This window comes from Microcebus murinus, chromosome 4 (assembly GCF_040939455.1).
Source record: "Microcebus murinus isolate Inina chromosome 4, M.murinus_Inina_mat1.0, whole genome shotgun sequence".
Lineage (NCBI taxonomy): Eukaryota > Metazoa > Chordata > Mammalia > Primates > Cheirogaleidae > Microcebus > Microcebus murinus.
The window spans coordinates 56,359,885-56,431,973 of record NC_134107.1 but is presented as its reverse complement, the minus strand read 5'-3'; the positions used below and the strand labels follow the sequence as shown (position 1 = coordinate 56,431,973).

The 72,089-nt window shown below is 34.6% G+C and overlaps 3 protein-coding genes and 4 pseudogenes across 3 annotated transcripts; 4 read left to right on the top strand and 3 right to left on the bottom strand.

Moving 5' to 3' along the window:
• The first annotated feature begins 6,300 nt into the window (after positions 1-6,300).
• Positions 6,301-7,239, top strand: LOC105883413 (olfactory receptor 52E4-like). The gene has a single exon (XM_012786480.2). The coding sequence runs from the start codon at positions 6,301-6,303 to the stop codon at positions 7,237-7,239; it is 939 nt and encodes a 312-aa protein (XP_012641934.1).
• A 565-nt stretch (positions 7,240-7,804) lies between these two features.
• Positions 7,805-8,124, top strand: LOC105883438 (prothymosin alpha pseudogene; annotated as a pseudogene).
• Positions 8,125-20,652: 12,528 nt separating this feature from the next.
• Positions 20,653-21,615, bottom strand: LOC105883362 (olfactory receptor 52K2-like). The gene has a single exon (XM_012786425.2). The coding sequence runs from the start codon at positions 21,613-21,615 to the stop codon at positions 20,653-20,655; it is 963 nt and encodes a 320-aa protein (XP_012641879.2).
• A 9,019-nt stretch (positions 21,616-30,634) lies between these two features.
• Positions 30,635-31,580, bottom strand: LOC105883412 (olfactory receptor 52M1-like; annotated as a pseudogene).
• A 10,177-nt stretch (positions 31,581-41,757) lies between these two features.
• On the top strand, positions 41,758-42,710 carry LOC105883361 (olfactory receptor 52A1-like; annotated as a pseudogene).
• Positions 42,711-51,280: 8,570 nt separating this feature from the next.
• On the top strand, positions 51,281-52,161 carry LOC105883360 (olfactory receptor 52A5-like; annotated as a pseudogene).
• Positions 52,162-59,125: 6,964 nt separating this feature from the next.
• LOC105883411 (olfactory receptor 52K1-like) lies at positions 59,126-60,076 on the bottom strand. Its single transcript, XM_020286881.2, has one exon. It carries the CDS (start codon positions 60,074-60,076, stop codon positions 59,126-59,128), a length of 951 nt encoding a protein of 316 aa, XP_020142470.1.
• Positions 60,077-72,089: the final 12,013 nt, after the last annotated feature.

The following is a 72,089-nucleotide window of genomic DNA, read 5'->3' as shown; positions in this document are numbered from 1 at the left end:
CTCACTTTCAAATTAGACCGAATGACTCAATTCACACGATCCCTTCTAAGATAATGAATCTAATATCTATATTGTTAGTGAGAGGTGTTTTATTTAGAAATGAAATGTTATCACCAAGATCCATACCCATGGATAATAATAATGACAAAATATTCCAGCTAATATTACTAAGGACCCAGTGTTGAGGCATTCTGTTGGATACCTCATATGCAACACTAATTTTCTGACCATTAAAGCCACATACAAGATTGATACTATCATTATCTCCACTCTCAGGGAATGATTTCTCTAAGGTCATTTGTAAGTGGGAGTGTTAAGACATGCATCTATATTTGCCTGAGTCCAAAGGGAGGCTCTAGACACCAAACTAACTGATTCCCAGTCAGTCACAGTCGACAATGGGTTTTGATATAGAGTCCATGGCTGAATCAGACACTGAGTGGACATCTGTTGGCAAGAACAGTGTAGTAAGAGGATATGCTAATTAATATCTGAAACCATGTAAAACATGGGACCTTCAAATAAATCCATACTTTCACAACTTTTGAGAAAACGGAGAAAAGGCTGGTTCATCTATAAGGCTAAAATCTATCAACGGATTGTGAATGTCAGAAATATTGAGAAAGTCTGGATCTCATTCTATTGAGGCTCACTGAAAATAATACAGTAATGTATCATCAGTGTCTGCTTTAGACATTAGATATGTGATATCATTAATGATATATATGCTAAATATATGTAATCCCAGAATTAGAGCCACTATATGGGAAATTGTCCTATGACAATGTCCTATGATAATTGTCCTATGATGATGGCAGAGCCAAAGATTCAAAGGAGATTAATAACCTGCACTCAGCATGTTAAGAGAGGAGCTTCGTATGCATGGCCTCAAAAGTCAAAAGATCTCCACTTTTATGTAACCCTTTCTTTGCACTTCCTATCACTGAAACTTTCTGTTTTATACATGTGATACATGAGAGTTTCTAATGGGATCTACCATGTACTGCTACTATCTATATACAATTATTTTTCTTATTATCCTCGTCCAGAGGCTTTAAATAATTGTGAATTATAAATAGAAGACTTTTCTGCCTTAACTTATAATTACTATCTCTATATTAACCTTAGCAAAGGTGTTATTGCCCAGAGGAATTGTTGCAATAGGGATACAAATGTGTGCTCTAATTCTAACCATGCAACTCTAACCATGTTCAAGTGTCACCCCAGGCAAGTTCCTCAGACTCTCTTCACCTTAGGTTTGCTTTCCTGTGAAACTAGTATGATCTAGTTTATAGAGTTTTTATCATAGAGATGTTATCAAATTTGAATGAGAATATTTGTATAAGTACTTAGCACAGGCTCAGAAAATATATTTTCTTTGATGGACCTTTTGCTGTTATGCAAGTTCAGTGAAATAAAGCGGAGAGATATCTTTGTACTTGTCTGAATTGGAGAAAAATATATACCCTTTAGGCTATCCCTATTGATACAAACCCAGTTGATTAGGCCTCTGGCTTCCTGATATTAGATTTTAATTTTAATAATGGAGTAATTTGGTTGAATGTGTTGAGGAATATATTTAAGATGTTTTAGTGGGGCATAAAAATACTGTGACACATAAATGATAAACATAAATGATCAAATTGAACAATCTTGGATGAGTTAGTAGGATTCATCCTAGGATATAGACCTGGCATGCTGTCTGGCTTTGTACTTCATCATTATTTAGAGTGATCTCAGTTATCAATGAACTTGTATAAAACAATCATAAAGAATATATCACTATTAGCATTTGACTTAAAAGATAATTGTAAATAAGAACAAAAATATCATAAAAGCTAAACCCCATTCAAAACAGAAATCATCACCAAATATTTGATCTTAACATAGGTTATATATTTAATTTTATGTTCTTTGAGTGTGACTGTAAAATATTGTAGTCAGATGTTAAGATTTTTGGCTTTCCTTATTAATTATGTGAGATAAATTAATATTCTATTCAAATAAAATATTTCATTTCTAAAATAAATTCCAAAATTAATTTATTAAAGCAAATTATATTGTTTTTTTTCAGATTTTAAAATATGAAAGATAACATATATTTTGACTAGATTTATATTTTATGTCATTTCATTATAGAGCATTTGAAACATATACAACTAAACAGAGAAGCTAATACTCCTGGCATGTAATTTCAACAACTGTAAAGATTCTGCTATTTTTTCCAAGTTTGAATGTTATTTTTATTTTTGAGACAGTGTCTCATCCCTGTTGCCCCAGCTAGAGTGCAGCAACATCATCATAGCTCACCATTACCTCAAGTCCTAGACTGAAACGAATTCTCCTGTCTCAGCCTTGCGAGTAGCTGGGACTATAGGTGTAGCCACCACCCTCAGCCTAATTTTTTCTATTTTTAATAGAATCAGGGTCTGGCTCTTGCTCAGGCTGATCTCTAATTCCTGAGTTTAATAATCCTTCTGCCTTGGCCTCCCAGAGTGCTAGGATTACAGGCATGGGCCACCATGTCCAGCCTGAATTTGATTTTTAAAGGTAAAATTTACATATGTTTAAATGCACAAATATTTGTCACAAATGTACGGATGATACTTGTACATTTAAAATGTGTAAATTAAAAATAAATAAATAAATAAAATGTGTAAATTTTACCCTAAAATAAAATTCAAACTTAGAGAATATAGTAGAATATATATATATGTATATATATATATATCCTATACACTATAATAAATATATAGAATTTTTCCATGACCTTGCAACATCTTGTGTTCCTTTCCAGTTAATTCCTGACTCCTTTCAACCCCTGGCATAAACTGATCTGATATTTTCAGCAGCCTATTTTGTATGTGTATTCTAGAACTTCATACAAATAAAATAATATAGCAAATAATCTTTTGTAAGTAGTGGCAATCATTGGCTCATTATAACGATTTTAGATTCATCTGTGCTGGTGCATGTGTAAGTAATCAAGTCATCTTTATTGCTCAATGGAATTTCATCATGTAAACTTTCCAAGATTGATTTGTTGATTCACTAATTGTTGGTTGGGTATTTGTGTTGTTTGCACTTTGAAGCAATTATGAATAAAGTTGCTGTTAATATTCTTGTACAAGGCTTGTGTGAACATACACTTTCATTTGTTTAGAGCAGAAACCTAGGAGTTCAATAGTGTGTGGTGATTAATGATGGTGCATTATTAAAGTTATAAGACGCTGCAATTTATTACCAAAATTTTATTTTCAGTGTTTACTACCAATGTAGTAGAACTTATTGCTCTACATCTTTGCTAAAATTTCATATTATCATGCTTTATAATTTTAGCCATTCTAGTGAAAGTAAAATAAGTCATTATACCTTTAATATACCATTCCTGATGTTTAGTGATTTTAAGCATTTTAATGTCATTTGTATATTTTTCTTTGCCAAGTGTCAGTTTAGTTCTCTTTTCTTCTTTTTCCATTGCTTGTTTTTCTTAACTCTTAGTTGTAAGTATACTTATATGTTCTTAGCAGAAATCGTTTTTCAGATAGGAATTGTGTAAATTTCCTCCCAGGCTGTGCCTTGCATATTTAGTTTCTTAATTATTAATTTTTGAATTTGAGAACATGTAATAGGGTGTTTTTTGTGGTTATTGTTCTTATGTACTGCATAATAAACCATTATTTACCAAAGGGTGTCATAGATACTCTTCTTTGTTTATTCTATTAGAGTTTGAACTTTTTAAAAATTTAGATCTAACTTAAAAATGTAATTCATATTTGGCATATATTGTGAAGATGGAATCAAAGATCATATATTTTTTTTGTTTACAGAAGTATATTCAGTTGCATTAGTATCATTGCTAGAAAAGACTGTCTTCATGGAATTACTGTATTGGTTTCATTATAAAACTTAAATTGAGCATATGAAGAGGGTGTTTTATGCTCTCTCTATTTAACTATTTATTCATCATTGTGCAAGTATCACACTATCTTGATCACTCTAGTTTTCTGCATCCTGCTGGTTGTGGAAGCATTTTCCCTACAGAAAGTTGTTGAGATGCTTAAAGAAGTGATAGTCAGTTGCCAAGTCAAGAGACTATGGCAGATGAGGCAAAACTCCGTAGCCCAATTCATTCAACTTTTGAAATGTTGGTTGTGGCATGGTCCAGCCATTGTCATGGAGGAGAATTGGCCCCTTTCTGTTGACCAATGCCACCTGTAGTATTTGCACTTTTCAGTGCATCTCATTGACTTGCTGATCATAGTTCACAGATGTAATGGTTTCACCAGGACTCAGAAAGCTGTAGGGGATCAGACTGGCAGTAAACCATGAAACAGTAACCATGACATTCTTCTGGTGCAAGTTGGCTTTGGGAAGTGCTTTGGACCTTCTTCTCAGTCCAGCCCCTGAGCTGGTCATCACCAGTTGTCATGTAAAATCCACTTGTCATTGCACGTCACAATGCAATCCAGAAATGGTTCGTTGTTGTTGCATACAAGAAGAGAAGACAACACTTCAAAACAATGTTTTCTTTGATTTTCAGTCAGCTCATGAGGCACCCACTTATTGAGATTTTTCACCTTTCCAATTTGCTTCAAATGCCTAATGACCATGGAATTGTCAGCAGCAATTTCTCCTGTAGTTGTAAGAGGATCAACTTTGATGATTGCTTTCAATTGGTCCTTGTCAACTTCTGATAGCTGGCCACTGTGCTTCTTATTTTCAAGGCTTTCGTCTCCTTTGCAAAACTTCTTGAACCACCACTACATTGTATGTTCGTTAGCAGTTTCTGGGCCAAATGTGTTGTTGATATTGTGAGTTGTCTCCATTGCTATGACCCATTTTGAACTCAAATATAAAAATTGCTCAAATTTGTTTTTTGTCTAATATCAATTCCATACCAATTCCTCTAAAATACATATAAAATAAACAGCAAGAAGTCATTGAAAAAAAATAAAGTGAGAAATGCACACTAAAATGATGTATAACCACACTTATTTAAGAATGTATTCCTAATATCAAAGGGCAAATTTCAACAATACTAAAACTGCAATTACTTTCGCACCAACCTAATATTTTTTTTTAATTCGTTTTAATTCCTTTGTCATGTTTTATTATTTTAAGTGCTCATTGCTGAGTAATTCATGTTTTAAGGCACTGTAAGTGGAATTGTAAATATTTTAAAAAATTAATTTAAAATTTTGTTTGCTAATGTTATATAGAAAAAGTATTGATTCTTATACCTAAGTAATTAATATAAATAATTGGTTGTAAATTTTCTTATTTTTACCTAAAAATATGTGTAATTTATCGATAGGAAAGTTTTCCTTTCATTCCAATCTTAATATCTATTATTTTTTTCTTGACATATTGACCTTGTTAGGATCTTCAGTAAAATATTAAATAGAATTGATACTAGTTGATATTCTTGCCTAATTTGCAATTCTGTGAGGGATTTTTTTCAGTGTTTCACTATTCTCTATGATATGAAATGTTGGTTTTTCAGATTCCTTTCATCAAATTTTTAAAAGTTTTCTTTTTTTTTTTCCTAGTTTGCTTAAAGCTTTTTTCTTTTAATATCATACATGGATGCTATATTTAATTAAATATTTTTTCTACCCCTACTAGAATGATCATAAGTTTTATGCATCATTTGTTTATGTGGTGAATCATAAATTTTTCAACTAAGTAGAAAAATAGTAATAATCATCATCAACCAAAGCATAAATGCAGTCTCATTAAAAGGCAGAAATGTAGTTTTACTAAAGTAAATAAAGAGAAAAATAATACCTAGTGAGCAGTGATTATGAAAGATAGATGGGCCTCATAAGTGGATATCTTCTTGACCATCATAATTTCATCTAATTTTATTCCTCACTCTTTTTTATAACATTTTGGGGGAGTTTTTTTTCTTAACTATCTGCTCAAGTCAGTAGCCAAGGTAATTTAAAGATGTTACAAAAGTTCTGGTTACTGTGAGGGGTTTCAGTTGATACTAGTATATACAGATGAGCATCTTACAAATGCATGAGCTAAAGATGATCATGAGTCACTATATCATACTATCACTGGAAAGGACTGTTTCTAACTTCCACAAACCCAATTTTTTACTAAATAGGATAGTCAATAATTTGAATGTCTCTGAAAGTTAATTTTCCCCTAATCCCCTTCCATTATGTTCTTAAATTTTTAATTAGCATGCTATTATATATAGTGATACCCAATCACCATATATTCCTTTGTGTCTCCGCAGAAATACTGAAGAGGACGGTAGAATATCTCCCAAGATTCCTCAGCAAGATGTCCTCTGTCAATGACACATCCTCATATCCCTCCACCTTCCTTCTGCTGGGTGTCCCAGGCCTGGAAGCTTTCCATATCTGGATTGCCTTTCCTTTCTTCATTGTTTATCTGATAGCCCTTGTGGGGAATTTCACAATCCTCTGTGTGATCAAGACTGAGCAGAGTCTTCATCAACCCATGTTCTACTTTCTTGCTCTTCTCTCTTTTATTGATCTGGGCCTTTCCACTTCAACCATCCCCAAGATGCTGGCAATCTTCTGGCTTAACCTCAGGGAGATAAGCTTTGAAGGCTGCCTGATCCAAATGTTCTTTATCCACACCTACACTGGTATGGAATCTGTTGTACTCCTAGCCATGGCAATTGACCGCTTTGTTGCCATCTGCTACCCCCTGAGATATACCACTATCCTCACCAACAAAGTGGTAGCCATCATGGCCTCTGTTGTAGTGGGGAGGCCAGTTCTCCTTGTCATCCCCTTCTGTCCACTTCTCAAACGATTGCCCTTTTGTGGACACTACATCATTCCTCATACCTACTGTGAACACATGGGAATAGCTCGTCTCGCCTGTGCTAGCATAAGGGTCAACATCATCTATGGGTTATTTACCATTGCTGCCCTGATCTTTGACTTAATACTCATCGCCCTCTCTTATGTTCAGATCCTACAGGCTGTTTTCCGCCTTCCTTCCAGGGATGCCAGGCTCAAAGCACTGAGCACATGTGGTTCGCATGTGTGTGTTATCTTAGCTTTCTACACACCAGCATTTTTCTCCTTCATGACTCACCGGTTTGGCAGAAATGTTCCTCGATACATTCACATCCTCCTGGCTAATTTGTATGTGGTGGTCCCTCCTTGTTTAAATCCAGTCATTTATGGGGTCAGGACAAAACAAATTCGGGACCGAGTTGTGAGAATATTTGTAAAGAAAGAATGATTCAAATGTATTTAGAAGTTGATGAATTACTTCAGGCTATCCTTCATCTTGTATAGCATTCAGGCTGCCCCAAATTGACACTAGGTAAAGGAGCACTCAGACAGATCTTCAACTGTTATCAGGGTCTCCTAAATGCATGGTAAGTGGTTCCTTTCTGTAATTTCCATTTTGACTCTCAATAGATTAAAGTGTTTTTCTTAACTGAGGGTGAACAAAGAGCTTTTGCAGCAAAGTATTATCTGATGAAAACTGGTAATAGTGCCTAGGTTGAGAATCCATGCTTTAGAACAATCTCTAAAATAAATAAATAAATAAATAAATAAATAAATAAATAAATAAATAAATTTACAGATACATAACCAAAAACCAATAAATAAACTAAAATTCAATGTTAAAACTATTTAAGACTAGCTGCTGTAAAGCCATCTTTGCATTGTTCCTGGGTCCAGCTTCCCACCTGCCGGAGCTACCTCCACCACCACAGACTCCGGCAGATTTATCATCAGAGTCCCCAATTCTCCTTTTCTTTTCTATCCCCTGCATCGGATCACTGGCATCCCTCTCCATGTCACATGCAGCCTTGGCCACCAACTCTGAGATCACCACCCAGGATTTGAGGGAGAAGAAGGAAGTTGTGGAGGAGGCAGAGAATGGAAGAGCTGCCTTGCTAATGGGAAAAGTGGGGAGCAGGAGGCTGGCAATGAAGTAGAGAAAGAAGAGGGTGAAGGTGGAGAGGAAGAGGAGAAGAAAGAATAAGGTGATGGTAAGGAAGAGTATGGAGATGAAGATGAGGAAGCTGAGGCCTTCACGGGCAAGTGGGCAGCTGAAGATGCTGAGAACGATGATGTTGATACCAAGAAGCAGAAGACTGATGATAATGACTAGACAGCAAAAAAGGAAAAGTTAAACTTCAAAAAAAAAAAAAAAAACAAACCAAAAAGGCCATCATGACTTATTCGCCCTCCACTTCCTGTCTCGGAATCTAAACTGTTCACCTCCAGTAGAGAGGCCCGCCTGCCCCTCATGGGCAGTGCCACCCGAAGGTGACACCACTCTCCACCACCCAACCAAAACCACAGGGATTTGCAACAGGGGAGGAAAAAGAACCAAAACTTATAGAGCCCTGCTTTTTTTTTTAAAGTATTTACAAAGGAAATTTGTTTGTATTTTTATTTAAATTTTATATTTTTGTACATATTGTTAGGCGTCAGCCATTTTTAATGATCTTAGACAACCAAACCAGCCTTTGGATGTTCTCTGTACTACTTCTGACTTGACTTGTGGTGTGACCATGTTCATTATAATCTCAAAGGAGACAAAAACTTGTTTAAAAAAAAAGCAAAAACAACAACACATAAACAATCTTATTCCAAGCATTCCAGTATACTTTTTTGTGTATGGACTTAGCTACATGTACTATTAAGTAGTTGGTTTGTATGAGATGGTTAAAAAAACCAAAGATAAAAGCTTTCTTTTTTTCATTTTTTTGTCTATGAAGTTGGTGTTTATTTTATTTATTAATTTTTGGCCTGTATGATGTATGTGTGAAACAATGAATTTTATGTTGCTGAGTTGTTCTAACAAAACAATAAAAAAATAAATAAAACTATTTGAATCCAAAAGTAGGCAGTACATATGTTAATTACCTAGATTTAATCATTCCACAACATACATATATACTTCAAAGCATCATTTTATACATAATAAATACAATTTTACCCCACATAATTATCAGTTTTTGCAATGTAAACATTTCACAGCAACTCTCTTGGCATTTTTCAAGAATACAATACATCATCATTAACTATAGTCACCATACTGTACAATATATCTCTTGAATTTATTCCTCCTAACAGTAATTTGGTATCATTTGGCCAACATCTCCCCAGTACCTAACCCCAACCTCCCCACCCTCTGTAAACATTATGGTACTCTCTACTTTTATGAGATCAACATTTTTAGATTTCACATATAAGGTGAGATACATTGATATTTGTTTTTCTGTGCCTATCTGGCAATCTAAAATTAAGTAAGTAAATGAATATAATTATCAGTAAAAAGTAGACTGAAAGGTAGGAAATGAAGCAATAGGAAAACAACAACAAACAGATGAAACTTCTGAAAAATAAAATGATAGGCCTAAATTCAACCATATATCTAATTACATTAAATATAAATGATCTAAACACACCAATTTAAGATAGAGATAGTGAAACAATACAAAAGCAAAATCTAGGTGATATTGGCTTCATAGAATGAATCGAAGAGGATACTATCTTGTGGAATAATTTCTGCAGTATAGGTATGAGTTCTTCATTGTAAGTTTGGTAAAATTCAGGTGTAAAAGCATCTGGTAGGGGACTTCTTTTGTTGGAAGATTTTTAATGGTTGCTTTAATTTCTGTGCTTGATGTTGGTCTGTTCGGGAATTCTATTTTTTCCTAATTGAGCTTAGGGAGCTTGTGTGTTTCTAAGAATTTGTCTATTTCCTACATGCTTTGTAGTTTTGGAGATATAGATTTTTATAATATTCAAATATAATGTTTTGTATCTCTGTGATGTCTGTAGTGACCTCTCCTTTTTCATTTCTAATTGAGCTTATTAAAGTACTTTCCTTTCTAGTTTTTTTTCAATCTAGCAAGAGGGCTGTCAATTTTGTTTATCTTTTCAAAAAACCAATTTTTGGTTTTATTAATCTAAGTGGGCAAAGGACATGAACCGAAACTATTCAAAAGAAGTCAGAATAATGGCCAGCAAACATATAAAAAAGTGTTCAACATCTCATTAGGGAAATGCAAATCAAAACCACAATGTGATATCACCTAACTCCAGTGAGAATGGCCTTTATCAAAAAGTCCCAAAACAACAAATGTTGGTGCGGATATGGAGGAGAGATAAGAACACTCATACACTGCTGGTGGGACTGCAAATTAGTACAACTCTTATGGGACTAATTTGGAGATATCTCAAGGAGCTAAAAATAGAAATACCATTTGATACAACAACCCCACTACTAGGCATCTAACAAAAGGAAAAAAAAAAAGAGATTCTATAATAAAGACATCTGCACTCTAAAATTTATGGCAGCACAATTCACAATTGCAATGATGTGGAAATAACCCAAGTGCCTATCAATACATGAGTGGATTAATAAAATATGGTATATGTATATACCATATGGTATATGGAATACTATTCAACTACAAAAAACAATGAACTAGCACCTCTTATATTATCCTGGATAGAGCTTGAGCCCATCCTTCAAAGTGAGGTATCACAAGAATGGAAAAATAAGCACCACATGTACTCACTATACTCATGATTAAGTTGGTACAAACTGATTGACACTTAAGTGCTCACATTAATATTCAATGGGTGTCAGTCAGGTGGGAGGGGGTTAACAGGGGTGGGTAAACTCACAACTTATGGGTGTGGTGCACATTGTATGGGGGAAGGGCAAAGTTGTAGCCCGGCTTGGGTGAGGCAAAGGTATTATATGTACCCAAAATGTTTGTACTCCCATAATATTCTGAAATACAAAAAGAAAAAAACAATGGAACAAAAAGGAAATGAAAATAAATATTTTCAAATTAAAAAAAAGGAAACTCTAACTATATATGTTGTCTAAAATACCCACTTTAAAAGTAAATATACACATAAATTGAGAATATGGAAAATACATGGCCTGTAAAGAGTAAAAACAAAATGGAAATGGTTATATTAATATAAGACAAAGTAGAATTCAGAAAAAGAAATATTGCCAAAAATAAAGATAGATATATAATGATGAAATAATTTCTCCAAAAGACATAACCATATTAAATACATATATACTTAATGGCAAAGGTTCAAATGACATGAAAGAAAATTGATAAATTGAAAGGAAATATGGCCAAATACACAGCTATATTTTTAGGATTCAAGATTTCTCTTTCAGCAGCCAATAGAATAAGTGGAGAGAAAATCAGCAATCAAAAATTGCATAAGATTCAGCTAAAAAATTAATTAGAGTGAAATTCATAGCATTAACTAATACTAGAAAAAGCTATGGAACAATAAATTTGCATTACCTACTGTTACTTATCATCCTCTTTATTAGTTGTAAAGTACGCTAAGGAAAATAAATTTGCTTGTTTTGTTTGCTGATATGTCTTTTAAGCCCAGATAAGTCTATAGAACATAATAGATGCTTACTAAATATATATCGCATGAATAGATAAATGCAAGCATTAATTTTATCAGCATCATTTATATACTTTATTTACTCACATACTTCAAGAATAACAAATTCTGAATATTTAGAATTTTCACAAGTTTGAAAGATTTTCAGTGCTTGCACCAGCAGTGTGAGTGAATTCCTTGAGAGTCCATATTCATGCTCAAAGGAACCCCAATGTAGCACCCTCCTCATTAGTTGCAAGGTGAAAGCCATATGACTTGCCACTTGTTTCCCTTCTTCCTACTTCTCACTAGCTTTCCCTTATGGTTATAGTGATAGTACAAGTTAACCAAACTCTGACTAATTATCATCTGAATCATTCATGTTAAAATTCCCTCCAAAAAGCCACACACTCAGAAAGACCTTCCTATTTGGTTATTCTGATAAGATCTACTAATAAATGGGTTTCATAAAACACTAAGTGAACACATGCATACAGGAAGAATGATATTGAAATAATCTTACCTTTATTGAGTGCTTAAGTATGCTATAATGTAAATGCTAAACACTTTGTAATCATTAACTTATGGGATAGATAATATTGCATCTGTTTTACAGATGCTAAAATAGGTTAGGTAAATTGTATATAAACTTCCACCTATAGTAATAGTAAGTGGAAAAATTGAGATTCTAATTTCTGGTCTTGCTGATGCTATTAATAGAATCCAAGAAATTTATATCAGAGAATGACAGGAGGGTAGGAGTGAGTCGAAAAGAAAGCCGCCAAATTATTAGCTACTTTTAGTTTTGAATAATTGTAGAACACATTCTCGGATCTGTTTGGTTCTTACTCCGTAGATGATAGGGTTCAGCATAGGGGGTACCAACAAGTACATGTTGGCCAGCAGGATGTGGGTGTGGCGTGGTATATGCTTGCTAAAGCGGTGGGTGAGGAAGGAGAAAAGAGCAGGGATGTAGAAGGTGAGGATGACACAAACGTGGGACCCACAGGTGCTAAGCGTCTTCAATCTAGCATCTTTAGAAGGGATACTGAATACAGTATGGAGAATCTGCACATAGGACAGAGAGATGCATGTCACATCAGTCCCAACAATTAAGATAATGACTGCCAAACTGTAGAGACTATTGATGGAAATGTCTGCACAAGCCAATTTCACCACAGCCATATGCTCACAGTATGTGTGGGGTACCACATTGGTCTTGCAATATGGCCACATTCTTACCAAGAAGGGATGTGGTGTCATTAGCACTAACCCACGTAGAAGTGCCACTATGCCAACCTGAGCCACTGCAGAATTTGTAAGAATGGATGAATGTCTCAGAGGATTGCAGATTGCCACATACCGGTCCAGTGCCATGGCCACAAGAAGCCCTGACTCCACCCCAGAGAAAGCATGGATGAAAAACATCTGAGTGAGGCAGGCATGAAAGTTGATCTCATGATAATTAAACCAGAAGACACCCAACATCTTAGGAAGAGTAGAGGTTGACAAGATGAGGTCTGTGACGGCCAACATGGAAAGAAAATAGAACATGGGTTCATGGAGAATAGTCTCAGTTTTGATGATGAAAAGGATGACTATGTTGCCCATGAGGGCAACAACATACATTGAGCAGAAAGGAATAGATATCCAAATGTGAAAGTCTTCTAAACCAGGGATGCCCATGAGGATGAAGGTACTGGGATTGGTGAAGGTACTGGGATTGGTGATGTTAGAGTTATGCATGGCAATACGCGCTACTTGAAACATTATCTTGACAATTTTTCTGCCTTCGTCCTTGTAGTAGTACTATGTACACACTCTGCTAAATCTGCAATAGAGTTACTCAGTATAAAAACACAATCAGAAAAGTTTATTTATATTTTAAGTCTCCTTTGTGAGCTTTTTGGAAATTAGAAGTGTTGCCTCCCTTATTGTCAGCTATTAATCTTATTAAGTAGCAGTGTGGTGGAGGAAGAACAATCTTCTCTGCTTACGACCCTGCCTGGGACTTAGAACCTCCATAGTATTCTGCCTGATATTAGGTGTTCTCATTCTACTTGTATTATTTAGGCTGAGCAAAAGTCCCAATATTCCTCATATCCTAACAAATAAGACAAAGGGGAAAAGCTACAACATTGTCCTTAAGAAGATATACCCCTACAAATTAGTTGTGGTCTTGGAGACTTTAAGCATGAAGCAAATTGTGAGAAAAATAAGCTTTTCATAATTACATTCCATGTGAATGACAAAACTTTTTTGAAATTTGCCACCATGGTGAATGCCTCTCTTTTGGCCATAAAGAAAATAGAGTCTAAGCACTAAAATGCATAATATTTCCAGGACAGAAACAAAGCCATTGACACTTAAGACCCTCCAAAAGACACTTAAAGCCCCCCAAAATAAATATGCTTCCTGAATTTTGTAATATCCCTGGGAAAATATATACATTGCATGCACATATGCATGCTTTCTCTCTCATACACACACACACACAAATATATATATGTGTGTGTGTGTGTGTGTGTATGAGTAACCATAAATGTTTTTTGTTTTATCTTACCTATATTGAGATGCTAGTTAGAGTGCTTAAGGAAAGAAGGACCGGTGGGCTCTAAATCAGTCAATAAATCAATTAATCAATCATCAAGTTTTGAAAATAATAACAATTACTACTTTTTTGTGTGTCATAATATGTACCAAAAAATGCTAAGGGTTATTATATGTCTAACTGCTGTTTTATGTAAATTATGTTGAAATGACCCTTATTAATCTTAATTTACAAAAAAGAAAATTATACACAGGCTAAATATTCATCCAAACATACACAATCATCATATGCCAGAGGTAGAAAACAAATCCTGGTTTTAGTCCCAAACTCCACCTTTTTTCTACTATAATATGCAATCAAAATAAAGCAAAACTGTGTCAAAAGTTTCACAGCTCTTATTGTGACTACTTCTTATGAGTACTCAAAAGTAATAAATGTTATTATTTATAGACTCAATAACATGGCTTATAGCAGAACCACAAAATAATCCTAAACTCTTTCTATTCCAATGTCTAAATTGATGCCAATATGCTAATTGAGAAACTGATGGTCATTATTGTGATTTCTTGATAAATTATTCTTATGCCTAGAGTATATACCTAGGCATGCCTATACATGTATAGGTATACCTATACATACAAAGTATACCTATACATACTTTCTTTTCCAGAGTTAGCACCTGCATACTGACAGATTACAAATTCTAAAGGATGACTAAGGAAAACCTCAAGAGCATACTGGTCTTACAAATGGCTTGTTCCCTCTGGTTGGGCTAAAAAATTTACCTGTTAATAATGAGGCAGTTCAGATAAATCTGCAACTTCTCTTTAGAGGGACCAGACTGTCTGCCTCTGCTGCATGCTTTCAGTCTATTTCCAAAATAGGTGAATCTTAGGAATCTGCAGTAATTCAGAATATTTGCTCCTCAGCTATACAGCTCTTCCTCTTATTATTGCTTTTATCGCTTTTCAGGATTGAGCACACATAGATGAGTTGCCTGTCCCTCCAGATTAATAGTATTGTACTGAATCAAAGCCAGGAACTCAGACATTTGAATCATTCACTGCGTGAACACCTCATTGCAGGTTTTATAGCCCCACTTGTGGCAGTCTCAGGGGCTGGAACTATATGACAGCGGTTTCTTCATCTTCTGGGAAGTATAAGTAATTCCTGAGGGAGTATTCATTTTTTTCCCCATCATATGCTGCAATTGGTGAAGAAATTTTATTTGAGGGAGGCAAAAGGAACTTTAAAACTTTAAACTTTTTATAAAAGGTTTATTTCCCAAAGTTTCCTGCCTCCGACGACCATCACAGTAATTTAGTTAAATTTAAGGGTGTGGGGACTTAGATGAGAGAGTAACACAGAAATAAAGTCAATGATACTGTTAGACTTAATAGTATGATAAGAATATTGTATATATGCGCACAAACACACATATGCCTCTCAATAAAACAATAAACACAATGTATACCTATCAATCCCTAAACAACCAAAATATATTTATACATACTATAGCACACTCTTTCCCTCCCTCCCTCCTTCCCTCCCAACCTTCTCCCTCTCACACTGTCTCTCTCTCTATATATATATACATATTATATGTATATATAACATTCTTATATATGCATTCATATACGTGCATTCCTATATGTATACACTTATATACATGCATTTATATATATACATATACACATAAATAGACACATATATATGTGTCTTCTATATACACACATATATAGAAGTTATTTTTCATACATTCATAAAAATTCCTACACATTTAAGAAGCATGTTGATATATTTCAACAAAATAACAGAAGTATACATACACATATGTGTATGTTGTGATTATGATATTTGGATTTGGTAAATGTGTATCAAATGTCTAGTATACACCTGATTTTATGCTCAATACTTTGAAAACAGCTTTGTAAAAGATAAACACCATCCCTCCCCTCAAGGTTCAGATTCAGATCATTAACATTTTAAATAACATGCTATAGAATAATTTAATTGAATAACTTTTTAATGAATATTTGAAGTGACTGCCTTAAGTTGGTTGGTCAAAGAAAGCCCTTAAGGAAAGGTGACCATTGATTAAGACATAAATCAGGATAAGTGTATGAAGAAATGATGTGAAAATATTTTATGAAAAGAGTGCAAAATAAAAAAAAGGAAGAGTAAATGAAAATGTATTGAGATGGGAATAAACTTGACAGAGTCAAGGGACTAAAAGAATTTCTGTCAGGCTGGAACCACTTAAGTAAGAAGAGTGAAAAGATCTTTACATCAGAAATATTTTTATTTAGAGATCTTCATGGAGTAATTTAGGATTTTGGATTTTATTTTAAATAAATGGGAAGCCAAAATATGATTTTAAGGAGAAGATAGAAATGATTTGAATGACACTTCACACAGGCAGTAGGATATATAAAGGTTAGCTTTCATTGTCACCTAATATGGCTAAACCATCAGAGCTGTTAGTATTTGATAAACCTTCTCACACTCTAACAAAGAACAAATAAGCATAAACTTCCATAATCTTCAAATAGGGCATGAGGGTATCAGAAGATATCAATCCCTTTATCTCTCACGGTGGATTTTCAGAGTCTGATGGCTGAAGCTTATGAGCATGAGGTTTTCTGATGACATATTATTCCATAGCTTGACTGGCCACATGATTTATTACTGAAACAAGGACATTTTTTAAAGTAACAGGATGCTATGTACTAAGCTAAGAAGTATTATACCACGTAAATATTTACTCTAGTGGTATTAGGGACTATTACAAATAGAGAGGGTTTTCTTTTTCAGGTACCCAAAAACCACACCATGTTTCCCAAGATACATGGTGTCTGTACAGTAATAACTGTACAGAATGTTAGAAGGGCAGGGAGATCAGATAAAGCCTCTGGCAAGGATAACTTTGGGTAGAAGTTTGAAATTTGAACACATCATATAGTTGTATGATTCCAACTATATGCAAGTCTGGGAAAGGCAAAACTTGGAGACAATAAAAAATATCAGTCAATTCCAGGGGCATGAGAGGAAGGAGGGATGAATAGAAGGAGTATGGAAGATTTTTAGAGCAATGAAATTATTCTATATGATAATATGATGGCGGATATATGTATGCCATTATACATTTGACAAAACCCACAGAATTTTCAACATCAAGAATGGACCATAATGCAAACCATGGACTCTGAGGATAATGATCTGCCAGTGTAGGTTCATCGATTATAACAAATGTACTACCCTGGTATGGGATGCTGATAGCGTGTATAGGGCATGGGGAGGGCTGTGTGTATGTAAGTAAGGTCGAGGAGCATATGCTAAAATCCTATTCTGTCTCCTCAGTTTTGATGTGAACATAAAACTGAACTGAAAAGAAAATGTGTTATAATAAATGAATGAATGAACAGATAAATAAGCATTTTAATTGAATATTAAGCAGTAGTGAATGAGTCGAATAAGTTCCAATATAACCATACCATGGGATATTTTGTGGCAAGTATGTTAGATATTGATAATGGAGTTATGCACAATTTATTCATAGTCATAAAGGAAAATTTGAGTAAGTGGACAATAAATAATATGTACTTTTATTTAAAATATATGTTGAATTTTAAGCAAATTTTAAAAACTCTTACACTCTCTTGATCCTAATATTTTCTTTCAACTACAAAGTAAAAGAATGGTAAATGATATGAAAAGATAGAGAAGTTGGTTACATTAGCTAACTGGAGAGAGGCTTTTGAGAATATGTAAGTTATGGAGAAAGCTAAACATTATGTAAATGCTTCAAGAAAAACAAACAAACAAAAAACAGTAAATAGAGCCTGCTCACATATATGTGAAATTATCAGTATATAATTCATGTATATCCAAAATGCATAGTTTCATGAAATGAAGATCACTGTGTTTTCTGTAAGTATAGTGGATTTATAAGTTATTTCTACTTCATTTTACCTTTCTAGTGTTTGGATTTTTCAAACAAATATTTTATTTGTACAATTAGACAAAATATAGTCATTGTGAAGAGATTAGAGATGATCTATATCATATTAAGCAGCATAACAGATTCTGCATTTCTCCTCAAAATTCCCCTAATTTTTAAATAGTTACTGTGAAGAAAAATATTATTATTTCATGGGAAAGCTATATGTAGATTTTCAGCTGACCATCATATTTTCCTCTTTCTGTTTATTTTCCTTCTTTTTATATTTTTTTCAAGCTAAAAATTCCTAAGTTATGTATTAATCTTAAGGCAAATCATTTTCTAGTTGTGGCAATATTGAATTATATAAAACCCCTACATTAGTTACAAAATCTTCATTCTCTTTAAAATAAAAGAAAACAAAGACAATATAATAAGTTAAGGCTCAATCTTGGTCCCAGTTTCTTTCCAATGGAAGAATATCTAAGATTCTCAGATATATACTGAACAGGGGCTTGAAGCTGGTCCAGACACGTTGTGGGAGGGAGAAGGAGGGAAGGCATGGCTGGCAAGCAAAGGCGTCTTGTTATGCAGAGGAAACCTCACAGAAGGCAACTCTCAGAAAGAATAGATAGATGGTAGCCAGGGATAAAAGTTTCTCTGCCAGACTTTTTAAAATATTAAGAATTTTAGTCCATTTTTCCAGAGTTAATCTTTTCTGTTAATCCTAATCGATCAGGATAAGAAGGGAGAGGGGCTCAGAGACAGCCTGGCTATTCCATAAATGTGGATTTTTCTTTAAGAATGCAAATATCTCTCATAAAAGACAGCTTTGCAAAGCTATTATTGTGGTTTGTAGCCCCATTTTGAATAGTTTTATCAAACTATCTCAAAGAAATATAATTTGGGGTAAAATATCCTGCTTTTCTTTCATTTCAAATAATTATCATTTCCAAATAATTATCAATATATGTAAGGTGTATCTCATTTCTGCGTTCTCTTAATGTATGTATTTAACCTATTGTATTTCAAAAATAATGGGAGTAGTCAATATTTACGGTGTACTTAATATGAGTTTCATGCTAAGATCACATGATAATTATCACGAGTGGTCTCTAAGGCTGATCTTTAGGAGGCATTTTGGATATTTTTTGGTCATTTTTGTTATTGTCATTGTCACAATATTTGGGAGGCGCTACTAGAGTCAGTGAACAGAAATCAGAGATAAACCTCTGTAATGCATTAAAAATTTTCTTCCAACCTTCTTCCATTTCCCCTTCCCCAAACATTCTAGTATCTTAGAGGTCTTTCAAATATCCAACTAGACATTGTATGGCTACAAAAATTTATAACATTTTACATGTAGAATTTTACTTTGCTTTGCGGTTACTGTTCTTAATGCAGATTTTTACTTTGCTTAGATATAATCAGAAATTATCTTTGCATGCTTTTAAGATGCAAACATGTACCAGATATTCCAGAAATGTAATTATCATGTATGCCTAGGAAATATTATGTTATTGCATTAAGACCATTACAAAAACTTATTCAACATATTGGAAAATTCTATTACCAACAGCAACAATAATTTTCTCATGGCATTTAAGGAACCAGTAAAACAAACTAGGATTAGTTGACATTCATAGGTTTACATTCAGTTTTTATGTGTTAATATTCAGAACATACAGTATTCAGTTATTGTGTAATAATTGTAAAATATCCTGATCATTATGTCTTCTGATTTGTCATGTATAGGTATATATGTTATTTTTATTTTATATTCCCATTTAGTTATTATTTGCTTTTTAAAAAACATATATTTAATTCAGGAAACTAAGGCAGACATTAGAATATTTTATTACAAAAAAGAAAAATTAGATTTCAGCATGTTCAGAATTATTAACGTACATCATCTTTCTTAAGAATCAAATTCACAACCATGAATTATAGGTTATTATTCTTATATCATAGAAGACCTTAACCAAAACCTCCTGTCTTACCCAACAAAAAAATTTATGAAGATTTTGTAGAGGAAACTTTTCATAGCCCAAGTTTATGGAATAAACTTATTAGATATGACACAAAAAATTTATCCATAAAAGAAAAGATAAATTGTACTTCATAAAAACTAAAATTATTTTAATATAAATTTAGTTATGGCTTACATCCCAAAGTCTATACTAAAATCTAGATTTAGGCCGGGCGCGGTGGCTCACGCCTGTAATCCTAGCTCTCTGGGAGGCCGAGGCGGGCGGATTGCTCGAGGTCGGGAGTTCGAAACCAGCCTGAGCAAGAGCGAGACCCCGTCTCTACTATAAATAGAAAGAAACTAATTGGCCAACTAATATATATAGAAAAAATTAGCCGGGCATGGTGGCACATGCCTGTAGTCCCAGCTACATGGGAGGCTGAGACAGAAGGATCGCTTGAGCCCAGGAGTTTGAGGTTGCTGTGAGCTAGGCTGACGCCACGGCACTCACTCTAGCCTAGGCAACAAAGCGAGACTCTGTCTCAAAAAAATAAATAAATAAATAAATAAAATCTAGATTTAAAAGATGAATAATGATTGAAAGCTTTCTCTATTTTCTGCTTCCTATGTATCTTCTACACTTATTACTGCTCACTAAAGTCAAAATACTTAAACAGATTTAATAGTTCTATTTTAATCAAAACTTTAACTGAAAAGTTTTTTGTTTTATGGTAAGGCTGAGTCATTTTTAATTCTTCCGATAAACCCTTATCTTTTTTGATGAACTGGGGAATCACAAATCCTTGTAAAGACAAAAACATTTGATTTTTAAGAATTTAAAGAATCTTTCCCTGATCCTTTTGGTTTTAACACCATAAATAATAGGATTCATCATGGGTGGGATAAGAAGATATATATTTGCTATAAAAATGTGGATATGTGGAGCAATTTGGTGACCAAACCTATGGGTGAGAAAGGAGAAAAAGGCTGGTGTATAAAATACCAAGATGACCCATACATGGGAGACACAGGTGTTTAAGGTCTTGTGACGGGCAGCTTTAGATGGGAGATTGAAGACAGTAAGAAGAATAAGAACATATGAACAGATAATCAATATGAAATCCAGCCCCCCTGTCAGAAATGCCACAAGTAGGCTATACGCTCTACGAATCTTGGTCTCAGTGCAAACCAGCTTTATCAAGGCCATAAACTCACAGTAGGTATGGGAGATGACATTAGTTCTGCAATAGGAAAGCCACTTCAGGAGGAAGGGATGTGGACTGAGGAGTACAGCTCCTCTGAAGACAATGGCCAAGCCCAAGCCTGCAATCACTGTAGGTGTTAGGATAGTAGAATGTCTCAGTGGGTGACAGATGGCCACATAGCGATCAAAAGCCATGGCCAAGATAAATCCAGATTCCATAGTAGACAGAGAATGGATCAGATACATTTGAGTGAGGCAGGCTTCAAAGTAAATCTCTCTGTCCTTGAACCAGAAGAGGCTCAGTATCTTAGGAAGTGTAGAAGAAGTAAGCATCAAATCAGCCACAGAGAGCATACATAGAAAGAGATACATAGGTTCATGTAGTTTAGGGTCTGTCTTGACAATTAACAAAAGGGCAACATTTCCCATCAGTGACAATAGGTAGACCAGGCAGAAAGGGATGGAGATCCACAAGTGAGCAGCCTCCAAACCTGGAATGCCAAGTAGTAGGAACGTGATAGGTTGAAGATTGGTCCTGTTGAGAGCTAACATTATGTAAGCAATGGATATTTCATGATCTGTTAAAATAAAAAAATACAAAGACTGTAAGTATGTGAATGCCAACTTTTTTCATATTATTATTGTGAACTGAGAGAAATGTTGATATCCAATAAAATCCAATTAGCTGTTGAATAATTTCCTCAGTAGTACCTTCTTTCAATGCATCAAATACATAGAACTCTGCATTTGGGGGTAAGAAAAATTAGTAGACAAGTATTCTATGTGTGTGTATGGCTGTGTGTTAGATATATATTGGTCCATTTTGTTGGGAAGTGTTGTTCAACTGGAAGGGAAGTCAGTGAGTTAAGGGAAAGACCCTTGTCTTCATAAAATTAGCCAAACTGAATGGTAGGAAATTATCCTTTTATAAAGGACAATTTTATAGAGAGAATAGCTAAGTCTAGAAACCATGAGTTCAGGTTACTTGATATTTGTGTTCTTTTATAAATAATCAATCATACTGTTTCAGAATATGTATAATATATTCTTCAAAATCACACAATACACTTGACATTAGTTTTTTGCTTTCCAAGAAAACTTTTATAACAAACTTTTGTCTCACAGATACAAGGTTATCTGAAAGGGTGCCTTGAAAAATGTGAACAATTATTTTGGAAAAATACTAAATTTTAAATTAGTAAGTCAATATTTTGAGTTAATAGTATTATACTGTAAAATAGTAATTGACCAGGAGACTAAATTTTTTAGGTAATCTTAAAACAAACAGAAAGTTAACTATATGAGATAATGGGTATGTTAATTTGCTTGACTATAATATTTATTTCACTGTGTGTATATGTATGTGTATGTATACATGTGTGTGTATATATATATATGTATATATATATATATCAAGGTAAGTATATCAATACATCATATACACCTCAAGTATGTACAATAAAAATAAATCATTATTTTAGTTCAAATATCAGCAATCAGCATATGATGAGCCTATATAATATCCTTTAATCTGAAAAAAACTATGTGCAATAAGAAAATTAGGGTTTTGACCAGTACATTTTATGACTAAATCCTATGGCTAGGTTATTAAAAATTTTGAACGATGTGTAAATCTCAGTTTGAATATTGAGTTATTCTCCTTTTTCAGTATTCTTTTTGTATCCAAGAGGTTGAATCACCTTTTAGACAACCATGAGGTCTGATTATTCCCTAATTATTATTGGACCAATAACTTCCATCCTAAGCTCCAACATTCTCTTCACATGAAAACACTCAATCCTCCCTTCCCAGCTCAACCATGCCTCTATTGCTTATAACCTGGTTATCTTACCTCTGTAACTAGATGTTCTCACTTCCCAGGCAAAGACTTAGATGAATTCTGGCTATAACAGTTGCCCTAATACTTCTTATCCTGGGGAACCATATCCCTGCAAGGAACATTTTATATGTGTGTATATATATATATATATGTATATATATATAATTTCCTCTCATGAGAATGCTGTCTAATTGTGAGCAGTTTCATCAACTTCACCCAGTCTCTCCGGTAAAATTTGGTCTCTTTAAGGGACTCAGTCTTGTGGTATCTTTACCACCTGACCTCTGAGCTTAGAAACCAGGAGGAGAAGGTCCTTGACTCCAGGCATCTTAAGATACTTGATTTATTTATTGTACTTCTTGGGATTAAGCACATGCAGATGTTGTAAGCTAAATGCTTCTTTAAACTATATGTAACGAGAGATGGAAGGAGTGGATGACATCATGGAGGGAAAAGTCTATTAATAGTTCATGGTGATCATATTAACATCTTCATATACCTCCTGATATTCTTAAGCAGTTTACTTGAACTAGACTTAGTTCTAAAACAAACAAATAAATAAACAAAAAATCAAAACAGTGAACACTTTAAACCTTCAGAATACTTTTCAGCCATTTTCCTATTTCTAAATCCCCTGAACTTCACTTCCTTGATTAAGTACAGCGTATACACTATCCCTATGTATAGGGATATCATTGATTGTGTTTTGGTTGGGATGTTATGTAAATATTAGATTTGTTTTCCTACAGGTATATTCCTTCTCATCCCCCTTTTCTGCCCTGTATTTCAGGAAGGGTGGACTTTTCAGGCTATGCTTCCCAGGATAACAGATCATCTTTCTTTCTGCTCAGTTTGTCAAATAGGGACACTGGCAGAAAAATATCAGGGAAGATGAAGGGAATGCCATTACTTCCTACTTCTCACTTTTTCAGCTGCATTTATTCCATAGCACCAGATCCTGCCAGAGGGGACTGACATGTTCTTAATTTCCACTGAGTATGATTATAATGCTGGTGCCTCTCTCTTTTTTGCTGGCCTATAGTCAGTGTGGATGTCAGTTGCTTCTAATTTCTGGGAGTCTTCATTGTCAAATATTTGAATCTTCAGCAATTCCATAATTTGTGTAAATAGTTGCTTGTATTAAGGATAGTGTATATATATTTTTTTTCAAGTGATTTCTGTTATTTGGTCAGACTCTGACTAATATAGATTGCTTTCATATAATAATAATTATGAAGCTAGAAATTTTGGTGATTGGTTTAGATTCCTTTCATAATAATTTTAGGGCTAGAGATTTTAGTAATTGGGGATTTTAGTAAAATAGGACACAGTATTGTCCTCATAGTTATTTCATCTTAAAGGTTACAAAGAGATCAAAAGCTGCCAGCATACATAAGATAATAAAAGCCATATATGAAACACCCACAGCTAACATCATACTCCATGGTAAAATATTGAAAGCTTTTCCACTAAGATCAGAAATAAGGCAAAATGTGTGGTTTTACCACTTCTACTAAACATGCTACTGAAAGTCCTAGCCAGAGCTATTAGGCAAGAAAAAGAAATAAAAGACATTCAAGTTGGAAAGAAAGGAATAAAATTATCTCCATTCATAATGACATGATCTCATAAGTAGAAAAATCATAATTTCACATGTACACATGAATAAAAAGAAAGAAACCAAACACAAACCCCAAAACAACCTGATAGAAGTAAACAAAATCAAAATAACAAATCAGTTGGATTTTTGTGTACTAATCATGATCAAGCTGAAAAAGTAAAGTAAGATAGCAGTTCTGTTTACATTAGTATCAAAAAGAATAAAATAGGAATAAACTTAGGCAGGAAGGCAAATGCATGTACACTGAAAACTAAAAATGAGATGGCAGTCCATACCCATTAGGATGATTATTACAGAAAAAAATTAAGAAAATAACAAGTGCTGGTGTACATGTGAAGAAATTGGAATTGTTGAGCTTTGCTTGTGAGAACGTAAAGTGACAAAGCTGCTGTGGAAAAAGGGCATGGCAATTCCTCAAATAATTAAACATGCTATTACCATGTAGTCCAGCAATTCTATTTCTGGGCATATCCCTAAATGAAGCAAAACCAGGGACTTGAATGGATACTTGGATACCCATGTTCCTGACACCATTATTCACAATAATCAAAGTGAAAACAACCCAGAAGTCCATCAACAGATGAATGGATAAGCAAAATATCACACATACATACAGTGGAATATTCAACCTTAAAAAGATGGAAATTCTGACACATGCTGCAATGTGGATGAACTTTGAAGACAATATGTTAAGTGAAGTAAGCCAGTCACTAAAGGACAAATATTGGATGATTCCACTTATATAAGGTATCCAGAGTTGTCAAATTCATAGAAATAGTAAGTAGAATGGTAGTTGTCAAGGAATGAGGAACGGGAAGAATAGGGACTTAATGTTTAATGAATATGGAGTTTCAATTGGGGAAGACAAAAAAGTACTGGAGATGAATGGTGGTGCAATGTGAATGTACTTAATACCACTGAACTGTACACTTAAAATAGTTATAGTGATAGATTTTATGTTTATATGTGAACATAAAATGAAAAAAATAAAAAACACCAGTGAAATGTCCTTTAGTTATGTTCCATCTAATGCTGAAAACCTAAGCAATGATTTATATATATATATATATATTCTTTATTATTAACATATAAATATATATTAACAAAGAGAAACATCCAGAAAGGATTCTTTGGGTTGACACTAAGATGTACCATAAAAGATAGATAGGATTGGAAATGGCATGGTGATGATGTATAGCAATAAAAGGTATTTGAGGAAGAAAGAAAAACATATGTGACAGTATGTAAGTGGAGCAAAACAATATAGCCTGTTTTCTTTGCAGTTTGGTCCATAGCATTCTAATTTTATCCTGTCTGCTTACTCAGTTCACATGACAAAACAAGGAAGTTCGAGATCCTTAACAATCAGAGATATCTGCAGGATCCCTGAGATCACATAAAATCAGTGATCATTTCAATGTTTACCAGGTACATCTGGCATCAAAGAATTCTAATGTATCAAAGAATTCTATTGCATTGAAGAATTGTATGGTATCTTCATGCAAATTCCTTCTAAGTGAAAGATAGAAGAGAATTACTCAATAGTAAAGCAAGAATAAGAAAGAGTTATGAAAATGAGTTCGAATCAATCTAATCCAAATTAAAAGGCATTTAAATAAATTAATGAATGACCATGTCAACAAAAATATGAAAATATTTCTTTTCACTGTTCTGTTGACCCTCCATAAAGTTGTTTTATTCTCCCAAAAGCTTTAATAATATCATGAGTGCATGATAATAAGCAAAATACTCCATAGTAAAAGAAAAGAAATTTTTGGAGGTGTTGCTAGATTTAGCAAATATGTGACTAAGAGAAAAGAACCAAATATATTCATTATATAAACATCAAAAAATACAAATATAACACAATTATGAAGACAGTAAATAGGATATAATAATAGGCATATGCTATTTAAACACTTTAGACAAGTGAAAGGTGGAGAACATAGAAAAACATAATCATTGGGAAAAATAAAATAACATTTATGAAGTATTTCCTTTGTGCCATTGCAATTTACATATCTCATTTAATATTCACACAACCTCATGAGACAGATTCTATTATCACTTGTTTTGATACATCAGGAAACTCAGGCAAAGATGAATTAAACTTAAATATAGCTATCCAGGGAAGAATATTGGACCTGAACTCAGGCAGTCTAACTCGAAAGCCTAAACCCTTAACCAATAAGCTATTATGACTACCCAGAAAAATATCATGGACTCTAAATTCTACAAAATATAAAAATATGTGTTCAGTTTAGGTGTCTATCAGAAAGCTATGTGCTCAATTTAAACATCTACCAGAAAGAGATATGTTTAATTAAAGGAAACAAAATATGAGTCTTCTAATTAAGGAATATTGTTCATCAGTGAAAATGTAAAACTTAAGACTGAGAAGGTGAGAATGGGAATATGATTATTAAAAAGGAGGATAAAAAGTAAAAGTGGAGGGGAAGAGGGTGAGAAAGTGAAGCAGAAAGGAAGGAGGAAGAAAGATTAATTAATTTAGGGTTAGTAAAACAGGCATCTAGCATTTTGCAGAGGACTAGAGCAATGATATGAAATAGGTATAAATAAAAGTCTATATTACTTTAAATCAAAACTATAAATTAATAAGCAAAAATTGAGAATGAGATGATAAAACAAAACAACAACTCTTATTGCATAAAATATATATTGACCTACAAGTGCACTTTCAAGAGAGAAAATGGAGGAGACTTTCTGGGGGTAATGGGGAATGTCCTATATGGTAATTTGGTCATGGACTATACACACCATGCATTTGTCCAAACTTACCAATTATATTACATATCAAAAAAAATGAATACATACATACAAACTTACAAATGTACATATACAAATGCAGTGGTCTAAAATTGTTTAAAACATAACTTGAGCCATTGATGTTCTTCTGACAGTGGTAACATATTTAAATTTTATGCAAAAAGATGTTGAAAGGGGGCACTATTAGTAATTACTATGGGACAAGAAGAGAAAACTGAGAATGCCTTCATAAACGTAATGCAGATGTATAGTAACTGAAACATAGAGCTTTTCGTGGTTTCAAAAAAGCTGCTCTATAAAAATATGTAACTGTGCTTTGGAAGTTGAAACTGATTTACTAATACTATAAACACTCATTTAGATTTTAGTCAACCTTTAAATAAAGTCTTTAAGCAACCTTTAATCAACCTTTAAATAAAAGAGATGTCAAAAGGTGAAATATCATGTGCAATCTGGCCAAAGTTTTTCTGATAAAACAAAACAAAACAAACAAACGAACAAACAAATAATTAAAAAACATAAATAGCTTTTAATGCTTCTGGTGCATTTTGCTTTTATTTTATTTTTCAGGAGGAATGACTTTTTTCTTTGCAATTAAAATTCATATATTTGAAGGACCACGATCTGCAATTAAATGAGCAGATGCAGTGGGAAAGGAAAACTATGTCTCAATTCAGAAGACTGTTTAGGCAAAAATATGGACCAGGAACATAGCATTCTGAACTTCCAAACAATATCTTAGAGTCAACATAGTCTCAATCCTTGATACAAAATATTTAGAACTGAGACACTTCAATAAGATGGATGGGGCATGGCAGCACACATTTCAGCATTTTTCAGATCTCTGTATTTTTTTTTTATTATTATTATTATACATTTTGCACTTTTAGTAAGTTCACTCATAATAGACCCCGTTTTTACCTGCAGGTTGAAGGGACCTAAATATTCACCTTAGTTGAGACTTTTATCTTACAAGATATATGCTATTTAATATTCTACATGAATCTCAAACCTAATACTTCTAAATAAATCTCATTATTATCCCCTTGGAATTACTTGCGATCCAGAATTCCCTAGTCAAGGAAAGGATAACAAATATGTCAAGTTCTCCAAAATGGGAAACTTTACACTGTAACCATATTTGAATTATGAACTGAGTATTGGAGAATCTAGAGAGAAATGTTCGTCTTTGTTTGACTATGTGTGTAAACTCCTAAGGCTAATTAACAAGGGGTGGTGAAAAGTTTCAGAGCACAAGTACACCAAAAACAATTCTTTGTTTTTCCCTCATTCTCAGTTATTATTTTATTTTATTATATTATTATTTTTTTATTTCAGTATAATATGGGGGTACAAATGTTAAAGTTACATACATTGCTATTGCCTTACCTCCCACCTCGAGTCAGAGTTTCAAGTGTGTCCATCCCCCTGACAATGCACATTGCACTTGTAATGTATTTAGAATTCAAAAGATTTAACAAGAAAAAAATCAAACAACCCCATCAAGAAATGGGCAACAGAAATGAACAGAAACTTCTCCACAGAAGACAGAATAATGGCCAGCAAACATAAAAAAATGCTCAACATCTCTAATCATTAGAGAAATGCAAATCAAAACCACAATGAGATATCATCTAATTGGCCCGTATCAAGAAAACCCAAAACAGCAAATGCTGGCGAGGATGTGGAGAGACAGGAACACTCTTACACTGCTGGTGGGACTGCAAATTAGTGCAACCTTTGTGGAAAATAATTTGGAGATACTTCAAACAGCTAAAATTAGAAATACCATTTGATCCAGCATTATTAGACATCTACCCAAAAGAGCATAAGACATTCTATAATAAAGACATCTGCACCCAAATGTTTATGGCAGCACAATTCACTATTGCATGGACATGGAAACAACCCAAGTGCCCTTCAATTCATGGCTGGATTATTAAAATTTTGTATATGTTTACAATGGAATATTACTCAATTTTAAGAAATGACACAGCAAGCTAGCACTGCTTATATTATCCTGGGTTGAGCTTAAGCCCATTATCTAAAGTGAGATGACACAAGATCAGAAAAATGGGCTTCACATGTATTCGCTGTCACATTGGTACTGACCAATTATCAATATGGTGCTCAAAGGGTGGTGTTGTTCACCAGAGATTCGAGGGGGGGGGGATAGACCCACACCTGAGGAATGTGACGAACAGTGTAGAGGGGAAGGGCATTCTCCTAACCTTTGCTAGGTAAAGGCAAAGTTAAAAAAATCTAACCAAAATGTTTAAAAAAAAACCAAAAAAACCCCAAAAACACTTGTTGGGTGTCAGGCAGGTGGGGGGGGGTTATATATATACATTATAAATGCAATGTCCAAAAACAATTCTTAGAAATCAAAAACATAAAAGGCCCATAGATCTTAGACTATAATAAGAAGATGAGAAATGGATGACTGGGCGGCAAAACTAGTGAAAATTAACTTTCCTTATAAGAAGTCCTTCATACTTGGGCAATAAAAACAAAGACTATTTCAAGATTATTAATAATAAGAAATTTCATGTCACATGTCTTGATACTGGGTTCCAAGTCACCTAATCAATGAAACAGACGTAATGCACATAATAGCCCAGTAACTTGGTTATTTTGACTACTAAATATGAAATTGGAATTCATGACATCAATTTTGGCAGTCAATAGACTCCAAAATATTGGCTTATTTTATAAAATACAGTCCACTTTTATCAAAATTCATCTAGAAAACAGAGCAGCTATAACACCAAATTGGAGATTTCATGTTTGGTTCTTTGCTTTGGGGCTGTTTAATTCTCTTTAATACTAAATTTTAAAATTTATGTATTATTAGTTTACTCCTTTATCTAGATAAATAATAAGTCCTCACATTGATCCCATTAGAGAAACAGCATGATTTTCATCACTTTTATGAAATCACAGTCACATACATGGATCAAAATTGTTTCAAACTGGTAGGTATACGCTATTCAGCATTTGTTGAGAATCTTTTTATTTTTTTCTATACTGCTTACTTATCCTTTCCTCTTTTCCTATACTGTTAACTCTCTAATTGTAATTATCCTCCAAAAGACACAAATTTATAGGAAGACTAATGATCTTTTCTCCAATATTTACTAAATAAGAGAACTAAAACAACTTCTTGAGTTAGAATTTTTGGAATTTATAGTCATCTGGTAAATAAAAGAACTTTAGATGATGAATGCACTTCAGGTTATGTGAATGAGAACAGCTAGTTATTTTCATCATCTCTTTCATTTAGATTTACTCCTGAATCATCTCTTATATTGATCCAACTAAAATCAAGCAAATTTGAACTTTATTATTCTAAGAACATGCTCCCGTATTTTCTTGGTCCTTACTCCATACACAATAGGATTGAGAAAAGGAGGAACCAAAAGGTACATATTGGCAACCAAAATATGAATATGTGCAGGCACATTTTTCCCAAAACGGTAAGTGAAAATGGAAAAGCCAGCTGTAGAATAGAAAACAAGAATGACACAGACACGGGAGCCACATGTACCCAAAGCCTTAAAGCTAGCTTCTCGGGAAGGCAGGCAGAATACAGAGCGTAGGATGAAGGCATAAGATACAGCAATGAGAACAGCATGACATGAACCAATGATAGAAGCTACACTGAGGCTATAACTCTTGGTGAACCCTGCATCCATACATGCCAGCTTCACCACAGCCATGAACTTACAGTAGGTGTGGGCAATGATGCGTGTTCTACAGTAGGGAAGCTGTTTGAGAAGGATGGGATGGGGAGAGAAAAAGGCTACCGCCCCGATGCACCACAATAATACCCATTAAGATGATGCGCCTATGGGTGAGAATAGTGCTATGGTGCAGTGGGTCACAAATGGCCACGTAACGGTCAATGGCCATGGCCAGGAAGAAACCCGACTCCATGGCAGTAGAGCTGTGGATGAAGAACATTTGGGCCAGGCAAGCATCAAAAGCGATGTCATGGACTCCCAGCCAGAAGAGGCAGAGCATGCGGGGCAGTGTAGATGTGGAGAGGACCAGGTCTGTGATGGAGAGCATGCACAGAAACAGGAACATAGGCTCGTGGAGGCTTCGCTCTGCCCTCACCACAGCCAGGATGGTCACATTCCCCACCACAGCCACCATATACATGGAGCAGAAGGGGATCCCAATCCAGGTGTGCAGGTGCTCTAGTCCTGGGATGCCCAGCAGCAAGAAGGTGATGGGGGAGGGGCGAAAAGTGTTAAGAGGAGGCATTTTTTTGTTCCCTTTGCTTTTTGTCAGTTCTTCTGAAAATAACGTTGCTAAGACAATATGATCACAACCAAGTGCCAAAAAGTATGGTGATTTGTTTCAGAAGCACCTTTAACAGCCCATTGTTAAAAACTATCTGGAGTATTTAATTTCTCTAGGAATACAACAATAAAATTATTTACAACTTACTAAATTATTGTACTTAGAAATACCAAAAGATAATTCTTATATCATTTCATAGCATCAGAGCGACCTGTAAGTCACTTTGTTCATTTATTTTCAGTAAGATATTTCATCTATAGTCATATTTTTACTTCATTCAACAAATATTTACTAAGCACTTACTCTATAGCAAATCATGTTCTGTGAACTGGAAATAAAAAAAATGGAAAGATCATACAAGTAAAAGAAAATAAAAAGTAAGACACCATAAAATGATAAATAGTGACTAGTGGGCATGGACATTAGATTAGTTGGTGAGAATGTAGCATCTATGTTGGTACTTGAATGATGAAGTTTACATTATTTAGGGTCTGGGATATTATATATTTTGTTACTGAAAATATCAAGAAAAATTGCACATAGAAGGAAGAAACAGGAAAAGACAAGAATGCCAATGATTCTAAAACTTAGTAAGAAAGGAAGAAAGTTGTAGGAGGTAAGGTTAATTTATCCCTATAAGTTTCTTTATGTCTTCACTGTTTCTTCTGTCCATTGTGAGAAATATCAATTACATTAACGATTATCTGGAGAATATTAAAAACTTTTCTCAGGCTGGGCGCAGTGGCTCACTCCTGTAATCCTAGCACTCTGGGAGGCTAAGGCGGGCAGATAGCTCGAGGTCAGGAGTTCGAAAGCAGCCTGAGCAAGAGCAAGACCTCGTCTCTACTATTAATAGAAATAATTTAATTGACCAACTAATATATATAGAAAAAATTTGCTGGGCATGGGGGCACATACCTGTAGTCCCAGCTACTCGGGAGGCTGAGGCAGTAGGATCGCTTGAGCCCAGGAATTTGAAGTTGCTGTGAGCTAGGCTGATTCCACGGCACTCACTCTAGCCTGGACAACAAAGAGAGACTCTGTCTCAAAAAAAACCAAAAACTTTTCTCCTTAATTTCCTTTTATCAGGACTTTCTGAAAAATACCAATTTTGGAATCAATTAAATCAGTACTAAATCTTTTATAGGTAACAATTCCATGACTTGTCATATTTTTCATCTATATCTCATTGTAAACCCTCCATACTATCATTTATTACATAGTATTTTCTTTGATTTTTTTTCCCTTTCTGTTCCTCTAGTCTTAGCTTCCAAAAAACTTTAGGTCAAACATATCTACTGGTTTCACCAAAAGTGCTGAATCCAGTGTAATATGTACACAGTAAATATTGAAATCCTGAATTGAAGACAATCAAAAAATTAGAGCTCATTGAGGGTATACTTCAGATATCCAAATATGAAAGATATAGAAAATTATTCCTCAGCACATAGAGATGCCCTTTAACAGTACCTTGGGTTTGTATTTATGACCTTTAATTCTCTACTGGTGGCTTTCATATCAGTGATAAGTAGACCATATGTTGGATGAAGCAGGGCTTTTGGAGCGCTCTTTCTTTGAGCTCATATTTAGTGTTTCTCTCCTGTGAGTGACTTTTCCATGAATGGAAGAGGTCAAACAGAGGTCCTGTAAAATGTCATGGAGTTATTATAAGGACCCTTGCTTTAGGTAGAAGATTCCACAACCCACATTCTAAGACACTTAAAGAAGAGAAACAAATGTTCTCTGTCCCGTTTTGTATGAACATTGTATTGAAGTCCTTGGCATGGCTTCTAAAATAGGATTAACATAATCTATACATTCAGGCTTTCATTTTCCACACTGCATATGTAATTAATCTGAAAAATAAAATATCATGTGGTAATTTCCTATTATTTATTTATTTCTATCATGTATCCTTGAGGTAGGACATACTATATGTTCTTTTGAAGTAATAGATATCTAATGTTAAAGAAAAGGTATTCCCTAACATGAACCACACTCATTACCTTCCATCCTCATTTGTTCTGACTTAGACCATTTCACTAGGCAGATAGAACCTTTTCGTGCACTTTCATTTGCTGATTCAGAAGTTCACATTATGACATACACAAGGCAGTTACTTTATTGGATTGGTAAATTGACCTAAGGATGTCAGAGGTATCAATTACTTACTAAAGCAGCTTTCTTTATGTTTCTTCTCATAATTCCACTGGATACTCAAGTCTCCATGGCAGAAAAGCGCTAGGATAAGATGGTTGAGCACAAGGCAAGGAGTAGGAGAGTTAAAGAAGAGAAAGGCTCTAAGTCACCACAAATGCTTCAGTTGTAGAGAACCTCTAGATTACTAATTTCCTGTGTTTCCCATCTCCCATCAAGACAGTGACCTTGAGTAGTACTACTTCCATCAGAACCTGATTTTTTTTATGTCTCAAACAAATTCTTATACGTATAATATATACTCATAAGATTTTTAAAAGGGTTACCTCTAAAGGTGCTTTACAGAATCATGACAACACATGCTCTTCGAATACTGTTACTGAAAAAAATGTTTTCCAGGCTTTCACACTTGGCAGACACTGAGCTTTACTGTATCGAATAACACTTTAGCAATGAAACTATAGTTTATTCATTTTACCTTTATAAAACAAATTTAATCAAGTAATTTATTAGGCAAAAATAAATTATCCCAGAAGGGAGGGAAGAATAAATGATTTAGAAATAATAACAAGGGACCAAAATTAATCTTAGTGAGTCAAAGAAAGCCTTTTTGAATAAATGGCACTTTGGCTGAAATTGTGAAGAATATATGTAATACTGATTTTTGAGATTTAAATGTAGATAGATAAAGATAGATACAATTATATAGATACCCCTATCTATCTATGTTTAAATGTGCACACAAACAAAGGAAAAGGAAAGGAACATAAAGTTTCATGACGGAAAGGAATCAAGACATAATTAATTAAAACCTACATAATGTAGTTGGCATTCAAAGAGTACAAAGATATTCACATTAGATGAGATTACGTGCAGTCTCTAGACCAGTGACTTTCTCTTATCAGGTGCTCAATAAGTATATGTTGAATATATAAATGCAATACAGAGCATTGCAAGAGCAGAATTGTAAAGTGCATATACTCACAGATACACATACTGATTTACAAAACATTTTTTGTATAAGTACTCATGATATAATTTTGGTGATGTCATCTTCTTGAAAATGCCAACCTGTAGTTGAGTCCAGCATTCACAAGGTATCCATATTTTAGCTCCTTAAATATATTCATACAGTTGAAAGTATGGTCAAAATGAGAGATAATCCTCACTTCTATCATATCCTTTAGAAAAGCTCTATGTTTCCTATAAGCGAGAGTTTTCTTCATTTCATTCATGGAGAATAAAATAATTCCCTCTATTCAAGATTTATATCTATTCCCTGCATCCTTCCTGTTTGCATTGAATCTCTCAGGGATCCTTTCAGGTTCTTGTACTTGGATATCTAGATTTTTAGCAAGGCTTGGGAAATTTTTCTGTATTATATCTTCAGATAGCTTATCCAACCCTTGTGTTTTCTTTTCCCCTTCTGGAATCCCTATAACGGTAACATTAGTTTTTTTTACATAATCCTACATTTCTTGTAGGCTTTCCTCTTTTCTCTTATTTCTGTGTTCTACCCCTGTGAGTGACTTATTTAATTGGAAGGTGTTATTTTCAATCTCTGAGATTCTTTCTTCTGTTTGATCTACCCTGTTCTTGAGGCTTCTCACTGTGTTTGTAGTTCCCTGAATAGATTCTTCATTTTCAGGAGTTTGGTTTGATTTTTCTTTACTATTTCAATTTATTTAGTGAATTTTTCTTATAAGTCCTGGATTTGTGTGTGTGTGTGTGTGTGTGTGGTTTCTTTGTATTGGTTATCCATTTTTTCTTGCAAGTCATTGATTCTTCTTACAATCCTTGTTTGAAATTCTTCTTTTGTCATTTTAGTGTTCTGATTTTGGTTGATGTCCATTTCTAAAGGGCTGGTGTTTCTCTTTGGGGGATATTTTCCATTGGAGTCTTCATACTTCCAGAGTTCTTTCACTGATTTCTTCCCATCTAGATCAGCTGTTGCTTCTTACCTTTAGATTTCTGTTTGGATAATGACATGTCCTATTTAATCTCTGAGCTTATAGGTGGTGTTTGTGGGTGAGATTTGATCACACCCTGTATAATGAGTCAGTAGATGCAGTAAAACTGTGTGCAGAATGACCTCCCTGTCAGTAGGTGGTGCTTGCTGGGAGGAGCAGCCTACAGTGTTGTTTTTGGGTCCTGCAACCAGCTCTTGTTCCTCTGGAGAGGCACTCTAGTGCCTCAGGTGGTGGGTGGGGACCTGGGATTTCCAGATGTGTCCTTATTCTCCACCTCAGTGAGGGCTGGTCTAGGAGTGAGTCTGGGGGAGGGGGGCTGGGTTGGGTAAACCTGCCCTTGAACACCACAAATGCTGTTAGCAGAGGTCAAAGTTCTGTTCTCTGCTTCTGGGGAAAGCTGTCAGGGAGGGGCTGGAATGGCCCCATTCAGTCTGAAAGTCTGCATGTGGGGGTGGGATTGTCTGAGACCTGCAGTCTGGGGAAGGCCTTGCTCCTTTCCACCATCTCCAAATATGCAGCTTCTCCTGGGCCTCTGCCAACAGGCAGGACCTCACACCAGCGGGTCTCCCCTGGCTGTGATGTGGGCTGGGAGGTTCCCAGCACAGGATTGCAGCCTGGGCTGGGCACACGGCCCTCCCTGGGAAGAGGGTTACCCTCAAACATGCTGTTCTGCCCCTGAAGGCACACACACCTTAATAGGCTTGTTCACGAATATCCCTTCTGTGCCCTGGGGCATTGTGAGAACTGGGTGCATGGAATCTAGTCTGCAGTTCTTATCTCTGGGCTCCGGAAGTCAATCCCTGATCCCACTGGAGAGAGGAGTGCTGGTCCTAATTTACCCATGGGGTGACCAAGGTGGGTTGATGTCTCTCAGTCTCAGGATCTGCCCCATTCTCCTGGAGTCACCAGGCCAGCAGCACCTGGGAGGTCTAGTGGGTCGTGAGCTCACCATCTGAGTACCCCTCAGTCAGCTGTAGGGCCCCCAAAAGAAAGGTCCCATTCCCTGGAGATGCCTCTGGCTGGTGGCTATATTTTCCTCTTGGCAGCCACAGATACAGAATGGAGGGTAGAATGTAGCAATATGGGGCCTGCCGAGTGGCTCGGGTCTGTGCACAAGGAGGTGCCCCGAGGGAGTTGGGAGTCTGGTGCCATATCCGCAATAGGCTTACGGCTCACTAGCAGCAGCTGTCTCTGTGCTAGTGTCCAAAGGTCTCTCCAATTGCCAGAGAACCCACCAGCAGTCCAAGATGCAAGGGAGGGGAATGTAAATTGCTCCACCTACTCTTGTCACTGGTCTCCAAGCCTCTCAGGAGCTCTCTTCATCCAGTTCTTCTCCGCGACATCTTCCTGTGGAGTCTCCTGTAGTCTCGGGTACCCTTCCTTCCAACTGTCGTCCGATGCATGCTTGTCTGCTTGCTTATTTCTTCTATTTTCTTCTAAAATCTGTCTTTTTTGTAGAGAGACTCTGGCTGGCAGTTTTTCTCATCTGCCATCTTGCTCTACCCTCCTCATTGTGATTTTGATTTGCATTTCTCTAATGCAAATTAGATATGTTGAGCATTAGATATGTTGAGCATTTTTTATATGTTTGCTGGCCTTTATTCTGTCTTCTTTTGAAAAGTTTCTGTTCATTTACATTGCCCATTTGTTGATGGGGTTATTTGATTTTTTTATTGTTGATTCTTTTAAGTTCTAGATAGATTATTGTTATCAGCCCTTTATCAGATGTGTAGAGAGCAAATATTTTCTCCTATTCTGTAGGCTGTCTATTTGCTCTAATGATAGTTTTCTTAGCTGTGCAAAAGCTTTTTAATTTGATCAGATCCCATTTATTTATTTTTGTTGCTGCAGTGATTCCTTTGGGGCTCTTCTTCAAAAATTCTTTGCTTAGGCAGATGTCTGAAAGGGTCTTCTCAACATCACCTTATAGAATTTTTAAGGTTTCATGTCTTAGGTTTAAGTCTGTTATCCATCTTGAATGGATTTTGGTGAGAGGTGAGAGGTGAGGATTCAGTTTTATTCTTCTGCATGTAGCCATCCAGTTTTTCCAGCACCATTTATTGAATAGAGTTTCTTTTCCCCAATGTATATTTTTGTCTGCCTTGTCAAAGCTTAGATTGCTATATGCAGATGGTTTCATCTCTGGATTCTCAGTCTTGTTCCAAAGATCTATGTCTCTGTTCTTGTGCCAATACTATGCTATTTTAATTACTATAGCCTTATAGTACATCTTGAAGTCTTGTAGACTGATACCTCCTAGTTTGTTCTTTTTACTAACATTGCTTTACAAAGTCTTCTCTGTAGACTATACAAAGACTAGGCTATACAAAGTCTTCTCTGGCTCCATAGACAGATGGAATTATTATTTCTAGATCTGTAAAGAATGATGATGGTACTTTGATAGGGATTGCATTAATTCTGTTGATCACTACTTCAGTTATAGGCCTTGACAGTTGACAGAGGGTAGAAAATACAATTATTCTTTGTTTCTACATCTTAAGAAATCTCCATCTCTCAAATTCACTTGATCCCAGAATCAATTTGCTCTGAATAAAAACCCAACTAGATATTTCCTGGTTCTCATTCCTAGGAGACTCCTTTCTTTTTAAAATCAGAGAAATTTCTGGTTCTGTATTCCAGCTTTGAGACCAGCTTGCTCCTGGTAAGGAAGCCTGGGGTTGAGAAGGATAATGACACTCTAGGGATATCAGGATAATGACGCTCTGAGATAAGTCCAGGCTTTAAGAAAAGCCCAGTGACACTTCCATTATTATCTGCATGTGTTAGAAATTTGGTGACAACGAGTTGATAAAACCAGACCATGCACATGCCATGCCAGTCTTCAGCTCCATCCAGGTAAGTTTCTCCCTCTAGAACTTGGGGACTGAGAATGGATATAGCTATGATGGCAGCTTATTTTAGGAAAAATAGAATAAGGGTTTCTAAATCTTGCTTCACTCAATGATTCCTTTGTTCATGTTTTCTCTGTGTTTATAATTTTTCATAAAAAATGAATGAAGGACTAGATCAATGTAATTTAGAGTTAAATATATTCATAGGTAATTAGGTAATCTTCTTGTGTATCTGGCCCCTGAATAACGAATAACATAAGATTGTAACCACACTTTCTGGATTCTAGTCAATTCAGTTCCAATTAATTCTAGCATTCCCTGATTTGTTGAAAATGAAAAAGAATAATTTAGAGGATGCTACCCATTGGTCTCTGTAAAAATGTGGCAGGTGGTTGAGTCATGTAAAAAGTAGAATCATATCCCTTCAACATATTTAGTATCTGATACATTTACATAACAGCTCAGTATTCTTTCTGTCAGGCAGAGAAGAACCCAATCTCCTTTTTGCCCTTTTGCCTCCACTGGAGATCATCTATTATCACACTTTTTCTTCAAATACTTCCACTCAGTCAGCAGGAATCAGAAGACCCTTTATATGACAGCAGTTAGACTATTTTAAAAAGTAAAGAGACATCAAGCTCATACCTTGTTATCTCTTATAAAAACTGGAGTTAAGGAAATTCAGATGCATTTATTCCCTCCATTAAATTATACATACTCAAGAAGCCTGTAAATGAAAAGTAATCATATCCCATTTTTAACCACAAAAAATATGTAAATGGAATGTAACCTTCCTATTTCAACTCTGATCATTTGATGACTGCTTGGAAGAATGATTACTTCTCATATATTAATACAATATGGTGGAGGAAAGCTCTTTGACTCTAGAACTTTCCTCTTCTCATGCAGATTTCTTCATTTCTAACATCAAGAAGTTTTCACTTCTCTGTATATTTGTTTTATCTCTCCCCCAGTCTTATACAGCCTGCCTCTGTCTTGACAAAATATCAAGTTTTTCATAGGCTATCATATATGTACTTGAATTTTTCCAGAAACTGATCTCTTCTGCATAACGTCTTATTTAACATTGAGGTAAGTGAGGTTAGCATCCTTAATTTGCATATGAGTAAAAGGTGGGTAAGGTACCTGGGCAAGATGCCATAAATGCTAAGTGAGGGACCCAGGATTAGTGATCAGGTCATCTTCCTGATTTTCAAGCCTTTGATTTTAACCACTTGCTGAATACTAGACAAGTAATCTGATAAAAGAATCAACATCAAGTGGATGCATGTAATTATAATATATATTTTGCCTTTAGACTATGAGACAATTATTTAATGATTTAAGAAATATCAATAGTTTTACCTTATGAAATCTTTCTCTTTCAGTGTTTATAATGTCTGGCAACTCATATTAAGAAATAAAAACATAGTCCATACACTTCACTATTTTTTCTACCATATATTCCAATATCAAATGCAAGCATCAAAGGAAATTATTTTTCACAATTTTTATTGCATTAACCCATATTTATGACTATTATGACTATAGTCCACTCAGTAGTATTGTTGCAGGATTACAAACAAAGATGTCTCAGTGTCAATTTTTTCTTCTTTAATTTAAAAATTATTGTACCACAAATACTTTCTATACTCCCACGCATTTACTCCATGAGAAGATTAAACAGTTTCTTGTATGACACTTTTCCAGAGATTGCCATCCAGAGGGAAAGAGAAACAAAGATTTCCAGTGATATTCATAAAGGGCTTCCTTTTTCAGAGTGTATTGATGTGACCAGATAGAAAACATCTCTTTATGGGAAAGATTGGGATCAGTGTTTAGGTATGGATGGTTTGGAGCAAAATTAAAAATGGTTCAAAAATTAGAAAGTGATAAATAAAACTGAGACTAAAGGAGAAAACAGGGTTTTGCTAAATGGATTTGACTGTCCCTAAAAGGAACATAAATCAAAATCTGAAAAGAGTGTAGGAGTAAAGAGGGATTAAGAGGTAGGCATTACATTCAATGGATCTTTAGGATTCAAACCCCAACTAATTACTCATAGTATAGAGTAGAGTTATTAAAAAGAGAAAGTAGGGAGTCCATTTTACAAAGCAGGGTAGAAACCTTACTCAAAACCCAAGGAGTCTGATAATACACTCACCTTTAACCTTTGATAAAAACATACAGATACACACATTTACGCTAATCCAATTTTGGAATATATCTAAAGTTGACAGGTTCTGCTTTTGACTAAAAATCAGATATATTATCTGATTTTAAATTGTTCATTTTTCTTAAATTTGATAGCTTTATATTCTTCTTCTTCTTGTTTTTTAATACTCCACGCCCTGGTAAAAAACAGCCTCTGTGTGCTACATTTCTTATTCCACACAACATGTCTACCTAAACATAAATGGTCCTTAATTCACTTAGAAACCAACTTCCTTGACTGTTTCTGAAAGAAGACAATCCTCTTCAAATCTCCTCTAAGGACCATTCTTAATTCCCTGAAAAATAATGGATTATTTATTATTTTGATGAAGCAATGAGTTAATATAAGACAACTAAAACTCTCCTTTAATAAACCCCATTTGAGAACAAGTGAAAATGACCCAAGGATAAATATTTCATTTATTGGAAACAAGAGCGATGTGGCTAATAGTAAAGTTTATTATAAGATTACTTACTAATGTACACAGAGTAACAGAAATGGGATTTTCTGTGGGACACCAAGGCCTCCAGGAGAATTTCTAAGTCTGGTGGAATTGTCTGGCTTCTGGAAGCAGATAAAGAAGAGACACCTAATGTTGACTTTTCAGGCAAACTAGTGTAGATATCACGGAAGATGCAGGAGATTAGTGCTCTTAGTGTCAAGTTTCCATGTCCACAAGAGTTAAGTCAGAAACCCTGAAAGTTTCACATTTTTTTATCTCCTATATGGCTGTAGTAAAGCTTTTACATAGTGTTTGCTTTCTCTATCTTGTATTGTAGAACCTCAGAATAATTTGGCCAAACTGCCATTCAAAGCACTGAATTTATTTGTTCAATGCACACTATGGTAGGATGTTAATAAGGACTGAAACATTTTCACTTTCCATCCAAGTTTTTTTCCTCAGGTATCAGAATCACTGGTGAGACAACAGAATACCAACCTCAATGGCATTCATCAACATGTCATATTTGAACCCCAGAACGGTAACCTTGATTGGCATCCCTGGCCTAGAGCATGTGCAGTTTTGGATTGGGTTTCCTTTTTTTGCTGTGTGCCTAGTGGCTCTTTTGGGAAATAGCATCTTATTAATCATCATCCCTTCAGAACGTAGCTTGCACCAGCCCATGTACATCTTCCTGACTGTGCTGGCAGCCACCGACATAGGACTCTGTGCAGCCATTGTTCCTAAGATGCTGGCCATCTTTTGGTTCAGATCTTGTTCCATGGCCTTTGATGCCTGCCTAGCCCAGCTGTTTTTCATCCATACCTTGCAGTGCATGGAGTCTGGTGTTCTGTTGGCCATGGCCTTTGACCGCTACATCGCCATCTGTGATCCTTTGAGGCACACGTCCATCCTCACTCCTTCCATTGTGGGTCGCATGATAGTGGTCATGGCAATTCGAGCTATAGTGCTGGTTGGTCTGTTACCCATTCTAATCAAAAGACTGCATGTTTTCCATTCCATTCTTATTGCCCACTCTTACTGTGAGCACATGGCTGTGGTCAAGCTGGCTGCAGAAGACATTCTAGTCAATAAGTCATGTGGTCTTTTTGTAGGCTTTACCATTCTTGGATTTGACATGATTTTTATCCTCATATCCTATGTTCTGATTTTCCAAGCTGTTTTTCGTCTACAACAAAAGGAGGCACGGCTAAAAGCATTTTTAACACATGCACAGCTCATATTTTTGTCTTCCTCGAGTTCTATATTCTTGCCTTTTTCTCTTTTTTCAGCCACCGTTTTGGACATGTTGCCCCCTCTACCCACATTCTTTTGTCTACCATCTACCTCCTTGTGCCACCTGCACTGAATCCTATTGTCTATGGTGTAAAAAATAAGGTGATTTGTAACCGTGTGGCAAAGATTTTTCTTCTGAATCATGGATCTCAGCAATGATCTAGACAATGATGGCCATGTAGAAGATGCATTTATTTCCTAGAGATGGAGACATTTTGGACCCTGTGTGCCCATCTTTGGTGTTTCATGTTATCATCCTGGATCTTAAAGGCATTTATTTTCACAACTACGTCTAGGCTTAAAAAGTATTCAGATTAAGACTAATATTATCTGTCTACTGCTAATGTATTTGGCTTCCAATTTAATCTTTATCATTTATTTTCTTTTTTCACATTTAATTTGCAGTTCTTTTCACTTCTTGATAAGAAAGTTTTGGTTATGGATTTTCAAATGTTTTCCTTTGTAATATGTGCATTCTTCTCTTAGTTTTTCTATAGTACACATTTTGACATTCTGTATTTTCATTATTATTCAATTAAAATAAGACTAATATTCACTGTGACTCCTGTGTTAATTCTTGACATATTGAGATATGTGCTGCTTGATTTCCACATATTTAAGGATTCTTGATAAACTATTGAATTCTAGTTTAATTTCATTGCAATCAGGGAGTACTTTTTGAAATTTTAAATACTTGAAATGTATTCAGATTCACTTTTGGGCCCAGTATAAAGCTTATTTTGTGTGTCCTTGAAATGTCCATTATTTAATGGTTTGTTCTGTTGCTTTTCATATATATTTATAAATCAATCAAGAAGTAAGGAAACAGAAATTAAACATAAATAAATTGGTCTAATTGATTTTTCCCTGTTGTTTTTGTTTTCACTTTTAGTATTTTCTGCTTTTTGTTTGCTTTTGGTTATTTTGGTTGTCTTTTTCTACTCCTATGATAGAAGAATAAATTATTTAGCCGATATCTTTCTTATTTTCTAAAATAAGCAATTAGTGTTATAAATTCCCCACTAGGCACTGCTTTACCTACCTTCTATAAATTTTAATATGTTATATGTTCATTACATTCAAAATATATTTTAATCTTCCTTGTTACTTCATACTTAATACATTGGATTGTTTGAAGTTTATGGTTTAATTTCTAAATATTGGGAATTTTCCAAATACCATTCTCTTATTTCTATCTGGTTTAATCACATTATAGCCACAGAACATACTTTGAATTATATGGTAACTTCAGTTAATATTTTCATGACTACTTAAAAATATTTATTCTGTAGTTATTGCAATGTTCTTATTAATACCGATTATCCCTCATCTATTCATCTACTGTTTATTTTTAAACTTTATTTTGTCTAATATAATGTTAGTTTCTCTCTAGTTTACAGAAATGTGTCTTAACCAAAACAAGGAAAGCAATATGTGGATTATTCTGCAGGTTTATGGCTTCTAAAAGCAGGTTGGATATTATCTAAGATATGTTTAGATTGCAAAATGGCACTAATTCCCATAGAATCATAATGAGAAATGACATAAGCCTGAGACATCCTACCAACCAAGGAATAAGTCTCCATTGTTTTATTTAAATTACCCTTAATCCTGACATTTCATAATATTCCACATCTTATCTGTTCACAGATTGTTTCTTCTGTCTTCAAAATTCATCCAGAATTCACTGAATCTTATTTGTTGTGGTTGTTTCCACTCTGAGTTACCAACTGAATCACTGAATCTTATAAAAACATTTTTACCAACCTTATCTAAACCATTAACATCTCTATTTTGAATCATGGCAATATCTTCCTAACTGATCATCTTGTTTTAATCTTCTTCAAGTCACAAATTTCAATTGATTCTCATGGTGGCAGGTGGAGTCATCTTACTAAATTTTAATTCAGATATTGTCAAAACATTGTACAAAACCATCCAATCATTTTCCATGCCATGAGATGAAAACTCAGTGTCCTCAGTATGTCACAGAGGACTCTTTACATCCTCCCCTTTCCTTGCTGGCTTCCTGCAGCTCACCCACCACAGTTCCCCACTCTTAGACTCACATTGCAGTGCCTACTGGATACAGACTATTGAATTCAGGCATATTTAACTTCAGATTCACATTTAAACTTCCTGCTGGATATGGGCTCTAAGATATTGCTCACCTTAAATTGCTCACCTTAAATTGCTCACCTTAAAATGCTTACCTTAAATTAACATGTCCAGACTGAACTTCAAATCAGCTCCCACAAACATGCCCTTTTTCTAGTTTTGCCCATCTTGTTAATAACAACTCTATTCTTTTAGACAATTTGGTTAAAGATATTGAAATCTTCCTCTACTCCTTTTTCTCTTCCATACTACATCCAAACAATCAGCAAACCTTATTCACTTTCTTATTAAAATATCCAGAACAAGTACTTCTTGTTGCCTTCTCTAGTAACTTCCTGACACAAACCGTTAATTTTCTTTGAGATATTTGAAGGAACAATGTGATACATAGTATTATTAGTTTCAAATATTATTAAATTTTTTATAACAAAGTTATCTTTGTCAGACCTCTCAATGTATATTATTTTTTCATATTAGTGACATCAGTATACATCATGTAACTTTCTTTGGCCAACGAAATGTAAATAAAATTGATGTGTCATTTTTGAACAATGACTTAAAACTCATCATATGCTTTCACAGTCTCTCTTTCCCAGTGATACAATAATAGCAATAGTTCACACAACAGCCTAAGTCCCAGATCAAAGCTGAAACATGAATGAGAAATGTATCTTTGTTATTGTAAGATTCCCTCAGATTTAGGGAATTTATTTTAATCAATATTAATTGATGTAGATTATAAAGGGTCCCTTGCATCAATCATTTTCTTCTTAGGTCAATTACTAAAATAATAGCCAGATTTCTCCTTTTTAAATATAGTTCACATCATAGCATTCCTCTACTAGTAAACCAACGAAAATTCTAACTTTATTTATTTAAAGTGAAAGCCTAGTTCTTACAATTGCCACAAGAGCACCTACCCTCTGTACCCCTGTTATCACTCAAAATTCATGTGTTACAAATGAATTAATTCCCCTTGCTTATTCCTTTCAAGTTACCTAAGCCTTGTCACAGTTATTCAAACATGCACATCATGTTCAAATTCAGTGTCTTTGCATTTTCTGTTTTCATTATTTTCAAAACCTCCCCCTAGATATCTATGAGGCATGAGGCTCATACCGTATTTTGGAACATGTTATTGCAACTTCCCTGCTCTCTAATCCCTGTGTCTTCTCCACAGATGGCTATATATATAAAATATCTGTACACAAACATACACATTCATGTATATGCATGTGCATACATAAATATGTACACACATATCAATATCCACATAAAGATATGGGGGAGAGTTTTTTGTATAGTTTTAACCTTCATCACCAAGGAAACTCAACCTACATTTTTTAAATTATATTTTTTTAATTATAATTTTTTAAATTAATTCATTCAGGAATGAACAGTGAGAAAGTTAAAACATCAAGTATTTGAGGACATTGGCATAAAATGTAAGTAGTGAATAATTTCAAAGTTAGCTGGTAATTTTGTAAAAAGTTATAAACAACTGACTTACTTCCCTGTAGACAAGAAAGTGCTCATTTAGATTGTTAATTATAAACATGGGTGACCTCAACAAGGTGAGAAAGAATAGATTTAACAGAGACAAAGAATATAATATAATGTTAGGATGTAAAGATGAATAAAGGGAGGTAAGGTTAAGAGGGAATTAAGTATAGCCTATTTCAAAACCTTTGCTTCAGAGAAAAGAATGAGATAGTTCTTTACTTTTTGTTTCAGTAGATGCTATTTTTTTATAAGACTAAACATGTTCTCTGTTTAGGGAAGGGACAGATAGAGAGGAGATACAGGGATGCAGTCCTGAAGATACAGGACAAAAGAAAATTGATGGGAACTAGTTGTGAAATAATTGGTAAAAAGAGAAAAAGAAGTAATGTTTAAGAAGATAAATATATCAGAGAGGGACAAAATGAAGAAGTTCAGATATTTTCAAATAAAATTTTAAAAAGTAGATAGAAAGGAAAAAATGTGATCAATTCTAAAACCTAGGTATAGTAGCAGAGAAAACATAAACAAGTAAAGAAGCAAAATACATGTAGATACTTTATCAATTCCTTTTAATTATAGTGAATATTGAGTGTTTATGTTTTTTTCTGGGACATACCATCGTACCATCATAGATTTCTCATGAAGTCCTAAAAGATTTAATCATAGAACTAACAAATGAAACATTACCTGATTCTTAGGGCTAGGGAGTTGGTTGACATCTAGTTAAATCTAAGTGTAATCAACTTCACATTACATAACATCATAATATCAAGTGATGCACCAGGTCCTGCATCTGGGAATAAAGAAGAAAAATAAGTAATCCAACATGATATTGCATGCAATTAATGGCATCCATTGGCAAGGAAATATATTATAATAACTTGTGGTTAGAATACCAACATTGTATTTGAAGCATTCCCCTAAGATATGAAACTCATCACCTAGGTATGTTGAGTAGAATACTCTGATAGTAGAATTACACAAGTAGTCACTGCCAAATTCCATAAATATTGCCAATGGCAGGTGCCAAATGGAACAAAGTAGAGAATGATGCATTCTCAAACCTGCCTGAACAGTGGGAACTGTCTGCAGTATCTTGCCACTAAGGAGCTAAAATGTTATAAAAGATTTTTAGTGATACTAATACTAATAGCAGTAGTTATTGTATTTATATGAGCTGCAGCTGTGGTAACATAGTATTTGCAAAGATGAAAGGTACTGTTTTGTTTCCTTACTCTATAAGCCTGGTCATAGGCTAAAAAGTTGACCAAAATGTCTTCTGTCTTTCCAGTCTACAAATTCTCCATTTCTCAGATTTTCTTCTCCTATACTCCAAAGGATCTCAGATCCATCATGCTCTGAAAGTAATATGTGATTTGATATTTCCTGATTGTCATTCCTTAGAAACAGCTTCTCATGAGTAACTGAATGCTTTCTAGCTATGAACTTTCAAGTAATGAATATTTTTCTCCTGCAAAATAGGGATGAGTCGCAAAAAGGTAATGACTTCTCTAGGGGCCAAATCTGTAGCATCACCCTGGGATCAATTCAGACTTTAAGAAAAGCCCCCCCCCCAAAAAAAAAAAAAAAAACAGAAACAGCTAAAAGTAGATGATGAAATACACTTATCTATTAATACCTTTCCAAATGGAAAATCTGGGAGAAAAAACTATTTCATCTATTGTCTTTATGTTCCAGCTAGTTATCTGTTTATCGAGGTGAGTTCACCTACATGTGTTGGAATTTGTACATGGTTAAGGGTTTCTAACTGCAGCAAATTTTAAGAGGAAGTGGAAAGGATAGTGAATCAGATTATCTTAATCCTACATTACTCACTAACACACTTTCCTTTGGCATGGCTGTTTTCTTTCTCTGGACCCCAGTTTTTTGTTTGTTTGTTTGTTGTTTGTTTATTTCTTATCAACAATATGAGAGGTGGACTAGATTTGTGTTATTTAGAGATGGAAGAGATGCAAAAGTAATTTAGTACTATCTTTTTAATTGTATACGAGGAAAACATAATGGACAAAATATAGTTAATTAGTAAGAGTAGGATGAGATAAGGTTTCCAGTATTATCTTTTAATTTTCACAAGCAATGTGATTCTAATATTGCTTGGTTTTTTACAAATTTAAAAATAAAAAGAGATAGTTTTCAGTTTGGAGTGTGTGTGTGTGTGTGTGTGTGTGTGTGTGTGTGTATCTGTGTATGTGTCTGTGTCTGCGTAGTTTGAGCAGGAGGGATTGGATATGTGTAAAAAAGGTAAGAGAAGAGAGAGTCCTCTTGCCTTTCTTAGCTTTGTCATCTGGTCCTACAGACACAGTGATCTCAGTTCATATCTCATCCCCTGAAACCCAATCCTCTCTTTCTCAGGAACATTAATAATTTGTATTTTAATTCCTTGTCCTATACTTTACCTACCTCTATTTAAAGAACACTTTTATTTCTTTCTGCTCCTCTTCTATTTAGAGATCAGGAATTAATATTTTCTGATCTGATTATCATTGAAAACTAAGTTGCACAAAATGCATACTTTTGCTGTCACAGAAGAAATTTTTAACATAAATTCATTTTGTCAAATATTGGTGCTCATATACATTTTTTCCACCTACCTACTAAAATTTTATAGGAGAATATGATTATTTGTCAGATGAAGTGGCCAAATTAGTTTAATAAGTGGAATTTATTTAATCCACCACTGCCTGCACATGAATGGAATGTCAATTTTCTACGGTGACAGTGATCATCTGATCTGCTTACATGAATGTCTGATCTTAGAGATTTGACTGAGTAAATCCATTCAGCTCCAGAAAATTCATCTTAATGGAGTTTTTATGAATTCTTTCCTCAGATAATTTGCTAATTTCTGTATTTTATTTTTCATTTTCTCAAGAAGCCAGTAGTGTTTCTCTATACTCACAGAAATTCACTACATGCTCTGACAAGCAAGCACTAGATACTAGACACTGAGTGCATACTCTTTTCCATGCTTTGTACTGAGACTTTCATACATAATCTTATTTAGTTCTCCCAATGATCCAATGAGTTAAGTGGTATTATAACCCCTATTTATAGTGAGGTAAAAAGTAGAACCACTATTAGATAGTGTTTTATATTTCTAGATTCATATCTCATGATTTTATATACCACACTGTATAGAAGAAAATTAATGTGATTAAAGCATTATTGTCTATTAAGATGGAACTAGAGTAATTTTCACCTTTGTCTTTAGATTAAAGTGGAAATTTATAATTTATAATTATTTTAATTATCTAAGATGTATTGTCTTTTGAAGCTCTTTTAGGCTTTGTCTTCAACAGCTCACTCCACCTTAACAAGACAATTTTGTATTTATCAGCAATCACTTTTAGAGAATCTATCACTTCTTCCATTCAATCTCATTTCATGTGGGCATTAAAAGAAATTTCTTTTTATAAAATTTCTAATTGTTTTAATCTGTATCTCTTCACTTACTTGGCCATAGCCTACTGATGTGTGTGGCTACAGAAGTACACATAACAAGATCTCCTACTCTCCATCAACTACCAAAACATTTTATATTATATTATATTGAGGACTTTCTAGTTGTACCCACATAGGCATTCCTACTGGCTCTGAACCATTATATTTTTATGTTAATTTATAGTTTCCTTTCAAAGAAAAAATATATAAAATTCCATTTGGAGTGATGTTCCCTACTAAGTCAATGACATAATTATAAGGAAGATAGAATAAAACTTTTGTAAGCAAGTAAGTGATAATGCTTGTAGAATGGTTAATGAAGAAAGAGAAAAAATTGAGAGTGTATATAAGTTTCTCTTAAGTATAGTTAGTTAGGCTTGGGTGAGGCAAAGGCATTATATACAACCAAAATGTTTGTATCCCCATAATATAATGAAATAAAAAAAAATGATGAATGAGGAAAAAAATAGCTTTAGTTAGTGGTGTTCCAAAGAAATAGAATAGGCAAATTATAAAAAAGGATAAAAGTCTGGGGTAGGTGTAAATTTGAACAATATATTCAAAGGTGTCAGAAATTATTTTCATTGATAACTGGTAATAAACTTTTTTAAAAGGATCATAGTGTAGATTGAATCTATTATAAACAGCAGAGCTGTGTCATTTTGCATAAAGACACTTCAACATTATCAAAACATTTAAGCTACGGGGGTTATCCAATAGATCAGGTTTTGTGGCCTGCTTCCTATCCTTATTTATGGCCCCTTATAATTCAATTGACATCTATCTTCTTGACTTTCTGTATCCTCTAAGATCTGTGAGTACTTACATTGCTTTCTACTCCATTGTGCTTACCCATCCACTTTGAAAATTCACAGACCAGAATTTACTTAGTGAAGGAAACATGCTCAGCCACTACTGATAAAACAATTCCTGCATATTGTCTCTAAGAATCTAAATAATTGGACTTCAATTCAACCAATATATGTCGAAAGAACAAACTTCTTCACTTCCCTACCTGAAAGTCAATTTCTAAGATAAAAGAGGAAGTATTTTATGCCTTAAACCAGATAAAAATGGAAGGCTGGGAGAGGCTGGCACTATCTGAAGATTCTGAGATTTCAGCTAATTGAACAGGGTCATGGGATTAAGGATCTATCTTCTGACTTCAAGTATCTCAGGGGAATTTCACTTAATCTGAAATGTGTCTGGAGTTTGGAGATGATATGAACAAAAAATATTGATCTGTGACATATGTTAATTTGAGAAGAATGAAGAATAGCAGAGTCAATTCCCATTGAGTCATAATTTCAATTTTTATAATTTCTTGGTGATAAACACTGGCTTATAATCTTCATTCACAAATACCAGAGTTCACTTTAGGAAAAGACATCCAAGAGCTCTGTTCTGATACTAACCTAAATTGATGCCCAAAGATCCAGTCACATGGTCACAATTCCATCCATGTTTTTCATACTCTGAGAGGAAATATGAGGAGTAGGTCCTTCCTTCTCATCTATGGTTTTTCTCTGAATAGGTATCATAACCAATGATGGTGAGTAAAGGATTTACCAGCCTCGTGGGACCCACCAACATGTCATATATGAACCCAAAGACAGTGACCCTAATTGGGATCCCTGGACTAGAGCATGTACAGTTTTGGATTGGGTTTCCCTTCTTTGGCATGTTCTTGGTGGCCCTGCTGGGGAACATCATTTTGCTAATCATTATCTCTACAGAACGCAGTCTCCACCAACCCATGTACATCTTCCTGGCAGTATTGGCAGCCACTGACCTAGGACTCTGCATAGCCATTGGTCCTAAGATGTTGGCCATCTTCTGGCTTGGCTCTGGCTTGATGGCTTTTGATTCCTGCCTCACCCAACTCTTCTTCATCCATGCCTTGCAAGGCATGGAATCTGGCATCCTGTTGGCAATGGCCTTTGACCGCTATGTTGCCATCTGTGATCCTTTGAGGCACACATCCATCCTCACTCCATTCTTTCTAGTTCGGGTGGTGCTGATGGTGGCAATCCGGGCAACAGTGCTTGTTGGGATTTTACCCATTCTGCTCAAACAACTGCATCTTTTCCACTCTGTAGTTATCGTCCATTCTTACTGTGAGCACATGGCTGTGGTCAAGCTGGCTGCAGAAGACACTCATATTAACAAATCATTTGGGCTCTTTGTGGCTTTTGCAATTCTAGGTTTTGACATGATCTTTGTCTTCATCTCCTATGTTCTCATTTTTCAGGCTGTTTTTTCTCTTCCCCAGAAAGAGGCACGAGTCAAAGCATTCAGCACTTGTACTGCGCATATTATTGTCTTCCTGGAGTTTTATATCCTTGCTTTTTTTTCCTTCTTCAGCCATCGGTTTGGCCATGTACCACCCTATGCCCACATTCTCTTATCTACTCTCTACCTGCTTGTGCCCCCTGCCCTTAACCCCATTGTCTATGGCGTGAAGACCAAGGAAATCCGCAGGCGGGTTGCTCATATTTTCATTCTGAAGTCTGACATGCAGCAATGATCCAGCAAGTATTATGTCAGAGAAAAAGTACACATTTACCTATTTAAAACTGAGTTTAAGACAGATACTTCTTTTACTATGTGTGACTAACTGTATTGTACTATGTAGGATGGAAGTCTCTTAAAGATCAAAATGATGTTCATGCAGTCCCTGCTCTTAAGAGATTCCTTCAAAGGAAAGAATATTGTGAAAATATTAAAAACATGAATATTGTGATCAGACAGATTTAGGGTTGATTTTTGACTCCAATATTACCTCTATGTTATAAAAAGATAACAAAATATTTAAATTACATAAATCCAATTTTTGTCATGCGTAAATGGAGATAATAACAATTACTACAAGGGGTGGAGAACCTGCAGCCTTAAGTCCAAATGTGGCCTTCTAAGTCTTAAGTGTGGCCTTTTGACTGCATCCAAATTTTGCAGAACAAATCCTTTTATTAAAGGGGGTGGAACAGAGAAAGATGAACTTTTCTTGCCTCCTTTGGTGCTTAAAAAAGAACAATCTTGAAATCAGAAGGCTGCAGGTTCCCCACCCACTCGAGTAAACTCATCAAAATGTATACATTAAATGTGGCTTTTTTGTATATCAATTATGCCTCAAGTAAATGTAAAAAAATTGCAAAGATGTGGAAACAACCCAAGTGTCCATCAATACATGAGCGGATTAATAAAATGTACTGTATGTGTACCATGGAGTACTATTCAGCTATAAAAAACAATGGTAATATAGCACCTCCTGTATTTTCCTGGATGGAGCTGGAACCCATTCTACTAAGTGAAGTATTCCAAAAATGGAAAAATAAGCACCACATGTACTCGCCAGCAAATTGGTATTAACTGATCAACACATAAGTGGACATATAGGAGTAACATTTATTGGGCATTGGCAGGTGGGATGGGGAAGGAAGGGATGGGTATATACATACATAATGGGTGCAATGTGCACCATCTGGGGGATGGACACACTTGAAGCTCTGACTCTGGGGTGGAAGTGGGGGCAAAGGCGACACATGTAACCTAAACATTTGTCTCCCCCTAATATGCTGAAATAAAAAAATAATAATAAAATATTAAACAGGTATTTTAATCATAGCCTACAGTAGTAAAGTGTTTAAAATAGCAATTATTAAAATAGTTAAAAATAATAATGAGGACAGGAATAAATAGTGTGACATGAAATGCAATAGAGTAATTGCTATGGTAACTGCCCAAGGTAAGAATAAAGAGGAGTAGGGAAGTATATTTTTTGTTTCTTTCATTGTTAAAAATTTAGTCTTTTGTAGAAGATCTTGGCATATTAAAATTGATATTTCTTTTCCAGTCCTCTTGAAACACAGCTTGTTAGGAATTGACATAAGAATATGTATTTTAAATAGTAATATAAATTTAAAAATCATAAAATAAAAATTTGATACATGGGCATTATTTATTGCCCCTAGTTAAAATTAATTTTAAGGAAAGGTCACAGTCAAATTCTGTAGAAAATTCCAATGAATGTCCATGCCTTTGCAATTATAGGATATCATGTGTTAAAAGGTCAATGTTCACATATAATACAAATGCCTGAGTAAGACCAATGTGAAAGAAAATCTCTATATCTAACCTGGCCCAAGTACCTACTTCCAGAGTAACAGCAGAGTTAATTTAATTATACATTGTCTTGTTATTTACTATTACATTTTAAATTAAAATGCAGATTAAAAATAATTTTCTCAGATAATTATGTGTCTTTCATTCACCAATAACCTGTTTTTATTTTTTAAAATAACAAAAATGGTATTATGTTATACATATTTTGAAATTTTTTGTCTAATTTATTTCGAATTGTGTGAGAGTCAAAGTTTGTGTTTCAGATGTTTAAGGATTAACACAGATTTGTGCACGATTGATGACATTAGGTTGATAAAGGCATTTTACATGTCAGTTGCAGAAAGGTCAGTTCAAGAAGCAAAGAAGCAAAGGCTTTGAAGTCTTGTATATCTGGAGTGCAATGAGAGCTCTACCAATTACCATATGTGACCTTGGGCAAGTTATTTTATTCTTAATGATTTAATTGTCTCATCTGACAAAAAGGGGATAATATAAAATTTGCAAGACTGACGTGAGAATTAAATGGTGTAAGTCAGCCTTCTATAGCTTTCGTTTTTAAAAAACACCGATGTTCTTATTTCACTATGAGATGGAAAATTTTGTGAGTCATCTACAAACTAAATATGTTTTTGTTTATTTCCTAAATTGAAAGTAACTAAGATTATCAATTTAGAATTCACACTATTATTTTTTAAATAATTTAAAGGTTCTGAGAACTTTCTCTTCAAATATAAGAAGAATGTTTTAGTGAAAATATACTTCTTTTATGGTCAATAGATTCTATATATTTGGAGAGCAGATTATAAAAAGAAGACAAATTTTGTCTCATTATTACTATGAACTTTATGGAAACAAACCAACAAACCAACTCTAACACTTGGATCCTTATAAATCTTTCTCTATAACCCACAGTGTTTTGGTTACCTTGGATTTTCTAGAGAAATAAAAGCCTAATTTCCAAAATTGACAGTAGACCAAATGTATGAGAATGAATATAAGAAAAACAGAAAAATATTCATTCATGAGCACTGTTAGAGATGGTTTGGAGTCATAATCTAGAACCCCAATGAGGACGTAAAATGTCAAGAATTATTGATAATGGAAGGGAAAGAAAGTTGAGAGTGTCACATTGTATTTTTCAAGAATAGATTTAACTCTATCTTTCATGTGTCAACAGAAGAGAAACTAAACTCTGTAAAATAATTTAAAGGGATTTATTCTGAGCCAACTTTGAGGACTGTGGCCTTGAGCCACACCCAAGAACATTGAGCAAGTGGTCTTGCCATGGTTGGGTTACAGTTTTGTTTTATACATTTCAGGGAGACGGGAATTACACATAAATTCATAAATTAATAAATGGAAAGTATGCATTGGTTTGGCTTGAAAAGGTAGGACACCTTGAAGTGGAGCCTTATAGGTTATAGGTGGATTTAAAGATTCTTTGATTTATAATTGGTTAAAGAATGAAGCTTTGTCTAAAGATTTGGAATGTTTTAAGTTAAGGAAGTCTGTTAATCAGAAACAAGCCACTGGACATATACTCACACTCAAGTTATCTGTTAAGCAAATGATTTTATATCCTTTGGATATACACCCAGAAGTGAAATTGCTGGGTCATAGGGTAGTGCTATTTTTAATCTTTTGAGGAACCTCCATATGTTTTTTATAATGGCTACAAATTTACATTCCTGTCAACTATGTATAAGAGTTTTCTTTTCTCCATATACTTGCCAACACTTATCTTTCACTTTTTGATAATAGCTATTTTAACTTTCGATTTGCATTATGCTTAAATAAGTGACATTAATCACCTTTTCATATACCTATAGAACATTTGTGTCTTCTTCAGAGAAATGTCTATTTTGTTACTTTGCCCATTTATAGGCAGGTTATTTGTTTTGTTGGCTTTTTTTTTTATTCGTTTTTTTACTATTGAGTTGTAGTAAGTCCTTATATATTTTGGATATTAACCCTGTATCACATAGATAGTTTTCTAATATTTTCTTCCATTGCATAGATTTCCTTTTAGTTTTGTTGATTGTTTCTTTATCTGAGCAGAAACTTTTCATATCATCTTCTTATCACATAATAATAATAGTAATAAATAAAGTAGGTGGGAGGAAACTTTTGGAGTATAAATATGTTTGTAACATAGATTTTGGTGATGATCTCACAGATATATACTTATCCTCAAATTCATTAATTTGTATACATTAAATATGTAATGATTTATGTATGTGTGTCAATCATACCTCAATAAAATGGTTAAAAATATTGTTTGCTTTTACATAGATACAGATTAAATTTTATTACATATTTTTACATGCAGTGAAAAATGGCAATTCTATTTCTCATTCTTAATCTATTTGTACTTCATTTTCAATGCTTAATTATATGTTTAATAAAGGCCTTTTGCCAATATAAATGAGGAATATATGGCTTTTTAGTTATAATAACTAGCATAAGAAAATTTATAATAATATAAATATAAATAGTAAAACATGGGTGTGTAAATTTACTACTTAGTCTTCTATATTAGGATCAGACAAGGCATTTACTTTGACATACATGTAAATTTAATAATGAAGTAATTAATAAAACTAATTAATATTTATTTTTTTAAAAAATGAAATAATTCTTGAGGTCTTCAATCTACAGGCTTTGAACTATAAGATGAAAACCTGGGTTACTTCTTTTAAAAATAAATGATGACAAGACTATAGATTGTATAATAGCTCCCATGGAGTAAAGCTAAAAACCACAGAAAATTGAGAATTATTTTCATGGAGCAGAAGATGGCCCTAATTAGAAAACTGATGACATGTGTTTATCTGTATTTTATTATGCAATGGAGCAGTAATTACAATATTCCATCTTTCTCCCTCTATTGGAATGGGAGCATTTGTGCTGTTATCCTGTCACTTTATTAACATTGTATATCAGCAGTGTTAGGAGCAGATAATTTATCTCTTTGATTAACTAGATGTTCAGAGAGGAGGAATCATGCTCCAGGAACTCTACCCAACAGACCACATTTATGAAGTCTCTACTACATCCGGACATAATTTAGATGATGACATTCTGGACAAATGCCATAATGGAATGAGACCTAGAAGTTTGAGGGAGGTGTGAGTGTATGTTACACATAAAATACATATGAATTGGTGTAGTTGAGAGGAAACTTTGGCAGATTGGATTTCTCAAATATGACCATATCAGTACCTTCCAAAGTATGTTCTTCTGCAATGTATCCATAAGGAAGTGAGTCTATTTCCCAACCCTTGAATTTGATCAGATACTTTGATCTCCTTGTGCAATAGAATACTGTGGGAGTGATGCTGTGTAACTTTTGGGTATAGACCATATCTGGCCTAGCAGCTTTTGCTTTTTACCTCTTGGAGACCTGAAACATTATGTAAAAAAACCAGGCTAATGTAGTGGAGAGAGAGCCTGGTGGGGGAGCACTGAGGCACCAGGCTTGTCAGTGAAGAAGCCATAGTGAATGTCCATCCTTGCGGAACCCTTGCAGAGGATTAGAGCTCTATCCCTTTTTTATCATGCAACCATGTGAGGTACTTTAACTGAGAATGTTAAGCACAGCTTAGTCAGCCACAAACTCTGAATCCTGGAATTCTTTGTAATTCAGCAAAAGATAACCGTAATAATTGAGAAGGGGAATTATACTTCCTTTCTCAGGGAACCCATTGGTTCACTGAAGGTGAAAGAACATGTCCTAAATAATATTCAGAAATAGAATTGAAAAGATTTCATCATGAAGTGATTCTCAATGAAGAGGAAAGTCAGCTGGGAAAACAAAATCTTTCCTTTCTCTTTCCCTTTCTCCTCTCTCCCTTCCTATTTCTGTCCCTTTTTTCCCTCCCTCCTTCCATTTCTCTGATTCTTTTATTTTAGTGGATGGGCTGAATGCTTAAGTCTATGCATTGTTTTATAATCCAGTTGTTTTGTCAAGGAAGCTATTTTAAATGGGACTTACCTATTTAATAAATATTTATGAAAATTCCAGATTTTATGAAAACAAAATTAGGCAAATATTATTTTTAGTGTAGAAAATGATCATGCAAAGAGGCAATGATCATATTGTATGATATGTATCATGACTGTGGAAGAAATGAGTGGCACTGGAGACCACTGAAAAAGAAACTGACATAGAAGGGAGAAAAAGAAAAGGGTGAGGTCAAGCAAGGCTAGCAGAAGGAAGTGCTGTGCAAGATGAGTCCTACAAATTGAATAAGAGCATGTGGAAGTAGCATTCTGAGATGGGTTGTTAATTTAATAGAGCAAATTTATGTCTCTGAAAATTGGTGCAAGTAAAGTGTGAGGAGGTAAGTAGTCGGTTTGCATATTTATTGATGTAATTGAATACGTGCATTCTATGTACATATACACATTCTTGTGAATGTATGCATAGCTCAGTGAGGGGTGTATAAATATAAATGTGATATCATGAGAGAGAGACAGAGAGAACAAGCTGTTTATAGATAAATAAATGGCAACATGTATATATTAATGCTTTTTATTTATATGAAAGGAAAAGTGTGTATAGCTGTTTATGCTTGTATGTAGATCAGGCAATATCTAAACTATAAGCATTAGAGATGGAAAGATGGGTATGATTTACACATTTATGTCCCTTGGTTCAAATGTTGATATTTTAAAAATATTTTTTTAACTAATATATGGTTTTAAGTCAGGTAGGTAAAAAGGAGAAAGTGAAGGCAGATAAAAAATAGCTTTTTCATATTTTTTAAAATTTGTAAAACACCTACCTTACAGGTCTAATCTATTATACGTTGCTAAAGATGATGGTTCTTTTTCCTTTTAAAACTCTTTAGACAAAGAAAGAAAGCTCATTACTCATTTGTATGTTCATAGATATTTATGTATATTTATAGGATTATTTTCTATAATATATTTTTTGTGTCAGCAAAATAGCTAAAACATAAGTATGGAAAAGATAAAATTAAATCATCAAAAATTTTTGTGCAATTATTTTTGCCCATATATATTGAATGTATATGCCTAATTGCATTTTTACCTCATTTGAAAATGTGTTTACAATTTATGTGATGTGATGTAATTAGAAAAATAATGAAATTAACAATAAAATATTCTGCTATTTTGTTACTTGCATAAGCATTTGGGGAGAGTTCTGGCTATGAGAGTTTCAAAATACTTGCACCCTGATTGAAAGAACATTTCCCACTTACGTTTCCCATGTTGACTACATTCTTATTTTGCCTTAGTTATTCCTTTACCCGTGAAGCTCAAACATAGCAGGAATTATCTCTAACTCAAAACTAACTTGACTTCCAGCTCCACATGCCCAAGTGTCCTGTCCATCAAAGGCATCAACCTCGGTCTCCATGACAGTGAAGGATCCGCAGCACCCACTCTCGCATTTGCTTGGTCCGGGCCGCATAAATTAAGGGGTTGACCATGGGAGGCACCAGGAAATAGAGATTGTCAATGATGATCTGCAGATGAGGAGCCATATGGTAGCCTAAGATCTGGGCCAGAACAGAGAAGACAACAGGAGAATAAAAGAGACCAATGACACAAAGATGAGAGCCACACGTGCTGAGAGCTTTGCCCCGTGCATCCCAAGACGGTATCCGAAAGACAGCATGGAGGATAAGTCCATATGACAGAATGATAAAAAACAAATCAAATCCCACAGATGCTACAATAACCATGACTCCATAGACAATGTGCTCAGAGATGTCTCCACAGGCTATCAGTACCACAGCCATGTACGCACAGTAAGAGTAAGCAATTACGTGGGTTTGGAAGCTTTCCAGTCTTTGTGTCAGAATGGGTGCTGGGGTCAGCACTGCCACTGTCCTTGCCAGGATAGCCAGTGCCATCTTCACAAGCATGTTGCTAGAAAGAATAGTTCTATACCTCAGAGGGTACCAGATAGCCACAAATCTGTCAAAAGCCATGGTCAGGAGAATCCCAGACTCCATGACATAAAAGGAAGGGATGAAAAACATCTGTGCAAGACAGGCATTAAAGCTGATTTCCTTGGCATTCATCCAGAAGATACCCAGCATACGGGGCACAGTAACACTGACCAGGCACAGGTCAACGACTGATAGCATGGCCAGGAGGAGAAACATGGGCTCATGAAGACTCTTCTCCAGCCGGATAATACATAAGATGGTGGCATTGCAAATAACTGTAGTGACAAATACCAAGAAAAAAGGCACAGAGAACCAGCCATGGAAAGATTCCAGGCCAGGAATTCCAGCCAGGACAAATATCAAGGGCTGAGGAATGGAATTATTGCAAGAAGACATTTCTACCCTGAGATCCTCAAGGTCTGATTCCTAGGGGAAAAAGAACAAGGGACATTTTGATATCATTGCATTATTTACAACCTACAAAAAGCTGATCATTACAATAGTTTGTGGTGATAACCATAATTATTTTGTGTAAACTAATGATCAAATGAAATGCTTCAGCTACTTAGGGGTGGGGAGGGAGATAATCCTAAACTGTTTCCTTTGCAAAAGGCAGAAGTAGTCTCAAGGAAAAATTACCTGTGAATGCATATCAACCCCATTAGATTCTCCTGTAGCTCAGATCCTGTTTAATATTCAATTTTGCAATTCTCTAGAATTTCTTTTCCTAGACAGTAGGACATGGCAGGACAATGTTTCCAACATTACAAGAAGGAGTTGGGAGTATGAACAAGCCAGAAGGCACAGTTTTCATTTAAGATAAGGAAACTCAATTTAACTATACCAGGGTCTTCAGTTTGTAGGATTAGTCTTGGTGCTTTGGGATTCTTCCCTGGAATGCTTAGCTACAAATTCATGATTTTGCTAGAGGATCTGAGAAATCTGCTAATCTTATACCTGAAAACATGATGGCACTCTGTAGAATACAGATGTTTTACATAATATAAGTAGAATCTAAAATGCTTCAATAGGTAATAATCTAGCATTAAGTTTCCAGATTACTCAATAAAGCCTGGTTAGGGAGTGAGTATGGTTAAAAGTAAATAAATTATTTCTTGTTTATATGTATATTTATGTGTTTTTAAAATTTTTTTGTTGCTCTTTTTTTAATATCAGGATATTATGGGCGTATAAACATTTTGGTTATATGCTTTGGCTTTGCCATACCCAAACCATGATTTGTGAGGTGTGCCCTTTCCCCCCTACAATGCTCACTGCATCCATTAGTTGGTTGGGGAGTGGGTATGGTTATAAAAGTAAATAAATGTTTTTCTGTATATATGTATATTTGTGTGTTTTATAATGGGGAGATAGTTTGAGAGTTAATGGTAACACATATTTCTATAGAAATAAGGCTTTATTATATTTGTTAAATATTTTAACTTATATAACTATTCTGAATATAAATACCTATTTACAAATTAACAAATTATTTGATGATAATCATAGATTAAAGAATATACTTACTCAGCATATTAAAAAAACATAAGCCAAACACATATATAATAAATACAAAATTAAATCTTATGGAAGTATTATCTTTTGTTAATAATACAATTATAATTAAGTCTCACTATTAAGGTTTAGACTCCAGATATTGTCAGAAACATTCCAAATGTATATTTATAAAAAAACATTCACAGAAAAAAAGAAATTTCAATAAGAGCTTAAAATGAGAAGCATACTACAAAGTTGCTTTAAAAATAAAAGTATAGAAATATTAACATTGTGTTTATTAGTTTGCTTAGTTGATGAATTTTTATTAGGCTTTTTTACTTATATCTAAATCAATTTAATCCCAAATCCTTATTTAGTATGTTCACAGTTTATTTGTAATGCCATTGTACTATTTAAAAATTTCCTCTAAATAATTATATGCTTTAATTTTAGCCATAATCTTAGCTTTTAATACAAAAATAAAAACAGAATTAGGCTTAGATTATATAAACTAATAGAATGAATATAATTTTTAAATCACCTTACTCTGAACATGTTAATAATCCAAAATAGGGTGGCATATATGAAAAAGTGTTTCTGTAGCATTCAAACTTCATCAATTGAGTTATCCAGATACAAGTATTTCATATGTCTACTGCATTTGGTATAAGGCATACCACAGATGAATGATAGGCAGATCTCCTAGGATAACCTGGTGTAGTGAAAATAGTAAGGTCTTTGAGATAACACACATCGGGGGATACAATCTCACCCCTGCCACTTATTCTATGTGACTTGACCAAGTTACTTAAGGCTTGAGCCTCATTTCCTCATCTCAGAAAATGAAATGAGGCATATCTTGCAAAATTTGTAGTAAGGACAAAATCCACCATTAAATTCCAGTATTGTAGAATACATACATATTCTTAGCATAATTCTTAGAATGTTTTGGTGCTCCAGAAATGCAGATTTTCTTACTCTTCTATGAAGTACAAAGTTCAAATGAGTAATGCAAAAAATAATGTTCATTTTGTTTTGTTTGTTTCTGGGAAAGATCTGTGACTAGGAAAACAAATAGCCTTAAATTATACCTTAAGAAGAAATATTTGATGTTCCTGATAATTTTGTCCTCAAGTATTTGTAGATTCATTATGTGTCAGAGAAAAAACATTTAGTGTCAACAGGGTAGATACCTAACCAAATAAAGGTTGGTAAAAAAAAAAAAAAATTATATATTTTAGCTCAATAGAGGAAAGGATCCTATCACAAAGAACTGCTTGCAAACAGAAAAGACAGCCCTGTGAAACAAGAAGCTCACTATAGGTGGAAGTTTTCAGGTGGAAACTGAATGATCACCTTTTAGGAATACCGCAGATAAAAATCTTCTATGTGGTGATAGCATTAGGAAATTATTGGAACTTTAAGCAACATGGTTGAGGTATCAGGAACGTTTGCCAGCAACAACTATATAAACATTAACTACAAGTAACAGCAACATCAGTTCAGGCATAAAAATTAGAAATTTATTATTTTCCAAAGAATGTCATTGATCATTCCAAAAATTGCAGGATCCAACTGTGCCCTTATAAGGGTAGTGGTTGTGGTATTTGGTTGAAAAGATTTGAGAATCTCTTTTTCCTATCTGACATTCTGCATCTCAGAATTTTCTAGTCTTTTCACCCTCCCTCTGTTTTTCCTTTTTCCTAGAATAGTACCTGTAAACAGTTGTGAGTCTGGTCACAATGGCCCTGGGAGTAGCAGAGTTCACTTGAAATATGAGGAAGATCTATTGCTCTCCAGAATAAGATGGAGTGTGTGAGCCTGAGGCAGACTTATGCTGGCTTGTCCAGCTCTCCTGGGTCCCTAGTGGCCTCTCTGTCAGCCAACCTGTTTTTCTTAGCTTGAAAAGTCTGGGGAACAAATCTTAGAGTCAATCATTGAGAATAACACATGTGTTGGATAGAGCAGAATTTTAGGAGGAGCACTGTAAAATCATTGGTGATTGGTGCGCTGCAGGAGGTGAGATGGGATGATTAGGGACCCTAGAAAAAGAAGTAGGGCCTGAGCAATAATTTAGGATGGAAATTAAAGAAAGTCTGAAGTAAAGGAGAGATTATAGTCCAAGTGGAGTTGCATGCACCTATACTTATATAGAAATTCCTGTTGTTTGCTTCAAAATCAATATACATATATATTTCATTTCTAATACCCTTGCAGGTTCCATAAGTAAAACCTACACTGAAATTAAGAGTCTTGATTTCTTAGATGGGATTAGGATATACAAAACCTGGAAAACATATGCACTAAGTGAAATATCAATTGAGTAAATTAAGACCATTGTTTCATAAATAAGAATGTAAAAAGGAACAGAGAGATGAATGGAAATAAGAGTAAGAGAGGGACTCTAGATAAAACATATTGTGCAATATTAGGTTGAGGAGAGACTGACTTTCAGAAAGACATAGTGGAAATAAGCTAGACTTGTGAGTAGACATAAAGGAGGCGGGGAAAATGTTGAGACTCTTTTGTTAGAGAAAATGGTGAAATGTAAACATCCTGAAAATGGTAATTGAGGTTCTTTTTGTTCACTATTATTTACCCAATGCCTTGCAAATTGTTGGCCTTCAAATATTTACATATGATTAAATGTGCCCATGCACACACACACACACACTCACATACACATACACACACATACATGTTTATTCATCAATCCCCCACTCTGGACTAATGAGTGACAGACATATAACCTGTGAGTTTATCAAAGCCTTCATAAGCCAAGTCCCACATCCTAAAGTATATTCAGGGTACTCAAATCAATTTAATTCTTTCCATTATGGCTGATGCCAATCTGAATCAAGTTATCATCCCTGACCAATATTATCTTACTAACCTAGTAAACTTTCATAGCTTTTCAAAAGGTCTACTGCGTTCATTCATTCCTTTCATTCTTTGTCTCAATCCCATTTATCACATTGCAGCCACAATGATCTGTGTTTATCCTTATACCACATATTTTTATTGTATATAGTTCAGGTGTACAACATGAAGTTTTGATATACAAAGTGAAATAGTTACTACAGTCAAGCAAATTAACATATCCATCATCTCACAGTTTCTTTATAGCACCCATAGAGCACCTATAACACCTTTCTTTAGAGCACCTAAAATCTACTGTCTTAGCAAATTTCCATTATATAATATTGTATTATTAACTACAGGCAGTTCTAGGGTTACAGAAGACTTTACTTATGATGTTCTGTACTTATGAATAGGCTCCTAAGGCTCCACATAAGGATAATTTATAATTAAACAATTAAATTAATAATTTGGGGACTAGTTTATTCTGTACACATAAACAAACCTACATGGCATAAGCAGTTTGTTGGCATAGCATCTATATGCTATTGTCTAGTATCATTGTTTATATAGTTACTTAAGCATAGCATCACTTTGTCTTTTAGCTTTTTATTTTTTATTTGATTTTGTGAGTCTGTGTTCACCCTTATGACCATGTTTCCAAAGTGAAAGTCCACTGCAAGTCCAAGTGAGCCTGCAGTGAAGAGAAAGTTGACTACAATGGAAACGAGAGTAAAAATACTCGTTTGAAGAAAGGCCAGACTCTGTCTCCATCCTTCATTGGGAAGGCACTGGGCTTCAGTCACTGGACTACAAGAAGAATTATAGAGGTTAAATGAGAACAATGGAACATGTGAAATGCAGTGCCCAAATAAAAGCATCAATTATTACTAAGCAGTATAGTGCACTCATTATTGAAATGGAAAAGTTATTATTGATTTGGCTAGAAGATCAAAATAAACATAACATTCCTATTAGGCTAGGAATTAAAAGAAAAAGCACAATAGTCTCTGTAATTTATTATTACAGTGCAAGGGTGTTATTATTATTATTGTATTATACTGTATATTACCATCACATATGAACCATTATCATATTTATTATTATAATTATTACCATACACTTGCTTTTCATCAGGGATTGTAGTTATATACAAATTCAACCTAAAGACATTCTCAGGAATGTATCTTTTTCCTATCCCTGGAAATTCCTGTGTAGTTCTCAAGCTGTATATTAGATCTCTAGACTTAATTATCCTACAAATCTATAATTTTGTATCCTTTGTCCTATATCTCCCTATTCCTCCTGGCCTGGCTCCTGTTTACCTATCTACTCTCTGTTTCTGTCTATTCAATTTTTTTTATATATCTTTCACATATAAGTAAGATCACATCAGTATTTTTTTTTTCTCTGTCTGGTTTATTTTACTTAGCATAATGTTCTCCAGGTTCATACATAATGTCACAAAAGGCAGGATCTCCTTCTGTTTTAAGGTTGATTAATATCTTTTAAAAACGAAAGCTGGTCATATCACTCCTGCTCATAAAACTTATTGTATACCTGTTATTATTAGGATGAAATTGAGAATCCTCAGGATGTCCTCACCCCGTCATGCTACTACTCCAGTCTTATTCAAACCATCTTCAGTTTACTCTCTGTACTCCAGCCCACAAAGTGGGCTTTCTTCTGTTCTTTGAGGTTTGAAGCCCCATCCTATCTTAAGATCCACCAGTATTTATACATCCTGTTCTCTCTATATATAACATCACCACCCCATTCATGACCTCTCTTTCTTCCCTCAGCTAGTTAACTCTCATTCACCACTCAACTCATATCATTTTTAAGGAAGATTTTCTTGATATCCTCAGAATGCATAAGGAACATGTTATTAATATTATGTGCACTTATATAAACACGTTTCTCATTGATAGCAGGTGATATTCAGTGTAATGATGAATTTGAATGAATATCACTTAATTATATTAGGTCATCTCCACATGAAGGTAAGCTCCCTAAGGCATGGACTTCTCTTTTGCTCTGCTTTCCTCAGAGTCTAGCACAATCTGGCACATTTTAGTCACTCAATAAATACATATTTGTTATAGGAATATCTAAAAAAGCTACATATCTTCCCTCTCCGCTAGAATTTAATGCAAGGTTTTTGAGAATTTAGTTTTGTTGCTATTGTTGTTGAACATTTCCGATTTGATATCCATTGGTAGATAACATCTAATTGCTAACTCCTTAGCTCATATTTCCAAACCTAATATATAAACAACCTTGACACATGTCAGGAAATATAATTAAATTAGATTATTAATGGTATATCCAAATAAAAAAAATATATAACCTAAGGGTCCATAGTTGGCCATTCATCTTCAGGAAACGTAGTGGGATAAGTCTTAAAGTTCTACATTTCCATAGGGGATTCTCTTCTCTTTAGCCTGGGAGATATTGCCCCTACTGTCATTGTCATTTTTCTCCATTAGATTAAGAAAAATAATTTTAAAATATTCTTATGGTTTAATTTACACCTTAATTATAACTATTATAACTGATTAGGGGTTCTAAAATATATGACAAGTGACTCCAAACATGGCTTCATTCATTCCTTTAGAAAGCATTCATTGAATACATGTTTGCACTGAATACAGAGAGGTGTTGGGGATAAAAAGTAAATAAAGACTTTCCCTAAATACAGAATTATGTATTTTGTTTTGTTTTGTTTTGTTTTAAATCCAGACTGAACATCTTAATCAATATGTGACTATGGGCAAATTATTTAATCTCTCTGAGTCCAAATTCCTCAGCTATAAATTCAGAGACTAACACCTACTCTGGTGGTTACTGTGTTAATTATATAATTTAAATTACATATATGTATATATATATATATATATATATATCACAACTGGTATATAATAAATATAAAAAACTACATTTGTTATGATAATATATGTTCTTAACAAATATTTACTTATTAAGGGCTTACAGAGTGGCACTACTGTAAATGTCTTATTGCTGTCACTTATTTAATACTTAAAACTCTAGAAGAAATTTTATGCTCTTCATTTTATTGACTGTGACAGCAAGGCCCAGAAATTTCCAGCACCTGGCCTATGAATACTCAGATAATATGTAACAAAGATGAATAACAAATCCAAGCACTCTGTCTTTAGGGATAGTTCACTTAACCTCTAACTACACTAGTATTTGAATCGGAAAAAAAAAAAAGAATAATAATGTTTAAGTATAATATATCATGAAACTTTTTTATTTTCTCTTTTTATTTCATCATATTATGGGGTACAAATATTGTTAAGGTTACATATATCGCCCTTGCCATCCCTCCCCCACTCCTGTTGTGTCAGAGCTTCAACCATGTCCAACCTCCAGGTGGTGCACATTGCACTCATTATGTAGGTATGCGCCTATCCCCTCCTCCCCCATCCCACCTGCTTGCCACCCAATAAACGTTTTTGTTTTCTTTTGTTATGTTTTTTGTTTTTTTGACATTTTGGTTACATTTTATATCTTTGCCTCTCCCTTAGAAGGGTTGAGGTAAGCCCTTCCCCTCTACAATACTCATCATATCCCTAAGATGTGGGTCTCCCCCCACCCCCAAATCCCTGGTGAGCACTACCACCACTGAGCACCATAGTTTTAATCAGTCAGTACCAATTTGATGGTGAGTACATGTGGAGCCCATTTTCCTGATCTTGTGTTGCCTCACTTTGGATAACAGGCTTAAGCTTAATTGAGGATAGCATAAATGGTGCTAGTTTGCTGTCATTTCTTAGAATTGAGTAATATTCCATTGTGTGCAAATGCCAAATTTTGATTATCCACTCGTGAATTGATGGGCGCTTGAGTTGTTTCCAAGAAATGGTCAATGGAAATGAACAGAAACTTCTCCAAAGAAGACAGAATAATGGCCTGCAAACATATAAAAAAATGTTTAACATCTCTAATCATCAGAGAAAAGCAAATCAAAACAATGAGATACCATCTAACCCCAGTGAAAATGGCCTGTGTCAGGAAATCCCAAAACAACAAATGCTAGTGAGGATGTGGAGAGACAGGAACACTTTTACACTGCTGGTTGGACTGTAAATTAGTGCAACCTTTGTGGAAAAGAATTTGGAGATACCTCAAACAGCTAGAAATAGAAATACCATTCGACCCAGCAATAGCATTGTTAGGCATCCACCCAAAAGAGCATAAGGCATTCTATTATAAAGACATCTGCACCCAAATGTTTATCACAGCACAATTCCCTATTGCAAGGACATGGAAACAACCCAAGTGCCTGTCAATTCATGAGTGGATATCATGACACTTTTTACAACACTGATAGGAAGACATTTTATTAGTATTTCTTGAGGAAGTAACCTTTCAGCCAAAGTGGGGGAATTTAAACAAGAATTGTATATGAAAGAATAACTACTTCTTTCCAGGTAAGAAAGAATATGGGGCACAGAGGAAAATTCTAAGCTAAGGCATAAAGATATGAAGAGATCTATTATTCAAATGCAGATATAAGTCTTCATGGATAGGACAAATAGTGCAAGGAATGTGGAAGAGAAATATTAACAGAAATAAGAAAGGTAATTCATAAAGCTTTGCTTTGCCCTCCTTGATCTTACACGGATTTGATACATCAAGGATTTTGAGTTTTTGTTTTATATTAGTATTATTTTTTTTTTAATTTTTAGGAAGATAACTATGATCTTAATGTAGAAGATCTACTGGAGAGAGTAATTGAAAAAAATAGTAAGCACAATTTACTCTTGGTTGACATAAAATATTCTATGGGCAATAATGTATTTAAAAGCTAATGCCTTGAAAACTTCAGTGGAAATAGTTGAGGAGTCCTTGTGGAAAATGATAAAAACCTTCAACAATGGTAATCCTGAACTTTAATAAAGTTTAAGAAAGAGGGGTGTGAAAAGGAAGCTCACATATTTACCGTTAAGATGCCTCTAAATTAAATAGAAAGTAAATAGCTAAAAAAAGAAAAAAGGTGAATATATTTTAGAAATTGTAAATCAGTAAAAAGAAAACATCAATTTAGTGAAATTGAGCATGTATTTATTGAGTATCTCTGGAATAATTATCGCTTAGTGTGAGTCAAGATTTGAGGGAAGGAGTCACATTTTTAAGGTGGAAATGTTCATATTTTTCCAGTAAAAATATTTATATTCTCTTTAATAATTTTATTTTAATATTTCCAGTAGCATAATCACCCAAAAATTTAAGTTGAGTTATTTGTAATAATAGAATCTCTCCTTTAACAAAGGTGATAACATGTAATACTTGAAGATCAACATTTTTTTAAGAGATGAGGTCTTCATGATAACAAACTAAAACCTAAGGCATGAAACCATAAGAATTCTAGAAGAAAATGTTAGAAACATTCTTACAGACATTGGCCTAGGCAAAATATTTATGACAAAGACCCCAAAAGCAATCACATCAACAACAAAAATAAACAAATGGGACCTGATCAAATTAAAAAGCTTCTGCACAGCCAAGGAAACTATCATGAGAGTGAATAACAACCTACAGAATAGGAGAAAACATTTACATGCTATAAAGGACTCTAGTTCTATATAGAACTCAGGAAAATCAGCAAGAAAAAATCAAACAACCCCATTAAAAAGTGGTCAAAGGACATGAACAGAAACATTTCAAAAGAAGATAGACTAATGGCCAATAAACATACGAAGAAAAGGATCAACATCTCTAATCATCAGGAAAATACAAATCAAAACCACAAAGAGATATCATTTAACTTCAGTGAAAATGGCTTTTATCGAAAAGTCCCAAAACGCCGGGCGTGGTGGCTCACGCCTGTAATCCTAGCTCTCTGGGAGGCTGAGGCGGGCAGATTGCTTGAGCTCAGGAGTTCGAAACCAGCCTGAGCAAGAGCGAGACCCCATCTCTACTATAAATAGAAATAAATTAATTGGCCAACTAATATATATAGAAAAAATTAGCCGGGCATGGTGGTGCATGCCTGTAGTCCCAGCTACTCGGGAGGCTGAGGCAGGAGGATTGCTTGAGCCCAGGAGTTTGAGGTTGCTGTGAGCTAGGCTGATGCCACGGCACTCACTTGAGCCTGGACAACAAAGCGAGACTTTGTCTCAAAAAAGAAAAAAAAAAAAGTCCCAAAATAACAAATGTTGGCCTGGATGTGGAGAGATAGAAATATTCCTACACTGCTGGGGGGACTTCAAACTAGTCCAATTTCTGTGGAAAGTAGCATGAAGATACCTCAACTTTTGGGGGGAGGGGGGGAAATGGGCATTTATTGAAACCTTAAAATCTGTACCCCCATAATATGCCAAAATAAAAAAAAAATTAAAAAAAAAAAAGAATAAAGGTAAGAAAATAAAAAAAAAAAAAAAAAAGTAGAACTACCATTTGATCCACCAATCCCACTACTGGGTATTTACTCAAAGGAAAAATAAAGACATTCCATAAAAAAGATATCTTCACTAGAAGGTTTACAGCAGCACAATTCACAATTGCAAAGATGTGGAAACAACCCAAGTGCCCATCAATACATGAGTGGATGAATAAAATGTGGTATATGTATTCAATGGAGTACTACTCAGCCATAAAAATAAATTGTGAACTACCTCTTGTATTATCCTGGATGGAACTGGAGCCCATTGTTCTAAGTGAGATATCACAAGAATGGAAAAACGAACACCATATGTACTCACCATTAAATTGGCACTAATTGATGAAAATTTATGCCTACATATGGAAGTAATATTCACTGGGTGTCGGGCAGGTGGCAGGAGGGAGAAGTGGATGGATAATCTCACACCAAACAGGTGTGGTGCATGCTGTCTGCAGAATGGGCCCTCTTGTAGCTCTGATTCAGGTGGTACAAAGGCAATTTCTGTAACCAAAGCATTTGTGTGTATATATATATATATATATATATATATATATATATATATATATATACCCTTAGATTAACAAGTCCTTGGAAGGGGCTTACCTTTATATACATATACAGATTGACCCATCTAAAGAACAATGGACTTCTCTTCCCTTTCCTGTTATCTCAATATATTGCAGGAAAGAAAATCAAGAATGTACCCAAGGCCGGGCGCTGTGGCTCACGCCTGTAATCCTAGCTCTTGGGAGGCCGAGGCGGGCGGATTGCTCAAGGTCAGGAGTTCAAAACCAGCCTGAGCAAGAGCGAGACCCCGTCTCTACTATAAATAGAAAGAAATTAATTGGCCAACTGATATATATATATAAAAAAAAAAATTAGCTGGGCATGGTGGCGCATGCCTGTAGTCCCAGCTACCCGGGAGGCTGAGGCAGAAGGATCACTCGAGCCCAGGAGTTTGAGGTTGCTGTGAGCTAGGCTGACGCCACGGCACTCACTCTAGCCTGGGCAACAAAGCGAGACTCTGTCTCAAAAAAAAAAAAAGAAAAAGAAAAAGAAAAAAAAAGAATGTACCCAGACCTGGCTCAAATCATTTTAAAAGTAATACTTGTCTCTGAGATTAATTTACACATCAACTTGCTTCCCCCCATCCATTCATTTTCCCAAGTACCTATTCATTCTCCCCAGCAACCATTCATAGCCCCTAAACAGAATTACCAATACTCCTCATTTCCCTATCCCCTCTAAAGGACAGGTTTAAAAATATCTGGAACCCATTGGGATATTGGGTGATTCTCCTCTTGTGCACAGTAAATAAACCTTATCCTTTACTAATTTGCCTTAATTGTGAGTTGATCTTTCAGCACTGGGGAAAGGGGAAGTTTCCTCTCACCTTTATACATGAAATGTCGGAAGCCGCAGCTCCTGATGGCTGCCACAACCTCACATAGCCGGCCTGAGATGGATGCCTGGTCATGATAGGGAGACAGAAAGTGCATACTTTCTGTTCCTCCGACATGACGTAGCCCCCAGACCCTTTACTGCTTTCCTTATACGGTTATCCTTTGCCTCTCAGAGAAACCCGCCGAGCCACTGGCATATAAGTCTGCACTCTGTTCCTAATAAACGAGACTTGATCAG

Bases quoted from the DNA above. Each gene is read 5' to 3' on its own strand.
- LOC105883413 (XM_012786480.2), top strand. From the start codon at position 6,301: ATGTCCTCTGTCAATGACACATCCTCATATCCCTCCACCTTCCTTCTG.
- LOC105883362 (XM_012786425.2), bottom strand. From the start codon at position 21,615: ATGTTAGCTCTCAACAGGACCAATCTTCAACCTATCACGTTCCTACTA.
- LOC105883411 (XM_020286881.2), bottom strand. From the start codon at position 60,076: ATGTCTTCTTGCAATAATTCCATTCCTCAGCCCTTGATATTTGTCCTG.